Source organism: Musca autumnalis, unplaced genomic scaffold (genome assembly GCF_047663935.1).
Source record: "Musca autumnalis isolate F117 unplaced genomic scaffold, ASM4766393v1 scaffold_30, whole genome shotgun sequence".
Taxonomy (NCBI): domain Eukaryota; kingdom Metazoa; phylum Arthropoda; class Insecta; order Diptera; family Muscidae; genus Musca; species Musca autumnalis.
The window spans coordinates 236,904-308,992 of NW_027411867.1; the positions used below are offsets into that span (position 1 = coordinate 236,904).

A 72,089-nucleotide genomic window follows, 5' to 3' on the forward strand; every position below is an offset into this window, starting at 1 on the left:
GTTCTCTTTATTCTTAGCTGTCGTAGCTTAGCAAAGCAAAGACTCGCTAGAGAGACTAATCCACAAAATATTTTGATCACCACCGTTCTACATCGATACAGGCATGTCCGTCCGTCGATGGAAATCACTCTAGCGTCCGAACGGATTGAAGTAGGTGGATGAAATTTTGTTGAAATCTATTATACATACATAGGACTTTTGGTATTGAAAGCGGTCTATGTAGGTCCACGTTTTCGTATAGCCCCTATACAAAGTCACGCATCATCGTTTTAAGGAATGTTTAAGATATTTGTCCCATTTAAACACCGAATTGGATGCAATTGGTATTTTCTGTCCCCAGAGGCTAAAAACATTTCTACCAAAGTTTGTTTATATAGGTCCACGTTTTGGTGTAGCCCCCATATTACGCCCCATATATAGTACACGTCCCTTTAATATATTTTGAGTGTATTTGGTGTTTCCAGACGCTAAGAAATATTTCTACCTTACAATGTTTATATAGGTCCCTGTTTTGATATAGCCCCCATAGGTATTTTGAAGGTTTTAGTCACATAATCACACCAAAATGGCTGATATTTGGTATTTAGTCCCCGTTGGGCGTATAAAACTTTCCCCCAGAAACTTGTCAGTACAGGTCCACGCCTTAGTATAGCCCCCATAGAACGCTAACTTCCTATTTTCGGTATTTTGAAGGTTGTGACCTCAATATTCCACTATACTCTATACGAGTCAGATGAAGAAACAGTCCACAGTAAAAAATCATTGAAAGCAGTCATAAATTCCGTCGAATAGCAAAAAAACAATATTCTATTAAGACAAAGTTTCCATCAATTATGTTTGTCCATACAGAGAAAATAGTTATGGATGTCAGTCGTGAAAATGATTAATGGGATATAATAACATCCGAACATAGCCGTGCATCGCCGGGTATAAAAAAGAGGTAAAAATGGTTATTTCGAAATGCAAAATTTGCAACGAAAACAAATTTCAATGAAAACCAAGTAATAAGGTAATAGCATCCACTCCAACCCCAGAATATCCGGGACATATCTAGCATTATGACATTTTAATAACAACTAAAAGTAATTTCTGGAAGGCAATAGAAAAATTTTTAAAATTTGCGGTTCTTGTTTCAACTGCATCAAGAAATGCAATTGATGTCAAAGCTCTTTTTATGCTCTCCACCATAAGACGTGGGGTATATTAAGTTTCGCATTCCGGTCGTAACTACTCGAAATAATCACTGTAGACCCCACAAACTCTATATATTCTTGATCAGCGTACAATTCTACACCGATGTAGTCATGTCCGTTCGTCTGTGGAAATCACTCTAGCGTCCGAACGGATTGAAGTAGGTGGATGAAATTTTAGTAAACTCTATTATATGTACGCAGGACTTTTGGTATTGAAAGTGGGCTATGTAGGTTCACGTTTTCATATACAAAGTAAATTGGTATTTTGTGTCTCCAGAGGCTAAAAAACATTTTTACCAAAGCTTGTTTATATAGGTCCACGTTTTGGTATATCCCCCATATAACGCCCCATATATAGTACGCGTCCCTTTAAGATATTTTAAATGTATTAGTCCTATTTGACCACAGATTCGGTTGTAACTTTGTATTTTGTGTTTCCAGAGGTTAAGAAATATTTTTACCATAAAATGTTTATATACAGTGTTGTGCATATCAAAAGCAACAAATCAAGGATTACGCATTAATTGAAATTGTTGGATCCGTTACAATTTTTAAAATGTAATATTTTGTGTCCATTTGTTCTTTGTTATATACAGTGGGCTTTCAATAAGTTGTTCCTGTACTTTGTAGTTGGATGGGATAACAAAAATATTGACTGATCCTTGAGAATGGGGAGTGCAAAACAAAAGCAACAACGGAATATTATTAAAAAAGTGTACACTGTACTTTTGACTAAAATTTTTTGTTTTGAGCCATGTTAATGTCACTTTTGCAAAAATTTGCATTTGATATCATCTCCTACCACTTTTCGCATGGTCTGGGGGAAATATCATAATACCCTCAAATCACAAATTTTCCCTTATATAAAATTTAAATTTTTAAATATTTATTCGGAAAGTGGTTAAGTATCAACACTTTTTATGTTTGCCTAATAGTAAATTAGTTAAACAACCGAATATTGGTAAACACAATACATCCTGGTGTAAACCCCTTGAGGCCATCGTCACATTGTGGTTAAAAACGTTGGAGCAACTTTAAAAATAATGCGAATAGGAACTTCCAAGAAATAGTTAGGGCTTTTATTGCCGATGTACACTCTAGATTCATTCGCAGAAAATAAGCATTTAATAACTAAAAATATAAAAAAAACCTGAATTAAAATAATGTTAAAATAATGGCTTCTTGACAGGTGTGTTGTTTGAGTTGGAGGATGTATAACTTTTCAAATTGTTTTCTAACTCCTTCTACGAACTAATCTTGGGTGTATACCGGAAATAAGAGAACCAACTAATTCGTGGGGATTCCTATTCGCAATATTTTTTAAGTTTCCCCAACGTTTTTAGCCACAATGTATATATTGTGTTTACCAATTGTCCAAATTAGCATAGTTTGGACTTATAATTACATTTGCATTTTCTGATTTAATTTGAATTTTTAAATCCATAACATAATATAAATCATTAAACAAAATTGTGAATTTAAAATATTGTGAATTATAGAATTTATTTTATAACACTTTTCTAAATATGTTATTGTGAATTATCTTTTGAACAATATTTGTAAAACGTAGAAACTTAAATTTCCTGTTTTGTAACCAAAGTAAGACTCGTCCACTTTTTGCACAACCTGGTAAGCTCTTTAGAAGCTCCAATAATTCGACCGGAATTTGAATCTCTTTTGGTGACTTTTAATTGGCAATCTTGGAGTTGTTGTCTCTAAAGATATTAAGGAATTTTATTCGACGGAGACTAGTTTTGGTGCTTTTTAATCTTCTCTTGAAGTGGAATCCGTATTAGGAGATATACAGTCCACATTCCTAAATAAATTCATACCATTTGGATCAATCTATTACTCATTGGATCACGCATGATAATTCTTGTGCAACACCGAAAACGCATGATTCACAATTTCAAGCCAACGTTCTGAATAGCAATGGAACAATTCTATTACGTACTGCTCTTGTTGATATTGAACATTCCAACGTTAAAAGAAGAGGCAAACGTTAAAAGAAGTGGCACAATCTACACCAATAGCCACATGTTGCTTGCTTATGCTGATGATATAGACATCATGGGACGATCAATAAAAGAAGTAACTGATACCTTTATGAAGGTCGAAGGGGAATCTGCTAAAGTGGGTCTGGCGGTAAACGGCGAGAAGGCCGTGGGTGTCGACGCGCAATGCGTCCATTGAGCTCGGACCAACTGTGGAAGTTGGTTCCTATAATTTTGAGGTAGTAAAAGACTTCGTCTACCTCGGAACCTCCGTAAACACAACAAAGAGATCAGTTGTGAAATAAAAAGAAGAATTGTATTGGCCAACAGATGCTACATTGGTTTAAGTAAGCAGTTTAAAAGCAAAGCCACATCTCGTCAAACAAAAATAACGCTCTACACAACACTGATATTACCCGTGCTGATGTATGGCTCCGAAGCCTGGTACTTGCGCATGCAGACAATGCAGTGCTTGGTGTGTTTGAGAAAAAAATTCTTCGAAAGATCTACGGACCAATCTGCGATGACGGTGAATATCGACGTCGTATGAACCACGAGCTGTATCTGCTATACAACGACATCAATATAGTTAAACGTATCGAGATGCAGCGATTGCGTTGGCTAGGCCATATCATAAGAATGAGCGAAGGTGAACCCGCTAAAAAGCGTATAAATAAATGCCACATGGCGGTGCACGCAGAATTGGCAGGCCAGAGAATAGATGTCGCAAACAAGTTGATGAAGAGATGAAAAGGCGCGGTATTCCGGAGTGCGAAGCAACAAATAGAGAGAAATGGAGATCTTTTCTTAGTTCGGCCTATGGAACAAATGTTCTGTAATGGGCCAGCTAAGTAAGTAAGTACCAATACTTGCTGATCCAGACAGGACACTACCCTACAATACTAGTGTAGAAGCAACCATACAAAAAGAAACCGAAGAAGGTCCTACCCCTACCCAATACAATTGTCGGACTTCGTAAACAATGAAATTGAATAGTTTTACGCAATGGAATCATTAGGAAATCTTTTTTCGCGTATAAATCTCCAGTACTGGTTGTGAGGAAAAAGCGTGTAGACGAGAATGGGAAACCTAATCATAGATTGGTGACTGATTTTCGAAAATTAAACGAGAAAACCGATAAAGACACACATCCCACTCCTGCAATTTAAGAAGGTAATACTTCACAACACTAGACCTTAAATCAGGATACCACCAAATCAGGATACCACACAAGTGACAGGAGCAAAACGGCGTTTAGTGTCCGCAATAGCAAGAAGGAATTCTGTAGGCTACTATTAAGTCTAAAAAATGCGCCGAGTATATTCTAGCACACAATAGATGACATATTACGAATATATATTGGGAAGATATATCAGGTCTACATGGAGGACATTATCATTTTTTAACCAGACGCAAAAAAGCATGCAGAGCTTATAAAAACCGCAGTGAAATCCAAGTTCTTTAGACGGAAAGTAGAGTTCCTCGGGTGGAGCGATTAAAGAATTTCCGAAGCCTGAAAACGTGAAAGCCTCCGATCGTTCGTAGGACTTTCTGGTTTCTATATAAGATTTATAAAGGATTATGCAGCCATTGCAAAACCCTTTCCTAGACTACTACATGGTAAGAATGGTAATATCTCAGCGAGAAACTATAAAAGCTTAAAGGAATTGAATGAAGAGGCTTTATTAGTGTACAAATTACTTTTGTACACTGGGCCATCCACTGGTGGATACTCTAAAATGCTCTTAATTTAATTAATTCTAGAACTCTTGGGCGTTTAAGTATTTTTTGTAATTCTTCTTTAATAATTCATTTCTACAACGATTTTAGACAACATAAATGGCTAAAAATTTTGAAATATGTAATGAAACAACAAGAAAAATTAAATATTAATTCTCTCTTAAATTTTCTCTTTTCCTATTTTGCTCACCATTGCTTTTGTACATACTTTCGACTCATATCGAGGCGCTGGAAAATTTTATAAGTAAAAATAAATCTTCCACTCGATTTTTCAGCAGACTAAGTAAATAAATATTTTATTACCATTGTTATCGTAAGTGGTAAATTATGTTATGAGGAGCGGTACAGATCCCACATGCGGCGGTAGCTGTTGTCGTTAGTGACTGTGTGTGCATTATTCGTTGCACTTATGAAAGGTCGCAGACAAAGTTTCCATCAATTAAGTTCATCCATACAGAGAAAATAGTTATGAATGTCATTAGTGAAGACTACTAATCTGATATAATAACATCCGAACATAGCCGGGTATAAAAAAGAGGTAAAAATGGTTATTTCGAATTGCAATATTTGCAAAGAAAACAAATATCAAAGAAAACCAAGAAATAACGTAATAGCATCGACTCCAATCCCAGAATATATTTCCCGGATATATTGCTTGTTAAAATTTTTTAACAACTAAAAGTAAATTCTTGACGGCTATTTTCAAAATTTGCAGTTCTTGTTTCAAATGCATCAAGAAATGCAGTTGATATTCAAACAACTCTTATCCACCATAAGATGGGGGCCATATTAAATTTGTCATTCCGTTTGTAAGTACTCGAAATAATCATTGTAGACCCCACAAACTATATATATTTGTGACCAGCGTGCAATTCTACATCAGCCAAGATCACCCATATACGTTAATGTGACTGCAACAAGAACATATGTTCTCTTTATTCTTAGCTGTCGTAGCTTAGCAAAGCAAAGACTCGCTAGAGAAACTAATCCACAAAATATTTTGACCACCACCGTTCTACATCGATACAGGCATGTCCGTCCGTCGATGGAAATCACTCTAGCGTCCGAACGGATTGAAGTAGGTGGATGAAATTTTGTTGAAATCTATTATACATACATAGGACTTTTGGTATTGAAAGCGGTCTATGTAGGTCCACGTTTTCGTATAGCCCCTATACAAAGTCACGCGTCATCGTTTTAAGGAATGTTTAAGATATTTGTCCCATTTAAACACCGAATTGGATGCAATTGGTATTTTCTGTCCCCAGAGGCTAAAAACATTTCTACCAAAGTTTGTTTATATAGGTACACGTTTTGGTCTAGCCCCCATATTACGCCCCATATATAGTACACGTCCCTTTAATATATTTTGAGTGTATTTGGTGTTTCCAGACGCTAAGAAATATTTCTACCTTACAATGTTTATATAGGTCCATGTTTTGATATAGCCCCCATAGGTATTTTGAAGGTTTTAGTCACATAATCACACCAAAATGGCTGATATTTGGTATTTAGTCCCCGTTGGGCGTATAAAACTTTCCCCCAGAAACTTGTCAGTACAGGTCCACGCCTTAGTATAGCCCCCATAGAACGCTAACTTCCTATTTTCGGTATTTTGAAGGTTGTGACCTCAATATTCCACTATACTCTATACGAGTCAGATGAAGAAACAGTCCACAGTAAAGAATCATTGAAAGCAGTCATAAATTCCGTCGAATAGCAAAAAAACAATATTCTATTAAGACAAATTTTCCATCAATTATGTTTGTCCATACAGAGAAAATTGTTATGGATGTCAGTCGTGAAGATGATTAATGGGATATAATAACATCCGAACATAGCCGTGCATCGCCGGGTATAAAGAAGAGGTAAAAATGGTTATTTCGAAATGCAAAATTTGCAACGAAAACAAATTTCAATGAAAACCAAGTAATAAGGTAATAGCATCCACTCCAATCCCAGAATATCCGGGACATATCTAGCATTATGACATTTTAATAACAACTAAAAGTAATTTCTAGAAGGCAATAGACAAATTTTTAAAATTTGCGGTTCTTGTTTCAACTGCATCAAGAAATGCAATTGATGTCAAAGCTCTTTTTATGCTCTCCACCATAAGACGTGGGGTATATTAAGTTTCGCATTCCGGTCGTAACTACTCGAAATAATCACTGTAGACCCCACAAACTCTATATATTCTTGATCAGCGTACAATTCTACACCGATGTAGTCATGTCCGTTCGTCTGTGGAAATCACTCTAGCGTCCGAACGGATTGAAGAAGGTGGATAGATGAAATTTTGGTAAACTCTATTATATGTACGCAGGACTTTTGGTATTGAAAGTGGGCTATGTAGGTTCACGTTCTCGTATACAAAGTAAATTGATATTTTGTGTCTCCAGAGGCTAAAAAACATTTTTACCAAAGCTTGTTTATATAGGTCCACGTTTTGGTATATCCCCCATATAACGCCCCATATATAGTACGCGTCCCTTTAAGATATTTTAAATGTATTAGTCCTATTTGACCACAGATTCGGTTGTAACTTTGTATTTTGTGTTTCCAGAGGTTAAGAAATATTTTTACCATAAAATGTTTATATACAGTGTTGTGCATATCAAAAGCAACAAATCAAGGATTACGCATTAATTGAAATTGTTGGATCCGTTACAATTTTTAAAATGTAATATTTTGTGTCCATTTGTTCTTTGTTATATACAGTGGGCTTTCAATAATTTGTTCCTGTACTTTGTAGTTGGATGGGATAACAAAAATATTGACTGATCCTTGAGAATGGGGAGTGCAAAACAAAAGCAACAAAGGAAAATTATTAAAAAATTGTAGACTGTACTTTTGACTAAAATTTTTTGTTTTGAGCCATGTTAATGTCACTTTTGCAAAAATTTGCATTTGATAACATCTCCTACCACTTTTCGCATGGTCTGGGGGAAATATCATAATACCCTCAAATCACAAATTTTCCCTTATATAAAATTTAAATTTTTAAATATTTATTCGGAAAGTGGTTAAGTATCAACACTTTTTATGTTTGCCTAATAGTAAATTAGTTAAACAACCGAATATTGGTAAACACAATACATCCTGGTGTAAACCCCTTGAGGCCATCGTCACATTGATGTAGATACGCTTTGGAGTAGTTTTGAATCTTGCATTAGTGAAGTTCACAGTATTTTTCCCGTTAAAAGGATACCTAAATATCGACCGAATAATAATGAGTGGTATAAGTCTAGAGATATTGATTATTTTACGTCCTTGCGTGACATTGCGTTTCGTGAGTATACGAGAAACAAAAGTAGTGCAAATTGGAAAATTTTTTGCAAGGCCCGTAATAAAGCAAAGTCGATTGTCCGTAAGGCAAAGAGAACGGCCCACTCCACTCTATTTGATAGTGCGAGCAGTGGTAAAGATTTTTGGAGATTGCTGAGGTCTACTGGTGTAGCTGCTGATAAATGTTATGACTGCGATGTAAGCCCTGAAGAACTTAATAGTATCTTTGTAAATAACCAAATTAATATAAATTCGACTTTTCAATATAACCCTAATCCTGATTATGGCAACTTTTCATTTCGTTGCATTGACTCTTTAGAATTGGATAAAGCTTTTATGTCTATTAAATCTAATGCAGCTGGCCTTGATGGTTTATCATTGAAGTTTTGGAAACGTATTTATACAGCGATCTCTAGGCACTTGCTTTATTTTGTCAATATCATACTAAGTTTATCATCTTGTTGGATGATAAACTTAGCTTTAACCGTCATGTTGATATGGTAGTCTCAAGAATAAATTTTTCTTTAAGATGTCTTTATGCCACAGATCTATATTTGCCCATGAGTGTTAGATATCGTCTGGCTCATAGTCTAGTTCTGCCTACTGTTTTGTACTGCTTGGAGGTTTACACTGGTGCAGGTCAGGGAATTATTGACTTGATTACGCTCGCAATTAATAGAGTAGTTCGCTATGTTTACGGCGTTAATAGGCGTGATCACATTACGCCATATACCATTAAATTACTAGGGACCTCTTTTCCAAATTTTATAAAACTTCGATTACTGGTGTTTTTCTATAAGTTGGTTCGTAACCAATGTCCTACTTTTTTAATGTCTTTGTTCAACTTCTCCACTTTTACAAGAAGGAGCCAATTGAATATTTCTAGTGCTATTTTTTTAATGGATAGTTCATTCGAAGTAAGAGTAGCGCGGCTATATAATATTTTGCCCAACAATTTAAAGGTATTTAATATATCACCAGCTTCTTTCTCAAGACATCTTCTGCAACACCTACTCTGACGCTCAGATACTTTCTCTTTCCATCGTTTGATGAACGCCAAATTGTTTTTTTTTTATTATTTTAGTGATCTCACTTATTTTTAACTGTCAGTTCAAATATGAAGGGTTATAACCTTATTATTATCTATAGTTTATTTTTTTTACATTTTTTTTAATCTTTTCTTACGTTTGAGTAGTGGGAATATAAATATTTGTATTTTTTTTTTTAGCCTTATGGCTTGGAGTATTTGTAATTATAGGATTATATCATATACCTAGTTTTATATGCACTCTGAGTAGTGATAACATACACATATGTAATATAATGTAATTCATTTAAATTGGCCCGATGGCTTAGAATTATTGTAAAGTTGATAAATAAATAAATAAATAAATAAATAAAAAACGTTGGAGCAACTTTAAAAATAATGCGAATAGGAACTTCCAAGAAATAGTTAGGGCTTTTATTGCCGATGTACACTCTAGATTCATTCGCAGAAAATAAGAATTTAATAACTAAAAATATAAAAAACCTGAATTAAAATAATGTTAAAATAATGGCTTCTTGACAGGTGTGTTGTTTGAGTTGGAGGATGTATAACTTTTCAAATTGTTTTCTAACTCCTTCTACGAACTAATCTTGGGTGTATACCGGAAATAAGAGAACCAACTAATTCGTGGGGATTCCTATTCGCAATATTTTTTAAGTTTCCCCAACGTTTTTAGCCACAATGTATATATTGTGTTTACCAATTGTCCAAATTAGCATAGTTTGGACTTATAATTACATTTGCATTTTCTGATTTAATTTGAATTTTTAAATCCATAACATAATATAAATCATTAAACAAAATTGTGAATTTAAAATATTGTGAATTATAGAATTTATTTTATAACACTTTTCTAAATATGTTATTGTGAATTATCTTTTGAACAATATTTGTAAAACGTAGAAACTTAAATTTCCTGTTTTGTAACCAAAGTAAGACTCGTCCACTTTTTGCACAACCTGGTAAGCTCTTTAGAAGCTCCAATAATTCGACCGGAATTTGAATCTCTTTTGGTGACTTTTAATTGGCAATCTTGGAGTTGTTGTCTCCAAAGATATTAAGGAATTTTATTCGACGGAGACTAGTTTTGGTGCTTTTTAATCTTCTCTTGAAGTGGAATCCGTATTAGGAGATATACAGTCCACATTCCTAAATAAATTCATACCATTTGGATCAATCTATTACTCATTGGATCACGCATGACAATTCTTGTGCAACACCGAAAACGCATGATTCACAATTTCAAGCCAACGTTCTGAATAGCAATGGAACAATTCTATTACGTACTGCTCTTGTTGATATTGAACATTCCAACGTTAAAAGAAGAGGCAAACGTTAAAAGAAGTGGCACAATCTACACCAATAGCCACATGTTGCTTGCTTATGCTGATGATATAGACATCATGGGACGATCAGTAAAAGAAGTAACTGATACCTTTATGAAGGTCGAAGGGGAATCTGCTAAAGTGGGTCTGGCGGTAAACGGCGAGAAGGCCATGGGTGTCGACGCGCAATGCGTCCATTGAGCTCGGACCAACTGTGGAAGTTGGTTCCTATAATTTTGAGGTAGTAAAAGACTTCGTCTACCTCGGCACCTCCGTAAACACAACAAAGACATCAGTTGTGAAATAAAAAGAAGAATTGTATTGGCCAACAGATGCTACATTGGTTTAAGTAAGCAGTTTAAAAGCAAAGCCACATCTCGTCAAACAAAAATAACGCTCTACACAACACTGATATTACCCGTGCTGATGTATGGCTCCGAAGCCTGGTACTTGCGCATGCAGACAATGCAGTGCTTGGTGTGTTTGAGAAAAAAATTCTTCGAAAGATCTACGGACCAATCTGCGATGACGGTGAATATCGACGTCGTATGAACCACGAGCTGTATCTGCTATACAACGACATCAATATAGTTAAACGTATCGAGATGCAGCGATTGCGTTGGCTAGGCCATATCATAAGAATGAGCGAAGATGAACCCGCTAAAAAAGCGTATAAATAAATGCCACATGGCGGTGCACGCAGAATTGGCAGGCCAGAGAATAGATGTCGCAAACAAGTTGATGAAGAGATGAAAAGGCGCGGTATTCCGGAGTGCGAAGCAAGAAATAGAGAGAAATGGAGATCTTTTCTTAGTTCGGCCTATGGAACAAATGTTCTGTAATGGACCAGCTAAGTAAGTAAGTACCAATACTTGCTGATCCAGACAGGACACTACCCTACAATACTAGTGTAGAAGCAACCATACAAAAAGAAACCGAAGAAGGTCCTACCCCTACCCAATACAATTGTCGGACTTCGTAAACAATGAAATTGAATAGTTTTACGCAATGGAATCATTAGGAAATCTTTTTTCGCGTATAAATCTCCAGTACTGGTTGTGAGGAAAAAGCGCGTAGACGAGAATAGGAAACCTAATCATAGATTGGTGACTGATTTTCGAAAATTAAACGAGAAAACCGATAAAGACACACATCCCACGCCTGCAATTTAAGAAGGTAATACTTCACAACACTAGACCTTAAATCAGGATACCACCAAATCAGGATACCACACAAGTGACAGGAGCAAAACGGCGTTTAGTGTCCGCAATAGCAAGAAAGAATTCTGTAGGCTACTATTTAGTCTAAAAAATGCGCCGAGTATTTTCTAGCACACAATAGATGACATATTCCGAATATATATTGGGAAGATATATCAGGTCTACATGGAGGACATTATCATTTTTTAACCAGACGCAAAAAATCATGCAGAGCTTATAAAAACCGCAGTGAAATCCAAGTTCTTTAGACGGAAAGTAGAGTTCCTCGGGTGGAGCGATTAAAGAATTTCCGAAGCCTGAAAACGTGAAAGCCTCCGATCGTTCGTAGGACTTTCTGGTTTCTATATAAGATTTATAAAGGATTATGCAGCCATTGCAAAACCCTTTCCTAGACTACCACATGGTAAGAATGGTAATATCTCAGCGAGAAACTATAAAAGCTTAAAGGAATTGAATGAAGAGGCTTTATTAGTGTACAAATAACTTTTGTACATACTTTCGACTCATATCGAGGCGCTGGAAAATTTTATAAGTAAAAATAAATCTTCCACTCGATTTTTCAGCAGACTAAGTAAATAAATATTTTATTACCATTGTTATCGTAAGTGGTAAATTATGTTATGAGGAGCGGTACAGATCCCACATGCGGCGGTAGCTGTTGTCGTTAGTGACTGTGTGTGCATTATTCGTCGCACTTATGAAAGGTCGCAGACAAAGTTTCCATCAATTAAGTTCATCCATACAGAGAAAATAGTTATGAATGTCATTAGTGAAGACTACTAATCTGATATACTAACATCCGAACATAGCCGGGTATAAAAAAGAGGTAAAAATGGTTATTTCGAATTGCAATATTTGCAAAGAAAACAAATATCAAAGAAAACCAAGAAATAACGTAATAGCATCGACTCCAATCCCAGAATATATTTCCCGGATATATTGCTTGTTAAAATTTTTTAACAACTAAAAGTAAATTCTTGACGGCAATTTTCAAAATTTGCAGTTCTTGTTTCAAATGCATAAAGAAATGCAGTTGATATTCAAACAACTCTTATCCACCATAAGATGGGGGCCATATTAAATTTGTCATTCCGTTTGTAAGTACTCGAAATAATCATTGTAGACCCCACAAACTATATATATTTGTGACCAGCGTGCAATTCTACATCAGCCAAGATCACCCATATACGTTAATGTGACTGCAACAAGAACATATGTTCTCTTTATTCTTAGCTGTCGTAGCTTAGCAAAGCAAAGACTCGCTAGAGAAACTAATCCACAAAATATTTTGACCACCACCGTTCTACATCGATACAGGCATGTCCGTCCGTCGATGGAAATCACTCTAGCGTCCGAACGGATTGAAGTAGGTGGATGAAATTTTGTTGAAATCTATTATACATACATAGGACTTTTGGTATTGAAAGCGGTCTATGTAGGTCCACGTTTTCGTATAGCCCCTATACAAAGTCACGCGTCATCGTTTTAAGGAATGTTTAAGATATTTGTCCCATTTAAACACCGAATTGGATGCAATTGGTATTTTCTGTCCCCAGAGGCTAAAAACATTTCTACCAAAGTTTGTTTATATAGGTCCACGTTTTGGTGTAGCCCCCATATTACGCCCCATATATAGTACACGTCCCTTTAATATATTTTGAGTGTATTTGGTGTTTCCAGACGCTAAGAAATATTTCTACCTTACAATGTTTATATAGGTCCATGTTTTGATATAGCCCCCATAGGTATTTTGAAGGTTTTAGTCACATAATCACACCAAAATGGCTGATATTTGGTATTTAGTCCCCGTTGGGCGTATAAAACTTTCCCCCAGAAACTTGTCAGTACAGGTCCACGCCTTAGTATAGCCCCCATAGAACGCTAACTTCCTATTTTCGTTATTTTGAAGGTTGTGACCTCAATATTCCACTATACTCTATACGAGTCAGATGAAGAAACAGTCCACAGTAAAGAATCATTGAAAGCAGTCATAAATTCCGTCGAATAGCAAAAAAACAATATTCTATTAAGACAAAGTTTCCATCAATTATGTTTGTCCATACAGAGAAAATAGTTATGGATGTCAGTCGTGAAGATGATTAATGGGATATAATAACATCCGAACATAGCCGTGCATCGCCGGGTATAAAGAAGAGGTAAAAATGGTTATTTCGAAATGCAAAATTTGCAACGAAAACAAATTTCAATGAAAACCAAGTAATAAGGTAATAGCATCCACTCCAATCCCAGAATATCCGGGACATATCTAGCATTATGACATTTTAATAACAACTAAAAGTAATTTCTGGAAGGCAATAGACAAATTTTTAAAATTTGCGGTTCTTGTTTCAACTGCATCAAGAAATGCAATTGATGTCAAAGCTCTTTTTATGCTCTCCACCATAAGACGTGGGGTATATTAAGTTTCGCATTCCGGTCGTAACTACTCGAAATAATCACTGTAGACCCCACAAACTCTATATATTCTTGATCAGCGTACAATTCTACACCGATGTAGTCATGTCCGTTCGTCTGTGGAAATCACTCTAGCGTCCGAACGGATTGAAGAAGGTGGATAGATGAAATTTTGGTAAACTCTATTATATGTACGCAGGACTTTTGGTATTGAAAGTGGGCTATGTAGGTTCACGTTTTCGTATACAAAGTAAATTGATATTTTGTGTCTCCAGAGGCTAAAAAACATTTTTACCAAAGCTTGTTTATATAGGTCCACGTTTTGGTATATCCCCCATATAACGCCCCATATATAGTACGCGTCCCTTTAAGATATTTTAAATGTATTAGTCCTATTTGACCACAGATTCGGTTGTAACTTTGTATTTTGTGTTTCCAGAGGTTAAGAAATATTTTTACCATAAAATGTTTATATACAGTGTTGTGCATATCAAAAGCAACAAATCAAGGATTACGCATTAATTGAAATTGTTGGATCCGTTACAATTTTTAAAATGTAATATTTTGTGTCCATTTGTTCTTTGTTATATACAGTGGGCTTTCAATAATTTGTTCCTGTACTTTGTAGTTGGATGGGATAACAAAAATATTGACTGATCCTTGAGAATGGGGAGTGCAAAACAAAAGCAACAAAGGAAAATTATTAAAAAATTGTAGACTGTACTTTTGACTAAAATTTTTTGTTTTGAGCCATGTTAATGTCACTTTTGCAAAAATTTGCATTTGATATCATCTCCTACCACTTTTCGCATGGTCTGCGGGAAATATCATAATACGCTCAAATCACAAATATTCCCTTATATAAAATTTAAATTTTTAAATATTTATTCGGAAAGTGGTTAAGTATCAACACTTTTTATGTTTGCCTAATAGTAAATTAGTTAAACAACCGAATATTGGTAAACACAATACATCCTGGTGTAAACCCCTTGAGGCCATCGTCACATTGTGGTTAAAAACGTTGGAGCAACTTTAAAAATAATGCGAATAGGAACTTCCTCTAGATTCATTCGCAGAAAATAAGAATTTAATAACTAAAAATATAAAAAAACCTGAATTGAAATAATGTTAAAATAATGGCTTCTTGACAGGTGTGTTGTTTGAGTTGGAGGATGTATAACTTTTCAAATTGTTTTCTAACTCCTCTACGAACTAATCTTGGGTGTATACCGGAAATAAGAGAACCAACTAATTCGTGGGGATTCCTATTCGCAATATTTTTTAAGTTTCCTCAACGTTTTTAGCCACAATGTATATATTGTGTTTACCAATTGTCCAAATTAGCATAGTTTGGACTTATAATTACATTTGCATTTTCAGATTTAATTTGAATTTTTAAATCCATAACATAATATAAATCATTAAACAAAATTGTGAATTTAAAATATTGTGAATTATAGAATTTATTTTATAACACTTTTCTAAATATGTTATTGTGAATTATCTTTTGAACAATATTTGTAAAACGTAGAAACTTAAATTTCCTGTTTTGTAACCAAAGTAAGACTCGTCCACTTTTTGCACAACCTGGTAAGCTCTTTAGAAGCTCCAATAATTCGACCGGAATTTGAATCTCTTTTGGTGACTTTTAATTGGCAATCTTGGAGTTGTTGTCTCCAAAGATATTAAGGAATTTTATTCGACGGAGACTAGTTTTGGTGCTTTTTAATCTTCTCTTGAAGTGGAATCCGTATTAGGAGATATACAGTCCACATTCCTAAATAAATTCATACCATTTGGTATGAATCATTGGATCACGCATGACAATTCTTGTGCAACACCGAAAACGCATGATTCACAATTTCAAGCCAACGTTCTGAATAGCAATGGAACAATTCTATTACGTACTGCTCTTGTTGATATTGAACATTCCGGTGAAATTTTCACAATTAGAGCATTGATTGACCCAGGCTCTCAAAAGTAATTTCTTAGTGAAAATATCAGAAGTCGGCTCCAACTACCATATAACAGAGCTAACTACAACATTACTGGCATAGGAGGGATTGATCAAAAAGCAGATAAAGAGTGTGTTGTAACCTTAGTTGTAACCAACAATCTGAAATATAACATAAAGGCTATTATACTTCCAAAACATACAAAACGGCTTCCATCTATATCATTTAAAGTACCCAACACATCTGAACTCAATACATTAGATTTGACAGATCCAAATTTTAATAAATCCTCTAACATCGATTTGATTCTGGGAAACGATTGCGAAAGTTTCATTATTCTTGAAGGCATACGGAAAAATATATGTGGGGAAGCGTCAGCATATAAGACCATTGGGTGGGTGTTAAGTGGTCCTGTAAAATCTGAGATTGTTCACACTTTATCTCTCAGTATAACTCAATCTGAAAATGAATCACTTATTTCCATACTAAAAAAGTTTTGGGAGACTGAAGAAGTACTTTCCTTTCCGCCCGTTTCGGAGGAATATATATTCTGTGGAGAATTCTATTCTAAGACTTTTTCACGCCAGTCAAATGGGCGTTACATGGTTCGGATACCATTTAAGAAGAATTTTCCTAAAGATATTTTTCTTGGATCCTCTCGCATTACTGCACTCGCTCAATATGCTAACATGGACAAAAAATTATCAAATGAACCGTATTTAAAAGCTGAATACCATGCATCACTGAAAGAGTACATACAACTTAATCATATGGAAGAAGTATCTTGCAATGACTTAATCGTGGATGGAAAATATTTCTCTTTTTATTTACCCCACCACGCTGTAATACGACCGGAACATAAATCTACAAAAGTTAGAATTGTGTTCAATTCGTCGAGAAAGACTAAAACTGGTTATTCCCCTAACGACACACTTTATACTGGGCCAACATTACAGACTAATTTAATTTCGATCATTCTCAATTGGCGAAAATACAAATAAAGCCTTAGGAATAAAATGGAATGCCCATAAAGACACTTTTTCGTATAGCTCAATATTAATATAAAACCACTCAAATGTAACGAAACGTCAAATCCTTTCATCTGTAGCTCAATTATTTGATACACCTGGCTGGATCGCCCCTGTAATCATTAGAGCAAAAATGTTTATGCAGCAAATATGGTTGCAAGGATTAAGCTGGCATGAAGAAGTTAGCCCGGATTCCCTTGCACTATGGAATGATATTTTGTTAGATATTCCCAAAATAGAATTTATATCAATTCCCAGATGGATACAGTTTATGCCCAATGACGTACTCGAAATTCGTGGATTCTGCGATGCTTCCAAAGGAGCATATTGCGGTTCTGTATATATACGTTGTCAAACTAAATGTAATACCATTTCAACAAATTTGTTGATCTCAAAAAGTAAAGTGGCCCCCAATAAACATGCTTCCCTACCCAGACTAGAATTAATCGGAGCTTTATTGCTATGTAAACTCGTTAAATATATGATTGACACATATAACTATAACATTAAATCGGTCACCCTATGGACAGACTCATCCATAGTTTTGGGATGGCTGTCGAAACCATCATGGTCATGGGAAATTTTTGTAGCAAACCGCACTTCGCAAATGTTAGATTTGGTACCCAATGCTATTTGGAGACATCTACCAACTCCCGATAATCCAGCTGATCTCGGCACCCGGGGATGTAAATGTCAGGATTTGATAGCAAATTCTCTCGAATCGAATTGGCCAAAAATTAAGACTTTTCAACCACTTCCGGCAAAGGAAGTAGTTGATACATTGCATTGCACTTCTGAAGACAACGACTTTACTTCCGAACTAACCCTATACATAAAATAAATTACAAGTTTGATACCTTTAATTTAGCCTCAAAGGAAATTAAGTTTAGAAAATCCCGGCTTATCGTCTTATGACAAACACAGTTTTACGAGTTGGAGTATAGCATGCTGCTTAATTCAAAATCTATTTCGCCTAAAAGTTCCTCAATATCTCAAAATCCATACCTTGATTCTGACAAAGTTATGAGAGTTAATGGTCGATTGACAAACTCCTCTCTTCCCTATAATGAACAAGTGAGCAAAGGCTATAGTCGGGACGGGGCCAACCATGTGATACCCTACAACACTACCCCTGTGCATAAGCTTTTCACTGGTAAACATTTCTTTTAGGGAATATAATCCGACTACCACCAAAAATAATATGCCCCTTACTCTCTGGGACCCCCATAAGCAACCAAAATTTCGTGACCATCCTGTAGCTTGATTGCAAAAAATGGAAGAATTGAATGCATTACCGACTATTGTGGTATCTCCCTTGTTTGACCACCTTCGCCAACCTGCTTTACACCAATATAAGGGTAATATTTTCTTCTTCCATTGACAGGGTTTGCCGTTGGAATACCCCTACTAGAAGCCGATATATTCACAAAGAATAAAACTTTGAATTTGTCTCCAAATGAGTTTTTCCCCATTCCGACCCCTAAATATTATCCGACCATCACCAAAATCAATAGGCTTCTTCCTCTGTGGCGCCCCATCTACCCCCAAAAATTTCGTCACTATCCGATCAAAAAGCCAAGTTGTAGCGCGATTACAAAAAATGGAAAAATAGGGTATATTACTGAATTTTGCAATATCTCGGTTTGCTCCCTTACGCCAACATACTTTGCATCAATATAAACGAGATATTTTCTTCTTCCATTGACGGGTATTCCTTTGGGAATACTCCAACCAGAAGCGGAGATATTCGCATAAGAAAAAACGTTGACTTTTCTCCACATAAGCTTTTCGCTTATTCCGACTCCTGAATATTATCCGACCATCACCAAATTAAATAGGCTTCTTCCTCTGTGGGACCCGCATCAACTCCCAAAAAAATTCGTGACGATCCGATCAAAATTACGACCTGTAGCGTGATTACAAACAAATCGGAAAATGGGATGCATTACCGACTATTGCGATATCTCTGTTGTTACGACAACCTACTTTACATCGTTGTAAGGGTGATATTTTCTACTTTCCTTGCCAGGTTTTGCTTTAGATATACCTTTTAAAGAAACAGAGATATTGGCTTTGAAATAAAACGTAGACCTTTTCTCCAAATAAGTTTTTGCCCATTCCGACCCTTGAATATTATCTGACCATCATTAAAATCAGTAGGCTTCTTCCTCTGTTGGACCCCCATTAACCCCTAAAAATTCGTGACGATCCGATAAAAATTGTGACCTGTGGCGTGATTACAAAAAAATCGGAAAATGGGATGCATTACCGACTATTGCGATATCTATGTTGTTTGAGCAGCTACGACAACCTACTTTACATCGTTGTAAAGGTGATATTTTCTACTTTCCTTGCCAGGTTTTGCTTTAGATATACCTTTTAAAGAAACAGAGATATTGGCTTTGAAATAAAATGTTGACATTTCTCCAAATAAGTGTTTGCCCAATCCGACCCCTAAATATTATTTGACCATCGCCAAAATCAATAGGCTTCTTCATCTGTGAGGCCCTCATTAACCCTCAAATTTTCGTGACGATCCGATCAAAATTGCGACTTGTAGCGTGACTTCCAAAAAAATAGAAAAATGGGATGTATTACCGACTATTGCGATATCTCCGTTATTTGGTTACCTACGCCGACCTAGTTTGCATCATTGTAAAGACGGGATCTTCTACTTTCATACACAGGCTTTGCTTTTGGGAAGTTTTCAACCGAAGCTGTGATATTCGTCAAAATAATTAAAATTGCAAAAAGGAAAATTGGGGTTTTAATTGCTACTATTGTGATATCTTCGTTGTTTGATCACCTACGAGCACTTACTATACATCATAAGAAAGGTGATATTTTCTGCTTTCATTGTCAGGTTTTGTCTTTGGTATACCTCATATAGAAGCTGAGATATTCGCTTTGGAAAAAAACGTTGTATTTTTATCCACCTAAGTTTTTTGCCCTTTCCGACCCCTAAATATTATCCGACCATCACTAAAATCAATAGGCTTCTTCCCCTCCGGGACCCCCATCAACATCCAAAATTTCGCGACGATCCGATCAAAATTGCGTCCTGTAGCGTGATTACAAGGTTTAGATGGACAGACGGACGGACTGACGGACGGACACACATAGCCAGATCGACTCAGCTCGTCGAGACATTCATTTTGGTATATATAAGTATGGGTCTACGACCATTATTTCGATGCGTTACAAACTTTTTGGCCAAAACCAACTTATAATACCCTCCCCACATAGTGGTGTAGGGTATAAAAATAACCAGTAATACTCCCCCGGTAACTCAAAACTTTGTAGTTTGTTTTTAATTTGTTTGCATGTTTTCTTAGCTCATGGTGAATGTAACCAAATGGCAAGATTTGTACAAACCTAATTTTACATATCCCAACTAAAACGCAGGTTTGTATAATTTACAAACAAAAATCATGTCATTAAATGATGGCCCCACTACCAAGTGAAAGATGTTCACTAACCCCACCGTTTCATATTACCGGAATTGACTTTGCCGGTCCCTTTGAGTTAAAGAGCTCAGTCTTGCGCAAATCCCCTTGCATAAAAGCATACGTCAGCGTTTTTGTTTGCTTTACAACAAAGGCGATACACTTGGAGCCCTGTTTCGAATTATCATCTGCTGCTTTCGAGTTGGGAGGTGATGTCCGATAATGGTAGAAATTTCATTGGGGCTAGCAGAAATTTATTACGTGAATTTACTCAATTCATAAATTCTACCTCTAACGACATTTCCAAAAATACTCAATCCACGGATTTGAATGGAAATTTATTCCTCCCCACGCACATCACATGGGCGGCATTTGGGAAGCCGCCGTGAAAAGTTTTAAGACTCATTTTAAAAAGATAGCTGGTGCACACAAGTTCACTTTTGAACAATTCTCAACCGTTTTAGCAAGAATTGAAGGGGTTTTAAACTCACGCGCAATATCCGCTTTATCGGAAGATCCGGCAGTCTTGACTGCTGTAACACCCAGGCATTTCTTAAAAGGTTCACCCATAATGACTTTGCCAGAACCAAATTCCTCAAATCTCTCTCTTATAAACAGATGGACAAAATTAATTTGAATGGAAATTTATTCCTCCCCACGCACCACACATACGCGGCCTTTGGGAAGCCGCCGTGAAAAGTTTTAAGACTCATTTTAAAAAGATAGCTGGTGCACACAAGTTCACTTTTGAACAATTCTCAACCGTTTTAGCAAGAATTGAAGGGGTTTTAAACTCACGCCCAATATCCGCTTTATCGGAAGATCACGCAGTCTTGACTGCTGTAATACCTGGGCATTTCTTAAAAGTTTCACCCATAATGACTGTTTAAGTTAAATTGTTTGTTTCATTAATTGTCTTCATTTTGTAATGGTCAATCTTTGGTGACCTACATTATGGTTAAAATCTGCATACTCCTCAATGTTACATCCTTGTAACATTATCATTGCAGATTTTAACTATAATTGTTCGTTAAGTTTTTGACATTTCACCACCTCTCATCATCTATTTTTACTTTCCTTTGGTCGAGACATTCATTTTGGTATATATAAGTATGGGTCTACGACCATTATTTCGATGCGTTACAAACTTTTTGGCCAAAACCAACTTATAATACCCTCCCCACATAGTGGTGTAGGGTATAAAAATAACCAGTAATACTCCCCCGGTAACTCAAAACTTTGTAGTTTGTTTTTAATTTGTTTGCATGTTTTCTTAGCTCATGGTGAATGTAACCAAATGGCAAGATTTGTACAAACCTAATTTTACATATCCCAACTAAAACGCAGGTTTGTATAATTTACAAACAAAAATCATGTCATTAAATGATGGCCCCACTACCAAGTGAAAGATGTTCACTAACCCCACCGTTTCATATTACCGGAATTGACTTTGCCGGTCCCTTTGAGTTAAAGAGCTCAGTCTTGCGCAAATCCCCTTGCATAAAAGCATACGTCAGCGTTTTTGTTTGCTTTACAACAAAGGCGATACACTTGGAGCCCTGTTTCGAATTATCATCTGCTGCTTTCGAGTTGGGAGGTGATGTCCGATAATGGTAGAAATTTCATTGGGGCTAGCAGAAATTTATTACGTGAATTTACTCAATTCATAAATTCTACCTCTAACGACATTTCCAAAAATACTCAATCCACGGATTTGAATGGAAATTTATTCCTCCCCACGCACATCACATGGGCGGCATTTGGGAAGCCGCCGTGAAAAGTTTTAAGACTCATTTTAAAAAGATAGCTGGTGCACACAAGTTCACTTTTGAACAATTCTCAACCGTTTTAGCAAGAATTGAAGGGGTTTTAAACTCACGCGCAATATCCGCTTTATCGGAAGATCCCGCAGTCTTGACTGCTGTAACACCCAGGCATTTCTTAAAAGGTTCACCCATAATGACTTTGCCAGAACCAAATTCCTCAAATCTCTCTCTTATAAACAGATGGACAAAATTAATTTGAATGGAAATTTATTCCTCCCCACGCACCACACATACGCGGCCTTTGGGAAGCCGCCGTGAAAAGTTTTAAGACTCATTTTAAAAAGATAGCTGGTGCACACAAGTTCACTTTTGAACAATTCTCAACCGTTTTAGCAAGAATTGAAGGGGTTTTAAACTCACGCCCAATATCCGCCTTATCGGAAGATCACGCAGTCTTGACTGCTGTAATACCTGGGCATTTCTTAAAAGTTTCACCCATAATGACTGTTTAAGTTAAATTGTTTGTTTCATTAATTGTCTTCATTTTGTAATGGTCAATCTTTGGTGACCTACATTATGGTTAAAATCTGCATACTCCTCAATGTTACATCCTTGTAACATTATCATTGCAGATTTTAACTATAATTGTTCGTTAAGTTTTTGACATTTCACCACCTCTCATCATCTATTTTTACTTTCCTTTGGATCGTTGAAACGCGCGCTTTATAGTAAGCTTTCTCTCTGCAAAATCGTTGCAAAACCTCAGATAATATCGTTACCACAATCCTTTTATTTATTTATTAAATAAAGCTCATTTGACTTCTAGTCAAATACAAATCACAAACATAAAAACTGCCTTTTATTTTTTCTCCTTTCTTTCTTTTTGTTTACATCGACGTAAACATTTGGTCCTTCGAGCCGGATAAACATTTGGTCACTTCGAGCCGCGATTGAGTCGGTGTTGTTGGTACCATTTCTAATTGGTTTGCTTGTTCTCCCTTCTCAGCAAACAACACAACAAAAAGCCATCCTACAGTCCATCCATCCATCCATATCTCCATCTATCAATCCACTCCTTTACACTTTTACCTCATCAACAAAACAGGTACGTAAAGTGTTTAAGTGATAATCGAAAAATACCTAAAAATCAAAGTGATAAATAATAACAATTCTTTGTGTCGTGATCGCTGTTTGGCCGTCTTACAACGCGTCGCGCATCCCCCCTCCCGTATCAATCGATTTTTCGTGTGCCTTCACCACTATTACATATTTACAAGTGAAAAAGAAAAAAAGTTCCAAACAAACAAAAAGGGATAAGTGACATTTATTTTTTTGTTATTTTTTATCGAAAAAATATTTGATTTTTTTCCTATTAATTGTGGCGGAATAGTGCTCAAAATTAAATAAAAATAATTGTTAAAAAGTGCCTTAAAATTATTGCAAAAAGAACCACTCTATTCGATATTTTAATTGTGCCAAAATTACACTTATTTATTCCCCACATAACTTGCATAAAAATCCGTTTACGTTTGTTTGGTTATTAGCAAGTGAACAGCATACATTCGTTTGTACGTACATACGCTAATAAACATACATACGTACACTCATATCGTTGAGTCAGTCGGTCGGTCAGTCGCTTGGTCGTTTGCCTGTTTGCTTGCTAGTTGATATACACACACACTGTATACCCCCATACCAGCTGTGCGGTGTTTTTTTTTCCTCTCTTTTTTCTTTTTCGTTAAGTAGTGGTAATCCAGCAAACATTTTTTGGGAAAACATATTTAATACACGCAAATAAAATAATTTAATATATTGAAATATTTTTTGGTAAATATTTTTGATCGTGATACGGGAGTGTTTTTCGAATATTTTTGGAAATTAAAAAATCGTGCACACCCTACACTCGGTCAATTCGACTTTTTCATAAATAAAGTGATTTTTTGACCGTTTTGTAAAAAAAATCAATTATTTTTATTAAAATTTTCGAGTATTTTAATTTTGATTTAATTTGCTTTTGTGGTTTTTTGGTCCACATTCACCCTACAATCGGTAGTAGTGAGCCTAATTGAGGTATTTTCGCAAATTTAATCATAAAGTCTCGGTATTTTCGGTTGAAAATAATAATTTTTTGTAAATATTTTGAATTTTGTACGATTTCGGTACGTGAAATTACGGTTTTTCAATTGTGAGAAGAAAATATTTGAATTTTTTGAAATATTTATATATATTTTTGATTTTTTTATATATATTTTTGATATTATATATACCATTTTCGACCATTTTTATATATTTTTGATTTCTATTCGATATTTTTTGATTGTTTTTCGATTCTTTGAGTTTTCATTCGATTTCTTTGGAATTTCAATCAATCTTTTTGAGTTTTTTCCTTGAAAATTTTCGATTTTTTTGTGGTTTTTCAGTTTTTTGGCAAAAACTTCTTGGATTTTTTGATATTTTCTGTATTCCTTTGGTGGAATTTTTGAAAGCTCGTGCGTTTAGATACTAATTGAGTATTTCTAAACCGCTTTCTAGTGAAAATTGTTTCCTGTTTCGAGATTTTATTTCATTTTCGGGTATTTTTTTTTGTGACTCTATAGTGAGTTTTGAAGTTGTTTTGGAGAATTTCGAACTATTTTTGGCAGTTTTAGCGATTTTTGTGCTTCTTTCGTTTTGAAATTTTTTTTGAGTGATTTTTTGGACTTTGGTTGAATTTTTTATTTGATAATTCAAAATGTCAGTCACTCCATTGTATCTTTTTATCAGATCATCGGACGCTATAGTAACATTCGAGTCTCATTACAGTGCTCTTAAGCCTGAAGAGATAGACGAATATGGGTTAGAAGTCCGTAAAGAAGAAATTCAAAAGTTATGGGTAAAGACACAGGAGATGTTTGAAAAGTGTCTTGATTTTGTGATGTCTTCCGGTGATATGAAAAAGGAGGATATTGAATCGGTTGACAATAAGTATGATGTAGCTTATCAGACTTACTTGAGATGTTTGTCTGCTATACGAAGTCAGATAGGTAAACTTAAAAGGTCGCATAGACATTCGTTGAACTCGACAATGAACGATTCGGTTGCCTCTTTAGCGCAACAATCGGTTGCTAGTCCACTAGAAGCGAGAGGTAATCTTAGTACTTCTACTCAGGCTTCACGTGAAGTGGGAACCCAAGTTGATCCTCCTAATACTTTGTCTTTTAGGAGTCTTGGTTTAGATGATATTCCCAGTGATAGCGTTCATAACATAGCACTTCCATCATGTGATGTGGATATTTTTGAGGGCGATTTTCATTCTTGGCCCACGTTCCGCGACTTATTCACAGCCATTTATATTAAATCTTCTCGACTTAGCGATGTCGAACGCTTATGTTATTTGGTTAGGAAGACTAGTGGAGAGGCTCGTGAGATAGTTTCCAAATTTCCATTAACTAATAGTAGTTTTGTTCTTGCGTGGAAATCTTTGAAGGACACTTACGACAATCCTCGTGTTATAGTACACAATCAATTGAAAATCCTTTTCTCTCTTCCGGTACTTGATAGTGAAACTTGTTCGAATTTGAAATCGTTACAGCGTGGCATAAATGGATGTCTGTCGGCCATGTCCATTTATGATATTTCGACGGATAATTGGGATCCGATCATAGTGTTTATGTGCCTGCAACGGCTTCCTAAGCTCACACAAACCTTATGGGAACAAAGTGTGAAAAATAAATCTTCCTTGTCTTCGTGGAAAGATTTAGATGCGTTTTTGTCGGAGCGGATCCAAACGCTCATGTGTCTTCACGACATGCGCGGAAATGACGGAAAGCGCACAATTAAAAAAGTGCAATCGCATTATGTTAATGCCGAGTCCTCGTCATCCTCTCAACCTTCTCCCATTTCTAGCGATTCTAAACAATCAAGAAAATCTGGTTGTGTGCTTTGTCCAAATAAAGGTCATCGCTTGTTTGAATGTCCGCGATTCCAAAATCAGTCCTCTACGGAACGGTATAAAATAGTTAAACGGTTCCAATTGTGTGTGAATTGTCTGCGTAGAGGACATGGGGTAAAAAAGTGTGATAGTAGTCGTCGTTGTTCCAAATGTAATCAACCTCATCACACTTTATTACATCGCCTAGATACCCAGTCAAATACTTCGGCTCCGGGTAATACAGTCGCTACAAATAATAGGGCGGTCAATCCCTCTGCCTCATCTGAGCAACCTTTACCATCCACATCGGCTGGGTGTGTTCCTCGTCAGTCCTTTCATGTAGCTCAAAACAAATCTGTTTTGCTAGGAACAGCCATGGTTAATATTGTTCATCATGGTGTTTCCTATTCGGCTAGGGCGCTTATTGATCCTGCATCTGAGTCGTCATTCTTGTCTGAGCGACTTCAGGATCGTTTAAAACTTCCTGTGCATTCCACTACTGCTTCTATTTCGGGTGTGAATTGTACTGTATCGGCCACTTCTCGAAAAATTTGTTCGTTGAAAATTGGAAGTCCTCTTGATAGCCGTCTTATTTTGGAAACGACAGCTTTAGTTTTGCCTCTGATTTCGGGAAATATTCCCTCATTTACTGTGAGGTCGGATTTAAGAGCACAACTACCTGATTTGCGGCTTGCCGATGTCAATTTATTTGACCCTCGACCCGTAGATCTTTTATTAGGTGCTGATCTCTATCCGAAGATATTATTAGATGGTTGTCGACCCATTCTTTCTGGTACTTTGCTGGCCCAAAATTCAGTGTTTGGTTGGTTAGTTACCGGTCCTGTTCCCACGACCGAGGTTCGAACATTCGCGACTAAAATTGACGTGATAGAAGAAGACAACATTAATAGAACTCTTTTGCGTTTTTGGGAGCTAGAGGAACCTCCAAAACGAAATATGATGTCTCCTTCCGATCGTTTTTGTGAAGAAAATTATATAAAAACCACGCGTAGAATGTCGGACGGTAGATATATAGTAACACTGCCAATTAAACCTGACATTAATCCTGATGAATTCTTGGGTAGGTCGCGTGAAACCGTTTTAAAGCAATACCTTAGAAATGAATCGTCTTTGCTGTGAAAATTGGACGTTAAGGTTGTTTATGACGCTGTATTAAAAGAGTATTTAGATCTTGACCACATGAGGTTAGTATCCCCCAGTTCCTCTACTGATACTTTATCTTCCTATTTGCCTCACCATCCCGTCATAAATCCTGATAAACAGACCACTTAACTTCGGGTAGTCTTTAACGCTTCCTTCAAAACGTCTAGCGGGAATAGTCTGAACGACTTGCTCTATGTCGGACCCACTTTGCAGCTTGATTTAGTCTTGTTGATATTGCGGTGGCGTATTTTTAAATTTGTTTTCAATTCGGACATTACCCAGATGTATAGGCAGATTCGCGTCGATCCAAAACATGCTTCGCTTCAGAGAATTCTCTTCCGTGATTCCCCCACGAAACCGGTTCAAGACTTTGACTTACATACGGTGACTTTTGGTGTAAATTGTGCACCCTATTTAGCAATTCGAACGCTATTGAAACTGGCAGAAGACACCGAGACCGATTTCCCACTCGCAGCGCACATTTTGCGCAAATGTATGTACGTTGACGACGTGTTGGCGGGAACTCATGACCTGGAGACAGCTTTAACAGCTAGGGATCAATTAACTTCAGCACTTTCTTCTGCGAAATTCGAACTTCGGAAGTGGACAGCGAACAATAGATCGATTCTTGAAGGTATTTCTCCTGACCATTTGTTAGATGAGAAAATATTGTCCTTTGTAGAATCTAGTGGATCTAAGCCGTTAGGAATAAGGTGGAATGCACAGTTGGACACATTTTACTTTGAGGTTGCTCCAATCGCGAAAAAGGCTTCATATACTAAACGGGAAGTTTTATCCGCCATTGCAAAATTGTTTGATCCTGTGGGCTGGTTAGGACCAGTTATTGTCGTTGCTAAAATGGTTATGCAAAAGGTGTGGTTGGACAATATTGGTTGGGATGACTCCCTTTCGTCAGCCGCAAATGCCGATTGGCGTAAATTTGTAGATTCCTACACGGATGTTAATTCGGTCAGGATTCCTAGATGGGCTCAGTATACTCCTGATTGTTCGGCTGAGCTCCATGTTTTTTCCGATGCCTCGGAAAAAGCATACGCGGGGGTAGTTTATATTAGGATCGAGTCCCCTAGTGGAGATATTTTCGTCCATTTACTATCGTGTAAAACTAGGGTGGCCCCTATAAAATCAATTTCTTTGCCCCGCTTAGAACTCTGTGGTGCTGTTTTGGCTTCGGAGCTTCTAAAAACTATAGTTCGGGAAATTGATATTAACTTTCGTCAGGTTTATTGTTGGACGGACTCAACTATAGTTCTCTCGTGGTTGCGAAAAACTCCTTCGACTTGGACTACTTTTGTAGCCAATCGCGTTTGTCGTATCCAGGAAAACGTTGGTAATCACAATTGGTACCACGTTAAATCTGAGGATAATCCCGCTGATTTGGGAAGTCGCGGTATTGCTCCTTCTGATCTAGCCAATTCCTCTCTTTGGTGGCATGGGCCACATTGGCTTAGTGATCAAAAATCGAGATGGTCAATTCGTGATCTGTCGGCACTTGAAACCGGTACTGAAAAACGATCGGTAAAAAGTCATGCCTCTTTCCTTACGAGCTCTGAGGACTTTCTTGCTAGGTTCTCTTGCTTGGGTAGAGCTCTTCGGGTTGTTTCATACATTTTTAGATTCTTAAATCGTACTCATCCGAGACATAGAAGTAATTTTGTTTACACCGACACCACTATTGTGTCGTCGGAAATTAATTTCGCCCGTACTAGATTGATAGTTTTCGCACAGAAAATGTACTATGCGGACGAATATAGGGGTTTATTAGAAAGAGATCCTCTTAATAGTAAGAGTACTTTGGTACCTCTTAACCCCTACTTGGATGATTATGGCATAATTCGTATGAATGGAAGATTAGTAAACTCTCCTACTCTGGCGTATACCGAAAGGCATCCTATTATACTGCCCTACCATTGTCGGTTCGTAAAACTTTTAGGGGAATTTGTCCACAAGATTTCCGTTCATGGAGGAAATCAATTGATGTTGAGGATTCTTAGAATTGAATATTGGGTTCCTCGATTGAAAAGTCTGATTCGTTCGGTAATTAATCGGTGCAGAATTTGCATTTTAGAAAAGAAGCGTTCTAGAAGTCAAGTTATGGCTGCGCTTCCACCGGAACGAACCAAAATTAATAGGCCTTTTACTACAACTGGTGTAGATTTCGCTGGGCCTTTTGATGTCAAATCCTTCACTGGTCGTGCCTGTAGAATTACCAAAGGGTACGTTTGCGTTTTCGTGTGTTTCTCGACGAAAGCGATTCATTTGGAAGCAGTATCAGATTTATCGACTGCAAACTTTCTAGCAGCATTTCATCGATTTGTTGCTCGTCGTGGTTGTCCTCGGTCCGTATTTTCGGACAATGGTACGAATTTTGTCGGGGCTTCCAGGGAAATAGAAAGAGATTTTAGGTCGTTTCTTCGAGAATGCTCAGGAACTGTTTCTTCAAATTATGCAGTTCAAGGCCTATCGTGGCAATTTATTCCAGCTGGGGCTCCACACATGGGAGCTGGAGTAAAAAGATGGAGTAAAAAGTTTCAAATTGCATTTTCGAAAGCAGGCTCGTACTCTCCGCTACACTTTCGAAGAATTGGCTACTGTCTTAGCGAGAATCGAAACTTGTCTGAATTCTCGACCGCTTTGTCCTATGTCAGATAGTTCTACTGACATCGTTGCCTTGACTCCAGGACACTTCTTGATCGGTGCCCCTTTGCTCGCTCCTCCAGAACCCCTAATCACTGAACAGCCCTTGTCAATAGTGAACAGGTTTCGAAAAGTTCAGGCTTTAGTTCATCAATTTTGTTTAAGATGGAAGGAGGAGTACTTGAAGAGTCTTCACATGCGGTATAAATGGAAATTCCCGCAGCGTGACATTCAAAAGGATGATATCGTCGTCATTAGGCACGAAACTCTTCCTCCAACGTCGTGGAAACTAGGTAGGGTCGAGAACGTATTTCCCGGCCCCGATGGGCATGTTCGCGTCGCCGACGTTCGTATCGAGAATGGCGTTGTAAGGCGGCCTATAACTAAATTGGTCGTTTTGACCGAATAAATTTCGATCTCTTTAACATAGCTTTCTTCTTTAGTAATATGGACAAAATGTCATTCTTCGCTGATGGACTGAAGGACTATGACCAATTAATTGCTGAAATTGATCGCGCCACGGGTTTCTCTGATGCCGTTTCTGCTGCTACGGGTCCCTCCTCCACTGCTTCCACCGCCTCTATCGTATCGGGCCCCAATGATACAGAAGCTATGGATACATCGGCGAATGAAGCGGTTTCCACCCCTCCGGTTGTCGTCCCTTCGATTAAAGAGTCTGCCTCGAATCCGTCGTCAAAGCCCTCAGCTGTCACTGAAGCCCCTTCGTCCAAATATTATACGTGTAAGTTGTGTCATGGAAGGCACCCACTTCGTTTCTGCGAAACATTTTTGGAATTTGCCTTGGAGAAACGACACAGGGTAGTCATCTCGCACGGCTATTGTACCCGCTGTCTGGCGCACAGTCACTTGGCAAAGGATTGTCGTAGCAAGAGTAGTTGTCGCATCTGTGACGGCAAACACCACACTCTGCTCCACGATGGTCCGAAACCCACTCGAAATAAGTCCGAGTCTTCTGACAAGCGTCCTGCTAACAAGCGTCGTCCGACTAAAAAGCCCAAGGTCCGTCCGCATCCTCAGTCCGATTCTCGTCCGTCCGAATCGGTCAGCCAACTGACAAGCTCAAATGCGGTTGCATTGGGCAGTCTTCCATTAGTGGGAGTGATCTCTGTCTCCCCTAGTGTTGTGGTCCGTTTATCCACTCCCACTGCAAGTATCCAAGTCCGCGCGATCATAGATCAGTGCGCTAGACAGAGTCAGGTGTGTACGTCCTTAGTACATGACTTGCGACTACCCTGCTCGCAAATAGATGGTACGCAGTATAGTCGTTTCTCCATCACCTCCACGTATGATCCATCGCAATCGGTGACAGTGACGGCTCGAGTGAGCGACCTGACTCACGTCTCTACGCCAGCTGAAGCGATTCCAGAGAGGGTAAGGGAGTCCTATCTGGGGTTGCCTCTTGCGGATCCACATTTTTATGTTGTTGGACGTGTGGGTTTGTTGCTGGGGCCCGAATTGTATACGAAGGTGATGACGAGCCGTGTCCAAGTATTTCCCGGATTGCCGATGGCCCAGTACTCCATATTTGGTTGGGTACTCTCTGGGGTATATACAAATTAAAGGTTCCCTAATGATCCTTTGGTGCTGGGTCCTTAATGGCCCAGCATAAGAATGCTCCCTAATGACCATTCTAATTTGTAGATGGCCCAGTCGTTAAATGGTCCCTAATGACCATAGCAATATATGTATACATAATATATAAGGCTGGGTCCCTAATGGCCCAGCCGACCAAATGGTCCCTAATGGCCATTTTTATCGCGGGGTCCCTAATGGCCCGGGGTCCCTAATGGCCCATCGTTTAGTTTTAAGTGTTTTTTGAAAAAATGAATTAAAAAAAATTAAATTAAAAAACAAAAAAAATTTTTGTTATTTGTACATATATATTTCGTTTCAACATTCTCATGATGTTGAAAGGTGGCCGCAAAATGTTTAAGTTAAATTGTTTGTTTCATTAATTGTCTTCATTTTGTAATGGTCAATCTTTGGTGACCTACATTATGGTTAAAATCCGCATACTCCTCAATGTTACATCCTTGTAACATTATCATTGCAGATTTTAGCTATAATTGTTCGTTAAGTTTTTGACATTTCACCACCTCTCATCATCTATTTTTACTTTCCTTTGGATCGTTGAAACGCGCGCTTTATAGTAAGCTTTCTCTCTGCAAAATCGTTGCAAAACCTCAGGTAATATCGTTACCACAATCCTTTTATTTATTTATTAAATAAAGCTCATTTGACTTCTAGTCAAATACAAATCACAAACATAAAAACTGCCTTTTATTTTTCCTCCTTTCTTTCTTTTTATTTACATCGACGTAAACAATGACTTTGCCAGAACCAAATTCCTCAAATCTCTCTCTTATAAACAGATGGACAAAATTAATTTGAATGGAAATTTATTCCTCGCCACGCACCACACATGCGCGGCCTTTGGGAAGCCACCGTGAAAAGTTTTAAGACTCATTTTAAAAAGATAGCTGGTGCACACAAGTTCACTTTTGACTAATTCTCAACCGTTTTAGCAAGAATTGAAGGGGTTTTAAACTCACGCCCAATATCCGCTTTATCGGAAGATTTCGCAGTCTTGACTGCTCTAACACCCGGGCATTTCTTAAAAGCTTCACCCATAATGGCTTTGCCAGAACCAAATTCCTCAAATCTCTCTCTTATAAACGGATGGACAAAATTAAATTCCCTGGACCATCAGTTTGCTGATAAAAGGGTTCGAGTATCGGATATTTACACCCCTAATGGGTCCATTACTCGCCCCATCGTAAAATTGTGTTACCTGCCATATTGCAACATTGACACTGGAGAAAGACATTTATAATATTTAAAAATATACATAATCACAACAAACTCTCTTCATTGCCGAAGAGAGGTCTCTTTTTAATAACTTATCGTTTTGACACTTACAGGAAAAGCCAAAAGGATCGTTTTAAAAATTGCAACGTTTATAAATGCAAAATTTGTCAGAAGTTTCACTGTCAGCGTCTGTCTCAAACTTCTACAAATGGAACCGAGACAACGGAATAATTTGAAGAAGTACTTTCCTTTCCGCCCGTTTCGGAGGAATATATATTCTGTGACTTTTTCACGCCAGTCAAATGGGCGTTACATGGTGTTCAGACATTCACATCATCGAAAATATATTTATGCTTAAAAACAAACGTTGGTCTTAAAGACTTTTTGCATTACTATGTCTAAATAATAAATAAACAAAATAATAAATGTATGCGTTCATGCCTTTGTTCATATCGTCATAACTCATTCATTATGTCATTGCGATAAACGAAACGTTCTAGTTAAAAACTGCAAACGCAGATTTATTGTTATTAACTAAAAAGTCAACAACAATGTCGTAGAATGGTTGTAGGCTAATGAACCACAATAGTTATTTTTGTAATAATTATTAAACCATTTTACTAGGTCAAGATATTCAATGTAAATGTGCAAGTTAGCAATAATTTAGTATTTAAGAACAAACTTTTCATTAAAGAAAGTAGAAAGTGAAAACTACTTATCGTGTTACAATCATTTCCTCTCCGTCTTAACCAAGTTTATGTGCTTGCGTTAAACCTATAATTTTATCTTGGTGACACTGCCTTGATAAAAGACATCTAAAACCTCATTGAAGGACAAAATAGTCCCTTCAAAATACATGGTGACCCCGACGTGATCGTACCGGTTTAAGTGTAACGTGTCGCGTTTATTTAATTCGAGTTCCCGGATACAGCGCGTTTTCTGATTCGCCATACGATCCCGCATATCCTGATTCTACATACGATCAGCGCATATCCTGATTCTACATACGGTCAGCGCATATCCTGATTCTACAATCGATCCCGCATATCCTGATTCTACATACGATCAGCGCATATCCTGATTCTACATACGGTCAGCGCATATCCTGATTCTACAATCGATCCCGCATATCCTGATTCTACATACGATCAGCGCATATCCTGATTCTACATACGGTCAGCGCATATCCTGATTCTACATACGATCCCACATATCCTGATTCTAAATACGATCCCGCATACAACGCATATCCTTTCTGAGTATACACAGAACCTCAGATACGAACCTTGCTGATTCAACTTCGGTTACAGCGTTCGAAAACTCATAAAGCTACATATCTAGCAACAACCTCACAAGTGGTTTGGAGATATAGCAATGACAACGGTACAAGACCTTATAGCTCTGCAGGGAGTAAGGGCCAGCAATTTCGACAAATTCGTGTCGACAATTAAGAAGGCGCCGCACGACAGAAGGACGGAGGAGTTCTATTTAAGCAAGCGTAACGAGCTAACGGCGCTCTGGCAGACGTTTGAGAAGGCGGAGAACCAGATCCGCAATGATCCGTCTTTGCCAGAGGATGACCCATATATAGCGGAGAATTTACATAAGAACATTGGAGAAAAATTCAATTCAACAATGGACTACATCGCGGCGGAATTAGACAAAGTGAAGAGCAAGCCAGGTCCATCGAAAAAAGCCCAAGAAATTAGTTCAGAAGGCCAAACTTCGGGCCAGATAGAGGTATATGCATCAACCCAAGTTGAGGGGCTGGCCCGAAGGATAAAAGCCATAATGGCTGCTCTTAAGCGCCATTTGCAGAGCTTGGACAGTATCGAAGCCGGACAATCAATTCCATTTTATACAATCAAAGAAGATACGATAAAAAAGCTGTGGGGCCAAATCACAGATTTATTCGACGAAATTTGGCAGCAGATCAAGGACCCTTCCAAAATCGGGCTAGATCAAGATAGTTACGATAGCCTAGAAGATTCGGTGCAGCATAACCTAATTCGGCTGGCGGTCCTGAAGGACAAATGCTCTGATAATGTAAGAAACGCACCTCAACTGGGGAGTAACTTGTCAACACACAGTGTAATTCCGCTACCGAAGGTAACAATCCCAAAGTTTAATGGGGATTATTTAAAATGGCCGGCATTCAGTGATCTTTTTACACAGTTGGTAAACAACCAACGCATACCCACAGTACAAAAGATGTGGTATCTGAAGGCAAATCTGACGGGTGAAGCAGAAAATCTGATTAGTCATATATCAGCTACTGCCGAAAATTATGACGCGGCATGGAAAATGCTGCAAGATCGATACAACAATAAGCGAGTGCTGGTAGCATCGCTTATACATCAACTGGTTGATCAACCATCGACCGGGTCATCTGCCGCGTCCATTAAGCAGCTACATGACGTCACTCAAGAGTGCTTACATGCGCTTAAGAACGTTGGAGTCGACACGTCCTCTTGGAGTCCAATGTTACTTCATCTACTGTCGAGGAAACTAGACCGAAGTACTTACAGCCAGTATGAAAGGTCTATTGTCAACCCAAGGGAGTTGCAGCAAGTTAGCCAATTCCTAGAATTTCTGGAGACTCGCTTCCAGTCAATGGAGGCGATTGGTCAAAAAAAAAAAAAAAACGTCACCTAAATCGTGTGCTACAGTGGCATCGGCAAACCAAGGAGACAACATGTGTACTCTGTGTAAAAATGGCACCCATAAGCTATATCACTGCCAGAGCTTTCTCAAAATGACACCGCCAGAACGACTAAACTTCACTCAAAAGCAAAAACGATGTGTGAACTGTTTAAAGGCGGGCCATTCATCGAAGCAATGTACAACACGATGTTGCACGAAATGCAACAAGAAACACAACACATTGTTGCATCTAGAACGCAAGCAAGGGTCTACGAACAAACAAGATAGTCGTACGACTTTATCAGCTGGAACTGGTACAAAGCCTGCCGGTGGAGTAGCCTCCGTAAATACTGAGTCGTGCAATAATCAGGAAGCCACGGCGCTAGCTGCTGCTAATAAAGAACAAATCAGCTCGTACGTGGTACTCAGCACTGCTGTAGTAAAAATAAAGGTGGATGAAGCAGAAGTGGAGTGTCGCGCTTTGCTCGATTCGGGTTCCCAAGTCAATTTCATCACAGAACGTTTAGTAAAGCGACTTGGCATTTCAATGCAAAAATCAACAATCAATATCAACGGGATCGGTGCAACCAACACTAGAACAAACCATCGAGTAAATGTAGCTCTAAAGTCTCGAATCAACAATTATTCGACTCGACTTGAAGCGTTTGTTTTGCCCCGTATCCTATCACCACAGCCATCACAATTCATTAACATTGAAGATTGGTCGATTCCAAAGAATCTGACGCTAGCTGATCCAGCCTTCAACCGTCCTGATAAAATTGATATATTGCTAGGTGCAGAACATTATCACGAACTATTGTCGATTGGACAAATAAAATTAGCCAAGAATCTCCCTACAATGCAAAACACTGTGTTTGGATGGGTAATCTCAGGAAAAATTCAAGAGGAACAGCCCAGGAACCTTACATGCGGAATATGTACGACGGATGAATCGCTTGACGCCTCTATCGCCCGACTATGGGAATTGGAAGAAATCAAGACAACCAGCAAACCAATGTCCCTCGAAGAAAGACAATGCGAACATCACTTTGAGCAGCACACCACCAAGGACAACAAAAATCGATTCGTAGTTCGAATACCATTTCATCAAAACCCCGACGCCTTAGGAGATTCTCATGGGATCGCAATCAATCGATTCTTTTCCCTCGAACGCCGGTTGCAGAAGGATCCTGAGTTGAAACAACAATATGTCAAATTCATGGAAGAATATGAAAACCTAGGACACATGACAAAAATATCGACAGATGCTATTCGCTCCCCACACTACTTTATCCCACATCATTGCGTACAACGACCTGAAAGCACAACAACAAAGCTCCGTGTAGTATTCGACGCTTCGGCCAAAACTTCGTCAATGCATTCGCTAAATGATCTTATGTACGCAGGACCTACGGTTCAGAGCGATCTGTTCTCTATACTACTGAGATTTAGGCTACCCAAGTACGTTTTTACAACTGATGTCGAGAAAATGTACAGGCAGGTCTTAATCTCTCCTGAGGACCGCCAGTTTCAACTAATAATTTGGAGAAAGGATGTCACTCAGCCTATAACCTACTACCAACTCAACACAGTCACATATGGCACAAGAGCCGCCCCATATCTGGCAACAAAATGCCTGCAACGAATGGCCAAGGAGAACGCAATCCGCTACCCACTCGCCTCGCAATTTCTGCAAGAGAACTTTTACGTCGACGATGGCCTGGGCGTAGCCGACAGTTTAATAACCGCAGTAAATTTGCAGCAGCAACTCATTCAAGTTATGAAAGACAGCGGGTTCAACTTACGCAAGTGGTGTGCTAATAACCCTCAATTGCTTAAAGACATTTCAGAAGGAGATCAAGAAGTAAATTTAGATTTCGAGAGCTCAAAGGCTGACACCGTTAAAACATTAGGGTTAACATGGCTTCCAAAAGATGACACCTTCTGTGTAAAAGTCAATATTGATCCCGTCAGGAGAGTCACTAAACGTACAGTGACTTCAGATCTTGCCAGACTTTTTGATCCATTAGGGGTACTGTCTCCAGTCACAGTTACGGCCAAAATATTCATACAAGAATTGTGGGAGTTAAAATTAGACTGGGACCAATCGTTACCAGAATCCTTACACTCTAAATGGACCACGTTTCGATCGGACTTAAACGCTCTAAAAAATCTTCAGATATATAGACACATCTTTAAAGGGAGAGTGCCAGAATCAAGGCAACTACACATCTTCACAGACGCGTCAGAAAAGGCGGACGGCGCAGCGGCTTATATGCGATCAACCTTTAAAGATGGAACAATCATGACACGTCTCCTATGTTCGAAGTCTCGCGTTGCCCCACTCAAAAGGCAAACCATACCACGGTTGGAGCTTTGCGCAGCAATACTTGGAGCCCAGCTAGCTTCAAAAATCAAATTCGATCTTCAATTGACGTGTCCAACCTGGTTTTGGACTGACTCAGAAATTGTGCTGGCCTGGATAAACTCATCATCCGCAGCATTCAATACATTTGTGGCCAATAGAATTGCAATCATACAAGAAATCACTCAGGCAGAACAGTGGCGTCATGTCAGCTCAAAGTGCAATCCAGCCGATGTACTATCTCGCGGCATATCGCCGACAGCCCTTAAAGATTGTACTCTTTGGTTCTGTGGTCCCTTGTTTTTACACGGAAAGGATACAACATGGCCAGAAAAATTCAATTCAAATCTTGCAATTTCGACCAATCTCGAGAGAAAGAGGAAGGTACCAGAGGCACTCGTCACTTCAGTGACACCAACCAACTTTATGTACAACATAAATCACAACAACTCGTTCATCCGTCTACAACGAATCATAGCATACGTTTTGCGTTTCATTACTCAGAGCAGATGCAAAAATACCCTTCGACAGGCCCAAGGATCACTTACAACGGTCGAGCTAGACACGGCTTTAAGGCATATCATCAGGCACATACAAGAGTCGGACTTTAAGGAAGAAATTCAACAACTGAAGAAGTATCAAGAGGTGCGTGGAACAAGTAAACTGAGTAACCTGTCACCATTCTTGGACAATGACGGCCTAATTCGGGTTGGGGGTCGTCTTGAAGCATCGTCTTTGTCATTCGACTCCAAGCATCAACTTCTTATTCCCTACAATGACCCAATTTCAAAATTAATATTTGAAATGGTCCACAAAGAAAATAAACATTGTGGCGCACAAACATTGCTGGGAATCGTACGACAACGGTTTTGGCCACTAAAAGGGAAGATTATGGCTCGAGCTACGGTTCATCGCTGTACAATTTGTAGCAGAGCTAAACCAGCATTTTTTAATCAAGTTATGGGAAACTTGCCTTCCACGCGTGTCACACCAGCCAGAGCCTTCATTAATACTGGGGTAGATTTTTGTGGCCCAATAACAGTACATTACAAACTTCGCGGAAAACGGCCACACAAAGCATACATTGCAGTATTTTGTTGCTTCTCGACGAAGGCAGTACACTTGGAACTAGTGAGTGATCTCACAACAGAGGCATTCATAGGTGCTCTTAAAAGATTCATCGGACGACGTGGGCACTGCCAAACCTATACTGCGACAACGCAACGAACTTCGTAGGAGCAAAAAACAAGCTACCTGAACTGTCAACCATCATACATACAACAAATGCCCAAGAAGCCATTTCAAATACTTGCAACAACAAGGGCATTCAGTTTCATTTCATTCCGCCAAGAGCGCCACACTTCGGTGGCCTCTGGGAAGCCGCTGTCAAGTCAGCAAAACATCTTCTAATCAGAAGCATGGGGAATGCATCCTTGACTTATGAAGAACTCGAGACTTTGGTCATTGAAATTGAAGCCATATTAAACTCGAGGCCTATTTCTCCGATGTCAAATGATCCCAATGATATAGGTGCACTCACTCCAGGACACTTTTTGATTGGAGAACCACTCACTGCACAAGTGGACTCGCAAGCAAAGCAACCAACCTTAAGCCTAGCGACAAGGTGGAATCTGGTTTCTCGACTTAAGCACGAATTTTGGAGCAGGTGGTCACGAGACTATCTAAACGAACTGCAATATCGCAGTAAGTGGAAAGAGCAGTCGAAGAATCTACAACCAGGAGCCATTGTCATTATAAAAGAAGACAATGTTCCGGTCATGAAGTGGCCCTTAGGTCGTGTTATCAAAACATACAAAGGAAACGACAATTTAGTGAGAGTTGCTGACGTAAAAACCGCATCCGGAGTTTTTAAAAGAGCTATCCAATATTTAGCACCACTTCCGCGACTCGAAGAAGACAATACCTGCAAAGACTTGCCGACCGTGCAACTATCACCAAACCCGACCAATGAGGAAGAGCTGGAGACGCAATCATCCTCAACATCAACAGACGAACGTCCAAGCAAAAGGAAACGAACAACTTCAAGCTCTAGCATCATGCTAACGATGATCGTAGCTCTATGTGCACTTCCCTTAATTTGTGCAAACAAAATAGAGGTAACCAAGTTTGAACCCAACATTGGAATACACTTTGAAGGAATTGGCACCACACGTATCTCAAGATCAGACTGGAAACTTATAACGTACTATGAACTACAACCATACTGGCGAGAGATGGACACATTTACAAATGACACTTCGGCACTCCAGAAGTTATGTACCCTCATATCCCAAAGGACACCGTGTCTGAACATTCTACATACCCTTGAGCTCGGTTTCTCAGACCTCAAGGACGGAAACCTTTTGCTAAAAAACAAAAGAAGCAAACGTGGTGCTGTAAATATTGTTGGAAACATTGCTAACTCACTTTTTGGAGTTTTGGACTCAAATTACGCGGAACAAATGTCAGACACTATCACCTTAATCAAAGAAGATGAAACCCACATGAAACAGCTCTTAAGAAACCAAACCTCAGTTATTAACTCAACCCTCAACATTTTTAAACAAGATGAACTACAACTAAAAGAAGACTTCGACAGCCTTGATCGTCAATTGAACAACATTGAAAAACGGCTACACGAAAACGAACAAGACAGTCACCAATTTAACCTGTTCCAAAATATGGTGTCACTATCTTCTCAATTGTCATTGATATTAGTAAGGCTACACCGAATACAAACAGCAATAATAACAACTTTGTCCGATTCGCATCATGGGGAAATCAGCCCAATGTTACTATCACCACTACAACTTCAATCAGAGCTCATACAAGTCAGAAATCATCTTCCACCAGCATTGCAGCAACCCGTCCGTCAAGATAATCTCCTGCAGCTCTACAAAATTATGAATGTAAAGGGAGGAATCACAGAGAATCATATCATTTTCTATATAACAATTCCTCTATGTGACCCAGAATCTTTGGAACTGCTTAAGCTACATCCAATTCCAGCACTCGTCAATAGCACCATGATGATCATTAGGCCATGTAGCGACCTCATCGCTATAACCCCCCACAGAGATGAATATTATACATTAAATGAACAAGAATGGACACGATGCACACCACTAACAGAAGATGAAGTTTTATGTCCAAATATGCAGTCTAAATTCAATGCGGACGCAGCCAAGTGCCTATGCGAAATTTCACTTCTTAATAATACCACTCGTCCCAGTTGTACCGTGGACCCATTTATAGACGACATGTCGATGACACAACTAAAACACAGCAACCAGTGGATGTATACAATGTCACATCAAACTCAAGTAACCACTGTATGCAATCAGGAACACTCCCGAGTAATATTGCAGGGCACCGGTCTCATTAAAATAAGTCCAGACTGTACCCTAAAATACAAGTCAATGTTCATTCAGGGACATCCAACATATTCATCATCCCTTCACTCGTCATACACAGCCACCGCCAACGTTACAGAAATCAGTTATCCAGACAAACCGCAGTATAGTAAGATACATTTCAAAAATTACATTGACCACATCAAGAATATATCTGAAATTCAAAATCAACTACATCAACAAGTTCTAAATGACCTGCCACTGGAACTTGACAACATCAAAAGACATCATGCAACAGTAGCTTACGCTGCCCTCATTCTTGCAATTGGAATCGTTGTCACAGCAGTCTACAGGAGAAAACAATCCATTAAAATGAAGCCAAGTCAACAACCTCCCATAGCAGCAGTCCGTCAAAATGTCGCGTCATCAGAATTTGTTGTTTCCGTATCATAATATTCATAAGAAAATGAAATTAAAAAAAAATATATATACATTTTGTTCGTTGTCTAGGTCAAGAACAATCATACTACTGCATTCTTTTTAATGTAAACTAATATATGTTGTACCAGCATATCAAATTTCAGTTGAGCATGGCTCAACGGCGGGGAGCCTGTTCAGACATTCACATCATCGAAAATATATTTATGCTTAAAAACAAACGTTGGTCTTAAAGACTTTTTGCATTACTATGTCTAAATAATAAATGTATGCGTTCATGCCTTTGTTCATATCGTCATAACTCATTCATTATGTCATTGCGATAAACGAAACGTTCTAGTTAAAAACTGCAAACGCAGATTTATTGTTATTAACTAAAAAGTCAACAACAATGTCGTAGAATGGTTGTAGGCTAATGAACCACAATAGTTATTTTTGTAATAATTATTAAACCATTTTACTAGGTCAAGATATTCAATGTAAATGTGCAAGTTAGCAATAATTTAGTATTTAAGAACAAACTTTTCAATAAAGAAAGTAGAAAGTGAAAACTACTTATCGTGTTACAATCATTTCCTCTCCGTCTTAACCAAGTTTATGTGCTTGCGTTAAACCTATAATTTTATCTTGGTGACACTGCCTTGATAAAAGACATCTAAAACCTCATTGAAGGACAAAATAGTCCCTTCAAAATACACATGGTTCGGATACCATTTAAGAAGAATTTTCCTAAAGATATTTTTCTTGGATCCTCTCGCATTACTGCACTCGCTCAATATGCTAACATGGACAAAAAATTATCAAATGAACCGAATTTAAATGCTGAATACCATGCATCACTGAAAGAGTACATACAACTTAATCATATGGAAGAAGTATCTTGCAATGACTTAATCGTGGATGGAAAATATTTCTCTTTTTATTTACCCCACCACGCTGTAGTACGACCGGAACATAAATCTACAAAAGTTAGAATTGTGTTCAATTCGTCGAGAAAGACTAAAACTGGTTATTCCCCTAACGACACACTTTATACTGGGCCAACATTACAGACTAATTTAATTTCGATCATTCTCAATTGGCGAAAATACAAATAAAGCCTTAGGAATAAAATGGAATGCCCATAAAGACACTTTTTCGTATAGCTCAATATTAATATAAAACCACTCAAATGTAACGAAACGTCAAATCCTTTCATCTGTAGCTCAATTATTTGATACACCTGGCTAGATCGCCCCTGTAATCATTAGAGCAAAAATGTTTATGCAGCAAATATGGTTGCAAGGATTAAGCTGGGATGAAGAAGTTAGCCCGGATTCCCTTGCACTATGGAATGATATTTTGTTAGATATTCCCAAAATAGAATTTATATCAATTCCCAGATGGATACAGTTTATGCCCAATGACATACTCGAAATTCGTGGATTCTGCGATGCTTCCAAAGGAGCATATTGCGGTTCTGTAAATATACGTTGTCAAACTAAATGTAATACCATTTCAACAAATTTGTTGATCTCAAAAAGTAAAGTGGCCCCCATTAAACATGCTTCCCTACTCAGACTAGAATTAATCGGAGATTTATTGCTATGTAAACTCGTTAAATATATGATTGACACATATAACTATAACATTAAATCGGTCACCCTATGGACAGACTCATCCATAGTTTTGGGATGGCTGTCGAAACCATCATGGTCATGGGAAATTTTTGTAGCAAACCGCACTTCGCAAATTTTAGATTTGGTACCCAATGCTATTTGGAGACATCTACCAACTCCCGATAATCCAGCTGATCTCGGCACCCGGGGATGTAAATGTCAGAAGACTTTTCAACCACTTCCGGCAAAGGAAGTAGTTGATACATTGCATTGCACTTCTGAAGACAACGACACAATACAAAGATTTTCCTCGTACCCCAGGGCTTAAAGAGTTCTCTCTTATGTATTTAGACTTTACTTCCGAACTAACCCTATACATAAAATAAATTACAAGTTTGATACCTTTAATTTAGCCTCAAAGGAAATTAAGTTTAGAAAATCCCGGCTTATCGTCTTATGACAAACACAGTTTTACGAGTTGGAGTATAGCATGCTGCTTAATTCAAAATCTATTTCGCCTAAAAGTTCCTCAATATCTCTAAATCCATACCTTGATTCTGACAAAGTTATGAGAGTTAATGGTCGATTGACAAACTCCTCTCTTCCCTATAATGAAAAATAACCAGTAATACTCCCGCGGTAACTCAAAACTTTGTAGTTTGTTTTTAATTCATCTGCATGTTTTCTTAGCTCATGGTGAATGTAACCAAATGGCAAGATTTGTACAAACCTAATTTTACATATCCCAACTAAAACGCAGGTTTGTATAATTTACAAACAAAAATCATGCCATTAAATGATGGCCCCACTACCAAGTGAAAGATGTTCACTAACCCCACCGTTTCATATTACCGGAATTGACTTTGCCGGTCCCTTTGAGTTAAAGAGCTCAGTCTTGCGCAAATCCCCTTGCATAAAAGCATACGTCAGCGTTTTTGTTTGCTTTACAACAAAGGCGATACACTTGGAGCCCTGTTTCGAATTATCATCTGCTGCTTTCGAGTTGGGAGGTGATGTCCGATAATGGTAGAAATTCCATTGGGGCTAGCAGAAATTTATTACGTGAATTTACTCAATTTATAAATTCTACCTCTAACGACATTTCCAAAAATACTCAATCCACGGTGATTAAAAATGTAAATAAAAGGCGGATATACACAACACTTGAATTGTGTAAACCTAGATAGCTTTACAATTTCTTGTAAACTACCCAGATTCTTTATTGCCAATTAGTATTTATACATTTTGATCAACTTAATTCTTATGGTAAAAGTGTAAACTAAGCATTAATAAATAGGTAATAAATTTACTTCAGCCAATAACCCATGCAATGTGAAACCAATCGAGTTGTTTCTTTATTTGGGTTATTAGCCTGCATAATGTAAACAATGAAAATATACTAGGTCAGTTTTTCGCTGACACTCTAGAACTACATTAAATAAAAAGTAAAGCTAACGTAAAGATGTATGTTCTCTTTGAACATTCTCCCCCCACGTTGAACGGGGACGTTCAAGAAGCTATCTGGTCGATGACATATGATGACGATGTTGACTGCCTCGGGGTTGGTATTGGGTTAATGCTGCTGTTGGCGGAAATTTTGTGTTGGCGAAGTGTGTTCGTGACGTATATAACTACTACAATTCCAATGAAAAGCGCCAAGTAGCTGACAGTGTGATGATGAATGGAAGACGATTTCATTAGTTGGGGCAGGCGTCCGATATCAATGGCTTTCAGCTGTTGGTGTAATGTGATGAGCTCAGCAGTATGAGTTTCATAGGTGTTATTCCATGTTGTGTTCAACAAAATAAGCTGACTGGGTGAAGCTATTGTGTCCAATGCCTTGAGTCTCAAATATGATGTATGTACAATTGTTTTGTTTTCATAATGACCGTATATCGTAACGGTGTTGTCTTTTAGGGTGCAATCGGGCCCAACCTCTAATGTTCCAGCCCCTTGTGCCTCTAAATGCGTCATTTTTGTACCACAAACGAACGTCAATTCTGTCATGTTGGCTAGAGTAAACATCCATCGATTCTTCCGAGCCATTTGGGTCCAAGTTTGATGAGAAACGGTTGACCGCAAGTCGCAAGCTTCTGATGATTTATTCAGGAAAAAGTTTACTTCGCACAAATGCGACCGATCGCCCTTGTTGAATTTTGCTTGTTTGTTGCAGATAAAAACGTCGTTCGTAGTATGGATGCAACTGTGCATTTCATCTGCTGTGAGAGATATGAACTCGTCCCGATGAGCGTTGACTGCCAATACGGCTGACTTTATTGAGATTGAGATGAACTGACCGGACCGTATCATCGGGATGGGAACCATGTTGAATAGATCATACTGTTGGAGATCCACTAATGGAAGGCGAATCTCAAATATGATGCTATTTCTCATAACACTTCCCTTACTCGTCAATAATTTGAAGAACTCTGTCAAGTTCTCTTCTTGAATAGGTAGAGCACGAGATGGTGGAATATGAGCCTTGATGGTTTGGAGCTCGCTCAACAGCTGATGTGGGGTCAGTAGCAATGGGCTTATACGATTGTGATGAGCATCTGTTAACACGTCAATAATGTTGTCTTCTACATGTTTCAACTTAGATGACAGTAGCGTGAGCTGCGATATAAGGAAAATAATTGATTGTGTTGCCTTCGCAACATCTTCCTCCTTTTTCACCTTATTAGCTAGAAGATTCATTACAGCTTGGATATCGCTAAAAGTCCTTTGACTCGCCCCTTCATCCCTTCGGATGATATTAATTGTTGAATCAATAATAGATGTCTGGTTCCTTAGCAGCTCAAGTATATGTTGCTTGTCTTCATTTGCCTTCTCAATTGTCACAGCCATCTGCTCCGCATATTCAGAATCCAAAACACCAAATAAGGAGTTCGCAAGGTTTCCAACTATGTTCAGCGCCCCTCGCCTGGTGCGCCTGGGAAAGATGTGCAAAGTACCAGTTTCTAGCTGTTTCTGGTCTTGAACCAGAGCCTCTGAAACAATCTCGCAGCTTCGATTTTCACCTGAAAGTCTGCACAACTCCTGAAGGGTTCTTATCCCAGACGAAAAGTCATCCATGTCCGCCCAAAACGTGGAAAGGTCATAGTAAGTCATCAGTTTCCACTCTGCTGTTACAACCTTAGTAACTCCAATGCCTTCGAAGTAAATTCCAGGCTTATTCTCAAACTTACGCACGCTGAACGACTGGCATAAGCATAATGGCAGGAATAACAGAGCCATAAATATTGTTGACAGCAACATGCTGCTGGACGGCTTAAACCCCTTTGACGATGGTCCTTCACCACTACTTACGTTCTTTAACGTTGGCACAGGCACATTTTCATCTTCCATCAAGGGAGCTAACCTGTTTATAGCCCGCTTAACTTCTCCGCTCTGCGTTTTTATATCAGCTACTCGAACGGCTCCATCATTTCCCTTGTATGTTCTGGTTATTCTGCCTAGCGGCCACTGCATTACAGGTACGTTGTCTTCCTTAATGATGACCAATTGCCCAGGCTCAATGTTTGGAGATGGTGTGCTCCATTTCCGTCTTTCTTGAAGAGTAGTTAGATACTCCGTAGACCAACGTCTCCAGAACTCATGCTTTATTTGGGATACTATCTTCCATCTGCTTTTCAATGAAGTAGATGAGTGGCTGGCTGACGGATCAACCTGAGCCGTTAAAGGTTCCCCCACAAGAAAGTGTCCAGGCGTTAACGCTGTTAGATCATTCGGGTTGTTAGAAATAGGTGTCAGCGGTCTAGAGTTCAGTATTGCCTCTATTTCGACGACGACCGTCTCCAATTCTTCGTGAGTCAATGACGCGCTAGTTGTGGTGCGCAGTAACAACTGCTTTGCTGACTTCACCGCAGCTTCCCATAGACCACCAAAATGTGGAGCTCTTGGGGGAATAAATTGGAAATCTATCCCTTCCCTTGCGCATGTGTCGGCTATTTTCTTCTTGCCTTCCTCTCCGAATACCGCCTGATTCAATTCGTCGAGCTGATTCTTGGCCCCTACAAAGTTCGTCGCATTGTCTGAATACAACGTTTGACATTTGCCACGACGAGCGACAAATCTCTTCAACGCACCAATGAATGCCTCCGTAGTCAGATCGGTCACTATTTCCAAGTGCACAGCCTTTGTTGCGAAGCACACAAATACAGCAATGTAAACCTTATGTGGTCTCTTTCCTACTAGTTTGTAGTGGACCCACAAAGGCCCACAATAGTCAACGCCTGATACAATAAACGGCCTTGCTGGCGTGACTCTGCTAGGTGGGAGGTTCCCCATGATTTGACTGTATAACTTTGGTTTTGCTCGGGTGCACTTCACGCAATTTTGCACAATGTTCCGTGCCATAGCCTTCCCTTTTATAATCCAGAACCTTTGTCTTGATGTTGCAAGTAGTAATTGGGAGCCACAGTGATCATTCTCCCGATGAATCATGTCCAGGACGAGTTTCACAATCGGATCGTTGTATGGTAACAACATCGGGTGTTTTGTGTCGTATGCTAAGGTTGCCTCTTCCAACCTGCCACCGACTCTCAGTATTCCTTTGTCATCCACAAACGGAGTTAAGCTGTGTATGGAACTTGATTTGTCCAATGCTCCATGCTTTCTCAACTGCTGTATTTCCTTCGCGAAATCCGACACCTGAATAGTCTTGACAATTAGCTGCATCGATCGACTTAATTCCATGGGGGTTAGCACTTCTGTCGAGCACCCATCCTTGCGTCCTTTTACCCTTTCGGCAAATCGCAAGACATAACCGACAATTCGCTGTAATCGGCTAAATAAATTCCTGTGATTTATTCCATAAATAATATCCTGCAACCCGCTCTGTGAGGCCACTGCTGACACTGTAGACTTCACCTTGAACTCAAAATCGGTCTGATTTTCTCCATTCTTTGAAAAGGGTTCCGGCCAGAGAGATTCGCTTCCGTGTAGAAATGTGGGTCCATAAAACCACATCATACATCCTGACAGGCGATCCGGCTTCATACCTCTGGAAATAAAATCTGCAGGATTGTCTTTCGTACCCACATGTCGCCATTGAGTTCCAAGCGACCTGTCTTGGATCTGTTTCACCTTGTTGGCAACAAACGTCTTCAGCGATGATGGTTCCGAGTTAATTCAGTACAACGTAATTTCCGAATCTGACCAATAAATCGTCTTCAAATCTTCGTAACCCAACTCTGTTTTAACCTTTGAGGTAAGTTTTGCTCCCAACTCAGCGGCGCAAAGCTCCAACCGTGGCAACGTGATTTCTTTTATAGGTGCAACCTTTGATTTTGAACAAAGGAGCCTAACTATATGCCTTCCGTCTGCCAACTTCGCCCGCAGATACATCACTGCTCCATACGCCTTTTCTGAAGCATCCACAAATGTATGGATCTCAACCCTCGTTGGTTTCTCTCCATTAAACATATGTCTGGGTAACTTGAAATCATTTAGCATCTTCAAACTCTCTCGAAACGATAACCAATAGGATGTCAATTCTGCTGGCAGTACCTCATCCCAGCCAATTTTATTCTTCCATAACTGCTGAATAAAGATCTTTGCTGCGGACCCAACAGGACCTGCAATTCCCAATGGGTCGAACAATCTCGCCAAATCAGATGTTACTTTGCGCTTAGTTACGACACTGCATTCGCTCATATTACTCTTCAGGCAAAATCGGTCCGCTTGGGGAATCCATGTCAACCCCAGCACCTTGGTTGATGAATTATCGAAGTCGAGGTCTACTTCTCTATCCTCTGGTGGGACTCCATGTAATAGTTTTAAGTGGTTGGCACACCACTTTCGCAATTTGAATCCTGCCTCTGACAACAACCTATTCAGCTCACTCTGCATCTCCATTGCGGTCGTTAAGCTGTCGGATCCGCACATGCCATCGTCAACATAGAAATTTCGCTGAAGTGCTGGAGCACCCAATGGATATTTATGCAAATTTGTATCTGCTAGTTTTTTCAAACATCTCGTAGCAAGATACGTGGCGCAAGTCGTACCATATGTTAATGTATTTAACATGTAGTGCTCGAGCTCCTTGTCTGGGAAACTCCTCCATACGACCAGCTGATATCTGCGATCCCTCGTGTCCACTAGTACTTGTCTGTACATCTTCTCGATATCCGTCGTGAACACAAATCGCGGTAATCTAAATCGCAACAACATCCCAAACAGGTCTCCTTGCACCTTGGGACCTGAATGTAAAATATCATTGAGCGACCATCCAGACGATGACTTGCAGGACGCATCGAACTCTACCCTGAGCTTTGTCGTACTGCTATCTGGACGCAGGACACAATGATGCGGAATGTAGTAATGACTGCCGCGCACCTCTCTTGGTTGTATTTTCGTCATGTGGCCCAACTCTTCGTACTCCTTCATAAACTTCGCATACTGCTCGCGAAGATTTGCATCTTTTGCTAACCGACGCTCCAGAGCGAAGAATCTGGAAGCTGCAATATTCAGCGACTCTGATATCTTTTCTGTATCGTCTGCAAATGGTAGTCGCACCACAAATCGACCACTCTCATTGACTGTAGTGTGTTGGTTAAAGTGACTTTCACACCTTTCGTCTGCTAGTGTCAACTTCTGGTCCTCACCAACATCATCTTGTTCCCAAAACTGTTTTAACAACTCTTCCAGACCACGTTCCTCTTCTCCAAAAACAGCACACGTAACCGTTCCTGCTTCAGCATGTACCTTTCCACTAGCAATCCATCCTAGCTTCGAGTTCTTCAATATCGGAAGTTCCTTGGACATCCGAATTTCTTGTGACAAAATCAAATTGAAATAGAACTCTGCTCCAAGCAGTACGTCGATTCTGCCCGTTTGGAAAAAGTGTGGATCAGCTAGCTGTATGTTCTCTGGGATAGGCCATGACGTGACGTCGATGTCAGTGCTTGGTTGCGGTGGAACTATGTTTGGTAATACAAAAGCTTCTAGGCGCGCTCGGAATTTGCTTGTTAGTGACTGAATCTCCACATTGACTCTGTGGTTTGCTGTTCTTGACCTTCCGCCAACTCCTTCGATAGCGAGAGTTGCTTGACTGGGTTCAATACCCAATCTCCGTACTAGCCGTTCTGACACCAAATTAATCTGTGAGCCGGAATCCAACATCGCCTTAAATTCATAGCTCCTTCCATTATTGGCCTTAATGGCGACTCGTGCGGTTGCTAGGAGTACGTATGACTGAGCTCTATTTGCCGATGCTACTGTTGGTGATTGCTGAGTTGACGTTACTGCTGCCTTCTCTTCTGCTTGTGTCTTCGTGGAGAAATGTAGAAGTGTATTGTGCTTCTGTTGACACTTCCTGCATGTCCCACTTGTACACGTCTTTGCCTGATGGTCCTCCTTAAAGCAATTCAGGCACATCTTGTTCCTAGCAACCCATTTCTGTCTTTCGGGCGCGGTCCTTGCCAAGAACTGTTTGCAATAGTAAAGTGGGTGGTCACCTTTGCACATGTAACATTTTCGGGTTGTTGTTGAAGCAGACGCAGCTGTTGGCTTACTCTTTTGAACCCCGTTGACTGCTTCTAATGATTCGAAGCGACCCTTCAGGCATTTCATGAAATGATCCATTGTTTGAAGCTCCTTGGAATTGACAATCGACTGCTCATACAACACATGAGTCGTCTTGTCCATCCTCTTTGTCAGGATGTGGATTAAGAGTGGATCCCATTCTTTTGACTTTATTCCAAGGCCCTCCAGCGCTAAAAGTGACTCATGAAGACTGTCATGAAAGTCTTTCACTGATCTGCAATCGCCTGACATGTTAGGCAAGCTTAAAATTCTCTCAAGTATAGTTGAAACTTGAGCTCTCTTGTTATTGTATCGTTCCTGTAGAGTCGCCCAGGCTATGTGGTAATTCGCCTCCGTCAACTCGAGGTGCCTTATGAGCTTCTCGGCTTCTCCAGTCACATTCGCCTTGAGGTACCACATCTTTTGTACCAGCGGCAATGCTTGTTCGTTGATCATTTTCCCAAAGATGTCCGAAAATGTCTGCCACTTCGAGTAATCCCCATTGAACTGAGGGATTGTAATCTTTGGCAGGTTAACTTGATTTGCCAAGTTGTCGCCTGATCTCTGCTGAGATGATGGATGATCGACCTGTGATAGCGTCGATATCTTCTCCTTAAATTTTAACGTCTCTTCTTCCAAGAGAACGTATGCTGATGCATCGTACCCAACCACTGTTGGGTCGTCAAAACTCTCTTACATCTTGAAGTGGATGTCTTCCACATTTGCCCACAATCGCTCGATTGAAGCCATCGTTTGACAGGGCGCAGCTTGACCTGAGCTACCCCTTATTAACGTTTGGATTGACTGCATTAGAGCCCTCTGACGTCTTACTAATGCAGTCATGTTGCTGGTCATACTAGATCCGCTGGGTTGTTTCTGCTTCTCCATTTCCCTTACTGCAGGGAGTGGTTTTTGAGGTCCTGCTTCTTTACCTTTGTGTATCTCCTCCTGTATGGCGTCAACTGCAGCTCTATATTCTTCTCCAATGACCTTGTGCACGTCATTTGAGACATGGAGTTGTGACTCTGCTGCCGGATCCGCTCGTATCTTGTTCTCATTCCGGTCTATCACCACCCAGAGTGCTTCCAACTCCCCCAATTTCTTCGTGTAGAACTCCACAGTTCTTCTCTCTATTGGAGCCTTCTTTACATTCGAAATCGCCTTCCTCAATTCGGCGATTGCTGCTTGCTGCTCCGAGATCATTGCTGACAGATCCATCGTGACGGTTTCTAGCTCCTCGCCGATGATTCGGCTCACTTGATTAAATTCTCTCTGTTTGCTTGAATACCAGACGACTCTGGTTACTTGACTTCGATGTCTTTGTTGGAGGTCGTCTTTTGAATTGTGCGACCTTCTGATATAAGGTACGCTTCTGCTGCTGTAAGGACTAAATTCCTTACTCTCACAAATAAGTGTTTCAACTTCCTTACCACTGGTGGGGGGAAGTAAGAAATTTATAAGTGATATCACGTCGGGGTCACCAAAAATGATTAAAAATGCAAATAAAAGGCGGATATACACAACACTTGAATTGTGTAAACCTAGATAGCTTTACAATTTCTTGTAAACTACCCAGATTCTTTATTGCCAATTAGTATTTATACATTTTGATCAACTTAATTCTTATGGTAAAAGTGTAAACTAAGCATTAATAAATAGGTAATAAATTTACTTCAGCCAATAACCCATGCAATGTGAAACCAATCGAGTTGTTTCTTTATTTGGGTTATTAGCCTGCATAATGTAAACAATGAAAATATACTAGGTCAGTTTTTCGCTGACACTCTAGAACTACATTAAATAAAAAGTAAAGCTAACGTAAAGATGTATGTTCTCTTTGAACACACGGATTTGAATGGAAATTTATTCCTCCCCACGCACATCACATGGGCGGCATTTGGGAAGCCGCCGTGAAAAGTTTTAAGACTCATTTTAAAAAGATAGCTGGTGCACACAAGTTCACTTTTGAACAATTCTCAACCGTTTTAGCAAGAATTGAAGGGGTTTTAAACTCACGCGCAATATCCGCTTTATCGGAAGATCCCGCAGTCTTGACTGCTGTAACACCCAGGCATTTCTTAAAAGGTTGACCCATAATGACTTTGCCAGAACCAAATTCCTCAAATCTCTCTCTTATAAACAGATGGAGAAAATTAATTTGAATGGAAATTTATTCCTCGCCACGCACCACACATGCGCGGCCTTTGGGAAGCCGCCGTGAATAGTTTTAAGACTCATTTTAAAAAGATAGCTGGTACACACAAGTTCACTTTTGAACAATTCTCAACCGTTTTAGCAAGAATTGAAGGGGTTTTAAACTCACGCCCAATATCCGCTTTATCGGAAGATCCCGCAGTCTTGACTGCTGTAATACCTGGGCATTTCTTAAAAGTTTCACCCATAATGACTTTGCCAGAACCAAATTCCTCAAATCTCTCTCTTATAAACAGATGGACAAAATTAATTTGAATGGAAATTTATTCCTCGCCACGCACCACACATGCGCGGCCTTTGGGAAGCCGCCGTGAATAGTTTTAAGACTCATTTTAAAAAGATAGCTGGTGCACACAAGTTCACTTTTGAACAATTCTCAACCGTTTTAGCAAGAATTGAAGGGGTTTTAAACTCACGCCCAATATCCGCTTTATCGGAAGATTTCGCAGTCTTGACTGCTCTAACACCCGGGCATTTCTTAAAAGCTTCACCCATAATGGCTTTTCCAGAACCAAATTCCTCAAATCTCTCTCTTATAAACGGATGGACAAAATTAAATTCCCTGGACCATCAGTTTGCTGATAAAAGGGTTCGAGCATCGGATATTTACACCCCTAATGGGCCCATAACTCGCCCTATCGTAAAATTGTGTTACCTGCCATATTGCAACATTGACACTGGAGAAAGACATTTATAATATTTAAAAATATACATAATCACAACAAACTCTCTTCATTGCCGAAGAGATGTCTCTTTTTAATAACTTATCGTTTTGACACTTACAGGAAAAGCCAAAAGGATCGTTTTAAAAATTGCAACGTTTATAAATGCAAAATTTGTCAGAAATTTCACTCTCAGCGTCTGTCTCAAACTTCTACAAATGGAACCGAGACAACGGAATAATTTGAAGAAGTACTTTCCTTTCCGCCCGTTTCGGAGGAATATATATTCTGTGGAGAATTCTATTCTAAGACTTTTTCACGCCTGTCAAATGGGCTTTACATGGTTCGGATACCATTTAAGAAGAATTTTCCTAAAGATATTTTTCTTGGATCCTCTCGCATTACTGCACTCGCTCAATATGCTAACATGGACAAAAAATTATCAAATGAACCGAATTTAAATGCTGAATACCATGCATCAGTGAAAGAGTACATACAACTTAATCATATGGAAGAAGTATCTTGCAATGACTTAATCGTGGATGGAAAATATTTCTCTTTTTATTAACCCCACCACGCTGTAATACGACCGGAACATAAATCTACAAAAGTTAGAATTGTGTTCAATTCGTCGAGAAAGACTAAAACTGGTTATTCCCCTAACGACACACTTTATACTGGGCCAACACTACAGACTAATTTAATTTCGATCATTCTCAATTGGCGAAAATACAAATAAAGCCTTAGGAATAAAATAGAATGCCCATAAAGACACTTTTTCGTATAGCTCAATATTAATATAAAACCACTCAAATGTAACGAAACGTCAAATGCTTTCATCTGTAGCTCAATTATTTGATACACCTGGCTGGATCGCCCCTGTAATCATTAGAGCAAAAATGTTTATGCAGCAAATATGGTTGCAAGGATTAAGCTGGGATGAAGAAGTTAGCCCGGATTCCCTTGCACTATGGAATGATATTTTGTTAGATATTCCCAAAATAGAATTTATATCAATTCCCAGATGGATACAGTTTATGCCCAATGACACACTCGAAATTCGTGGATTCTGCGATGCAAAGGAGCATATTGCGGTTCTGTATATATACGTTGTCAAACTAAATGTAATACCATTTCAACAAATTTGTTGATCTCAAAAAGTAAAGTGGCCCCCATTAAACATGCTTCCCTACCCAGACTAGAATTATTCGGAGCTTTATTGCTATGTAAACTCGTTAAATATATGATTGACACATATAACTATAACATTAAATCGGTCACCCTATGGACAGACTCATCCATAGTTTTGGGATGGCTGTCGAAACCATCATGGTCATGGGAAATTTTTGTAGCAAACCGCACTTCGCAAATTTTAGATTTGGTACCCAATGCTATTTGGAGACATCTACCAACTCCAGATAATCCAGCTGATCTCGGCACCCGGGGATGTAAATATCAGGATTTGATAGCAAATTCTCTAGAATCGAATTGGCCAAAAATAAAGACTTTTTAACCACTTCCGGCAAAGGAAGTAGTTGATACATTGCATTGCACTTCTGAAGACAACGACACAATACAAAGATTTTCCTCGTACCCCAGGGCTTTAAGAGTTCTCTCTTATGTATTTAGACTTTACTTCCGAACTAACCCTATACATAAAATAAATTACAAGTTTGATACCTTTAATTTAGCCTCAAAGGGAATTAAGTTTACAAAATCCCGGCTTATCGTCTTATGACAAACACAGTTTTACGAGTTGGAGTATAGCATGCTGCTTAATTCAAAATCTATTTCGCCTAAAAGTTCCTCAATATCTCTAAATCCATACCTTGATTCTGACAAAGTTATGAGAGTTAATGGTCGATTGACAAACTCCTCTCTTCCCTATAATGAAAAATAACCAGTAATACTCCCGCGGTAACTCAAAACTTTGTAGTTTGTTTTTAATTCATCTGCGTGTTTTCTTAGCTCATGGTGAATGTAACCAAATGGCAAGATTTGTACAAACCTAATTTTACATATCCCAACTAAAACGCAGGTTTGTATAATTTACAAACAAAAATCATGCCATTAAATGATGGCCCCACCACCGTTTCATATTACCGGAATTGACTTTGCCGGTCCCTTTGAGTTAAAGAGCTCAGTCTTGCGCAAATCCCCTTGCATAAAAGCATACGTCAGCGTTTTTGTTTGCTTTACAACAAAGGCGATACACTTGGAGCCCTGTTTCGAATTATCATCTGCTGCTTTCGAGTTGGGAGGTGATGTCCGATAATGGTAGAAATTCCATTGGGGCTAGCAGAAATTTATTACGTGAATTTACTCAATTTATAAATTCTACCTCTAACGACATTTCCAAAAAAACTCAATCCACGGATTTGAATGGAAATTTATTACTCCCCACGCACATCACATGGGCGGCATTTGGGAAGCCGCCGTGAAAAGTTTTAAGACTCATTTTAAAAAGATAGCTGGTGCACACAAGTTCACTTTTGAACAATTCTCAACCGTTTTAGCAAGAATTGAAGGGGTTTTAAACTCACGCGCAATATCCGCTTTATCGGAAGATCCCGCAGTCTTGACTGCTGTAACACCCAGGCATTTCTTAAAAGGTTGACCCATAATGACTTTGCCAGAACCAAATTCCTCAAATCTCTCTCTTATAAACAGATGGACAAAATTAATTTGAATGGAAATTTATTCCTCCCCACGCACCACACATACGCGGCCTTTGGGAAGCCGCCGTGAAAAGTTTTAAGACTCATTTTAAAAAGATAGCTGGTGCACACAAGTTCACTTTTGAACAATTCTCAACCGTTTTAGCAAGAATTGAAGGGGTTTTAAACTCACGCCCAATATCCGCTTTATCGGAAGTCACGCAGTCTTGACTGCTGTAATACCTGGGCATTTCTTAAAAGTTTCACCCATAATGACTTTGCCAGAACCAAATTCCTCAAATCTCTCTCTTATAAACAGATGGACAAAATTAATTTGAATGGAAATTTATTCCTCGCCACGCACCACACATGCGCGGCCTTTGGGAAGCCGCCGTGAAAAGTTTTAAGACTCATTTTAAAAAGATAGCTGGTGCACACAAGTTCACTTTTGAACAATTCTCAACCGTTTTAGCAAGAATTGAAGGGGTTTTAAACTCACGCCCAATATCCGCTTTATCGGAAGATTTCGCAGTCTTGACTGCTCTAACACCCGGGCATTTCTTAAAAGCTTCACCCATAATGGCTTTTCCAGAACCAAATTCCTCAAATCTCTCTCTTATAAACGGATGGACAAAATTAAATTCCCTGGACCATCAGTTTGCTGATAAAAGGGTTCGAGTATCGGATATTTACACCCCTAATGGGTCCATAACTCGCCCCATCGTAAAATTGTGTTACCTGCCATATTGCAACATTGACACTGGAGAAAGACATTTATAATATTTAAAAATATACATAATCACAACAAACTCTCTTCATTGCCGAAGAGATGTCTCTTTTTAATAACTTATCGTTTTGACACTTACAGGAAAAGCCAAAAGGATCGTTTTAAAAATTGCAACGTTTATAAATGCAAAATTTGTCAGAAATTTCACTCTCAGCGTCTGTCTCAAACTTCTACAAATGGAACCGAGACAACGGAATAATTTGAAGTAGTACTTTCCTTTCCGCCCGTTTCGGAGAAATATATATTCTGTGGAGAATTCTATTCTAAGACTTTTTCACGCCAGTCAAATGGGCTTTACATGGTTCGGATACCATTTAAGAAGAATTTTCCTAAATATATTTTTCTTGGATCCTCTCGCATTACTGCACTCGCTCAATATGCTAACATGGACAAAAAATTATCAAATGATCCGAATTTAAATGCTGAATACCATGCATCAGTGAAAGAGTACATACAACTTAATCATATGGAAGAAGTATCTTGCAATGACTTAATCGTGGATGGAAAATATTTCTCTTTTTATTTACCCCACCACGCTGTAATACGACCGGAACATAAATCTACAAAAGTTAGAATTGTGTTCAATTCGTCGAGAAAGACTAAAACTGGTTATTCCCCTAACGACACACTTTATACTGGGCCAAAACTACAGACTAATTTAATTTCGATCATTCTCAATTGGCGAAAATACAAATAAAGCCTTAGGAATAAAATGGAATGCCCATAAAGACACTTTTTCGTATAGCTCAATATTAATATAAAACCACTCAAATGTAAGGAAACGTCAAATCCTTTCATCTGTAGCTCAATTATTTGATACACCTGGCTGGATCGCCCCTGTAATCATTAGAGCAAAAATGTTTATGCAGCAAATATGGTTGCAAGGATTAAGCTGGGATGAAGAAGTTAGCCCGGATTCCCTTGCACTATGGAATGATATTTTGTTAGATATTCCCAAAATAGAATTTATATCAATTCCCAGATGGATACAGTTTATGCCCAATGACATACTCGAAATTCATGGATTCTGCGATGCAAAGGAGCATATTGCGGTTCTGTAAATATACGTTGTCAAACTAAATGTAATACCATTTCAACAAATTTGTTGATCTCAAAAAGTAAAGTGGCCCCCATTAAACATGCTTCCCTACCCAGACTAGAATTATTCGGAGCTTTATTGCTATGTAAACTCGTTAAATATATGATTGACACATATAACTATAACATTAAATCGGTCACCCTATGGACAGACTCATCCATAGTTTTGGGATGGCTGTCGAAACCATCATGGTCATGGGAAATTTTTGTAGCAAACCGCACTTCGCAAATTTTAGATTTGGTACCCAATGCTATTTGGAGACATCTACCAACTCCCGATAATCCAGCTGATCTCGGCCCCCGGGGATGTAAATATCAGGATTTGATAGCAAATTCTCTCGAATCGAATTGGCCAAAAATAAAGACTTTTTAACCACTTCCGGCAAAGGAAGTAGTTGATACATTGCATTGCACTTCTGAATACAACGACACAATACAAAGATTTTCCTCGTACCCCAGGGCTTAAAGAGTTCTCTCTTATGTATTTAGACTTTACTTCCGAACTAACCCTATACATAAAATAAATTACAAGTTTGATACCTTTAATTTAGCCTCAAAGGAAATTAAGTTTACAAAATCCCGGCTTATCGTCTTATGACAAACACAGTTTTACGAGTTGGAGTATAGCATGCTGCTTAATTCAAAATCTATTTCGCCTAAAAGTTCCTCAATATCTCTAAATCCATACCTTGATTCTGACAAAGTTATGAGAGTTAATGGTCGATTGACAAACTCCTCTCTTCCCTATAATGAAAAATAACCAGTAATACTCCCCCGGTAACTCAAAACTTTGTAGTTTGTTTTTAATTCATCTGCATGTTTTTTTAGCTCATGGTGAATGTAACCAAATGGCAAGATTTGTACAAACCTAATTTTACATATCCCAACTAAAACGCAGGTTTGTATAATTTACAAACAAAAACCATGCCATTAAATGATGGCCCCACTACCAAGTGAAAGATGTTCACTAACCCCACCGTTTCATATTACCGGAATTGACTTTGCCGGTCCCTTTGAGTTAAAGAGCTCAGTCTTGCGCAAATCCCCTTGCATAAAAGCATACGTCAGTTTGCTTTACAACAAAGGCGATACACTTGGAGCCCTGTTTCGAATTATCATCTGCTGCTTTCGAGTTGGGAGGTGATGTCCGATAATGGTAGAAATTTCATTGGGGCTAGCGGAAATTTATTACGTGAATTTACTCAATTCATAAATTCTACCTCTAACGACATTTCCAAAAATACTCAATCCACGGATTTGAATGGAAATTTATTCCTCCCCACGCACATCACATGGGCGGCATTTGGGAAGCCGCCGTGAAAAGTTTTAAGACTCATTTTAAAAAGATAGCTGGTGCACACAAGTTCACTTTTGAACAATTCTCAACCGTTTTAGCAAGAATTGAAGGGGTTTTAAACTCACGCGCAATATCCGCTTTATCGGAAGATCCCGCAGTCTTGACTGCTGTAACACCCAGGCATTTCTTAAAAGGTTGACCCATAATGACTTTGCCAGAACCAAATTCCTCAAATCTCTCTCTTATAAACAGATGGACAAAATTAATTTGAATGGAAATTTATTCCTCGTCAAGCACCACACATACGCGGCCTTTGGGAAGCCGCCGTGAAAAGTTTTAAGACTCATTTTAAAAAGATAGTTGGTGCACACAAGTTCACTTTTGAACAATTCTCAACCGTTTTAGCAAGAATTGAAACTCACGCCCAATATCCGCTTTATCGGAAGATCACGCAGTCTTGACTACTGTAATACCTGGGCATTTCTTAAAAGTTTCACCCATAATGACTTTGCCAGAACCAAATTCCTCAAATCTCTCTCTTATAAACAGATGGACAAAATTAATTTGAATGGAAATTTATTCCTCGCCACGCACCACACATGCGCGGCCTTTGGGAAGCCGCCGTGAAAAGTTTTAAGACTCATTTTAAAAAGATAGCTGGTGCACACAAGTTCACTTTTGAACAATTCTCAACCGTTTTAGCAAGAATTGAAGGGGTTTTAAACTCACGCCCAATATCCGCTTTATCGGAAGATTTCGCAGTCTTGACTGCTCTAACACCCGGGCATTTCTTAAAAGCTTCACCCATAATGGCTTTGCCAGAACCAAATTCCTCAAATCTCTCTCTTATAAACGGATGGACAAAATTAAATTCCCTCCACCATCAGTTTGCTGATAAAAGGGTTCGAGTATCGGATATTTACACCCCTAATGGGTCCATAACTCGCCCCATCGTAAAATTGTGTTACCTGCCATATTGCAACATCGACACTGGAGAAAGACATTTATAATATTTAAAAATATACATAATCACAACAAACTCTCTTCATTGCCGAAGAGAGGTCTCTTTTTAATAACTTATCGTTTTGACACTTACAGGAAAAGCCAAAAGGATCATTTTAAAAATTGCGACGTTTATAAATGCAAAATTTGTCAGAAGTTTCACTCTCAGCGTCTGTGTCAAACTTCTACAAATGGAACCGAGACAACGGAATAATTTGAGAAGTACTTTCCTTTCCGCCCGTTTTGGAGGAATATATATTCTGTGGAGAATTCTATTCTAAGACTTTTTCACGCCAGTCAAATGGGCGTTACATGGTTCGGATACCATTTAAGAAGAATTTTCCTAAAGATATTTTTTTGGATCCTCTCGCATTACTGCACTCGCTCAATATGCTAACATGGACAAAAAATTATCAAATGAACCGAATTTAAATGCTGAATACCATGCATCACTGAAAGAGTACATACAACTTAATCATATGGAAGAAGTATCTTGCAATGACTTAATCGTGGATGGAAAATATTTCTCTTTTTATTTACCCCACCACGCTGTAATACGACCGGAACATAAATCTACAAAAGTTAGAATTGTGTTCAATTCGTCGAGAAAGACTAAAACTGGTTATTCCCCTAACGACACACTTTATACTGGGCCAACATTACAGACTAATTTAATTTCGATCATTCTCAATTGGCGAAAATACAAATAAAGCCTTAGGAATAAAATGGAATGCCCATAAAGACACTTTTTCGTATAGCTCAATATTAATATAAAACCACTCAAATGTAACGAAACGTCAAATGCTTTCATCTGTAGCTCAATTATTTGATACACCTGGCTGGATCGCCCCTGTAATCATTAGAGCAAAAATGTTTATGCAGCAAATATGGTTGCAAGGATTAAGCTGAGATGAAGAAGTTAGCCCGGATTCCCTTGCACTATGGAATGATATTTTGTTAGATATTCCCAAAATAGAATTTATATCAATTCCCAGATGGATACAGTTTATGCCCAATGACATACTCGAAATTCGTGGATTCTGCGATGCTTCCAAAGGAGCATATTGCGGTTCTGTATATATACGTTGTCAAACTAAATGTAATACCATTTCAACAAATTTGTTGATCTCAAAAAGTAAAGTTGCCCCCATTAAACATGCTTCCCTACCCAGACTAGAATTAATCGGAGCTTTATTGCTATGTAAACTCGTTAAATATATGATTGACACATATAACTATAACATTAAATCGGTCACCCTATGGACAGACTCATCCATAGTTTTGGGATGGCTGTCGAAACCATCATGGTCATGGGAAATTTTTGTAGCAAACCGCACTTCGCAAATTTTAGATTTGGTACCCAATGCTATTTGGAGACATCTACCAACTCCCGATAATCCAGCTGATCTCGGCACCCGGGGATGTAAATGTCAGGAATTGATAGCAAATTCTCTCGAATCGAATAGGCCAGAAATAAAGACTTTTCAACCACTTCCGGCAAAGGAAGTAGTTGATACATTGCATTGCACTTCTGAAGACAACGACACAATACAAAGATTTTCCTCGTACCCCAGGGCTTAAAGTGTTCTCTCTAATGTATTTAGACTTTACTTCCGAACTAACTAACTATACATAAAATAAATTACAAGTTTGATACCTTTAATTTAGTCTCAAAGGAAATTAAGTTTACAAAATTCCGGCTTATCGTCTTATGACAAACACAGTTTTACGAGTTGGAGTATAGCATGCTGCTTAATTCAAAATCTATTTCGCCTAAAAGTTCCTCAATATCTCTAAATCCATACCTTGATTCTGACAAAGTTATGAGAGTTAATGGTCGATTGACAAACTCCTCTCTTACCTATAATGAAAAATAACCAGTAATACTCCCCCGGTAACTCAAAACTTTGTAGTTTGTTTTTAATTCATCTGCATGTTTTCTTAGCTCATGGTGAATGTAACCAAATGGCAAGATTTGTACAAACCTAATTTTACATATCCCAACTAAAACGCAGGTTTGTATAATTTACAAACAAAAATCATGCCATTAAATGATGGCCCCACTACAAAGTGAAAGATGTTCACTAACCCCACCGTTTCATATTACCGGAATTGACTTTGCCGGTCCCTTTGAGTTAAAGAGCTCAGTCTTGCGCAAATCCCCTTGCATAAAAGCATACGTCTGCGTTTTTTTTTGCTTTACAACAAAGGCGATACACTTGGAGCCCTGTTTCGAATTATCATCTGCTGCTTTCGAGTTGGGAGGTGATATAATGGTAGAAATTTCATTGGGGCTAGCAGAAATTTATTACGTGAATTTACTCAATTCATAAATTCGACCTCTAACGACATTTCCAAAAATACTCAATCCACGGATTTGAATGGAAATTTATTCCTCCCCACGCACATCACATGGGCGGCATTTGGGAAGCCGCCGTGAAAAGTTTTAAGACTCATTTTAAAAAGATAGCTGGTGCACACAAGTTCACTTTTGAACAATTCTCAACCGTTTTAGCAAGAATTGAAGGGGTTTTAAACTCACGCGCAATATCCGCTTTATCGGAAGATCCCGCAGTCTTGACTGCTGTAACACCCAGGCATTTCTTAAAAGGTTCACCCATAATGACTTTGCCAGAACCAAATTCCTCAAATCTCTCTCTTATAAACAGATGGACAAAATTAATTTGAATGGAAATTTATTCCTCCCCACGCACCACACATACGCGGCCTTTGGGAAGCCGCCGTGAAAAGTTTTAAGACTCATTTTAAAAAGATAGCTGGTGCACACAAGTTCACTTTTGAACAATTCTCAACCGTTTTAGCAAGAATTGGGGTTTTAAACTCACGCCCAATATCCGCTTTATCGGAAGATCACGCAGTCTTGACTGCTGTAGTACCTGGGCATTTCTTAAAAGTTGCACCCATAATGACTTTGCCAGAACCAAATTCCTCAAATCTCTCTCTTATAAACAGATGGACAAAATTAATTTGAATGGAAATTTATTCCTCGCCACGCACCACACATGCGCGGCCTTTGGGAAGCCGCCGTGAAAAGTTTTAAGACTCATTTTAAAAAGATAGCTGGTGCACACAAGTTCACTTTTGAACAATTCTCAACCGTTTTAGCAAGAATTGAAGGGGTTTTAAACTCACGCCCAATATCCGCTTTATCGGAAGATTTCGCAGTCTTGACTGCTCTAACACCCGGGCATTTCTTAAAAGCTTCACCCATAATGGCTTTGCCAGAACCAAATTCCTCAAATCTCTCTCTTATAAACGGATGGACAAAATTAAATTCCCTGGACCATCAGTTTGCTGATAAAAGGGTTCGAGTATCGGATATTTACACCCCTAATGGGTCCATAACTCGCCCCATCGTAAAATTGTGTTACCTGCCATATTGCAACATTGACACTGGAGAAAGACATTTATAATATTTAAAAATATACATAATCACAACAAACTCTCTTCATTGCCGAAGAGAGGTCTCTTTTTAATAATTTATCGTTTTGACACTTACAGGAAAAGCCAAAAAATCGTTTTAAAAATTGCAACGTTTATAAATGCAAAATTTGTCAGAAGTTTCACTCTCAGCGTCTGTCTCAAACTTCTACAAATGGAACCGAGACAACGGAATAATTTGAAGAAGTACATTCCTTTCCGCCCGTTTCGGAGGAATATATATTCTGTGGAGAATTCTATTCTAAGACTTTTTCACGCCAGTCAAATGGGCGTTACATGGTTCGGATACCATTTAAGAAGAATTTTCCTAAAGATATTTTTCTTGGATCCTCTCGCATTACTGCACTCGCTCAATATGCTAACATGGACAAAAAATTATCAAATGAACCGAATTTAAATGCTGAATACCATGCATCACTGAAAGAGTACATACAACATAATCATATGGAAGAAGTATCTTGCAATGACTTAATCGTGGATGGAAAATATTTCTCTTTTTATTTACCCCACCACGCTGTAATACGACCGGAACATAAATCTACAAAACTTAGAATTGTGTTCAATCGTCGGGAAAGACTAAAACTGGTTATTCCCCTAACGACACACTTTATACTGGGCCAACATTACAGACTAATTTAATTTCGATCATTCTCAATTGGCGAAAATACAAAAAAAGCCTTAGGAATAAAATGGAATGCCCATAAAGACACTTTTTCGTATAGCTCAATATTAATATAAAACCACTCAAATGTAACGAAAAGTCAAATCCTTTCATCTGTAGCTCAATTATTTGATACACCTGGCTGGATCGCCCCTGTAATCATTAGAGCAAAAATGTTTATGCAGCAAATAAGGTTGCAAGCATTAAGTTGGGATGAAGAAGTTAGCCCGGATTCCCTTGCACTATGGAATGATATTTTGTTAGATATTCCCAAAATAGAATTTATATCAATTCCCAGATGGATACAGTTTATGCCCAATGACATACTCGAAATTCGTGGATTCTGCGATGCTTCCAAAGGAGCATATTGCGGTTCTGTATATATACGTTGTCAAACTAAATGTAATACCATTTCAACAAATTTGTTGATCTCAAAAAGTAAAGTGGCCCCCATTAAACATGCTTCCCTACCCAGACTAGAATTGATCGGAGCTTTATTGCTATGTAAACTCGTTAAATATATGATTGACACATATAACTATAACATTAAATCGGTCACCCTATGGACAGACTCATCCATAGTTTTGGGATGGCTGTCGAAACCATCATGGTCATGGGGAATTTTTGTAGCAAACCGCACTTCGCAAATTTTAGATTTGGTACCCAATGCTATTTGGAGACATCTACCAACTCCCGATAATCCAGCTGATCTCGGCGCCCGGGGATGTAAATGTCAGGATTTGATAGCAAATTCTCTCGAATCGAATAGGCAAAAAATAAAGACTTTTCAACCACTTCCGGCAAAGGAAGTAGTTGATACATTGCATTGCACTTCTGAAGACAACGACACAATACAAAGATTTTCCTCGTACCCCAGGGCTTAAAGAGTTCTCTCTTATGTATTTAGACTTTACTTCCGAACTAACCCTATACATAAAATAAATTACAAGTTTGATACCTTTAATTTAGCCTCAAAGGAAATTAAGTTTACAAAATCCCGGCTTATCGTCTTATGACAAACACAGTTTTACGAGTTGGAGTATAGCATGCTGCTTAATTCAAAATCTATTTCGCCTAAAAGTTCCTCAATATCTCTTAATCCATACCTTGATTCTGACAAAGTTATGAGAGTTAATGGTCGATTGACAAACTCCTCTCTTCCCTATAATGAAAAATAACCAGTAATACTCCCCCGGTAACTCAAAACTTTGTAGTTTGTTTTTAATTCATCTGCATGTTTTCTTAGCTCATGGTGAATGTAACCAAATGGCAAGATTTGTACAAACCTAATTTTACATATCCCAACTAAAACGCAGGTTTGTATAATTTACAAACAAAAATCATGCCATCAAATGATGGCCCCACTACCAAGTGAAAGATGTTCACTAACCCCACCGTTTCATATTACCGGAATTGACTTTGCCGGTCCCTTTGAGTTAAAGAGCTCAGTCTTGCGCAAATCCCCTTGCATAAAAGCATACGTCAGCGTTTTTGTTTGCTTTACAACAAAGGCGATACACTTGGAGCCCTGTTTCGAATTATCATCTGCTGCTTTCGAGTTGGGAGGTGATGTCCGATAATGGTAGAAATTTCATTGGGGCTAGCAGAAATTTATTACGTGAATTTACTCAATTCATAAATTCTACCTCTAACGACATTTCCAAAAATACTCAATCCACGGATTTGAATGGAAATTTATTCCTCCCCACGCACATCACATGGGCGGCATTTGGGAAGCCGGCGTGAAAAGTTTTAAGACTCATTTTAAAAAGATAGCTGGTGCACACAAGTTCACTTTTGAACAATTCTCAACCGTTTTAGCAAGAATTAAAGGGGTTTTAAACTCACGCGCAATATCCGCTTTATCGGAAGATCCCGCAGTCTTGACTGCTGTAACACCCAGGCATTGCTTAAAAGGTTCACCCATAATGACTTTGCCAGAACCAAATTCCTTAAATCTCTCTCTTATAAACAGATGGACAAAATTAATTTGAATGGAAATGTATTCCTCCCCACGCACCACACATACGCGGCCTTTGGGAAGCCGCCGTGAAAAGTTTTAAGACTCAGCTGGTGCACACAAGTTCACTTTTGAACAATTCTCAACCGTTTTAGCAAGAATTGGGGTTTTAAACTCACGCCCAATATCCGCTTTATCGGAAGATCACGCAGTCTTGACTGCTGTAGTACCTGGGCATTTCTTAAAAGTTGCACCCATAATGACTTTGCCAGAACCAAATTCCTCAAATCTCTCTCTTATAAACAGATGGACAAAATTAATTTGAATGGAAATTTATTCCTCGCCACGCACCACACATGCGCGGCCTTTGGGAAGCCGCCGTGAAAAGTTTTAAGACTCATTTTAAAAAGATAGCTGGTGCACACAAGTTCACTTTTGAACAATTCTCAACCGTTTTAGCAAGAATTGAAGGGGTTTTAAACTCACGCCCAATATCCGCTTTATCGGAAGATTTCGCAGTCTTGACTGCTCTAACACCCGGGCATTTCTTAAAAGCTTCACCCATAATGGCTTTGCCAGAACCAAATTCCTCAAATCTCTCTCTTATAAACGGATGGACAAAATTAAATTCCCTGGACCATCAGTTTGCTGATAAAAGGGTTCGAGTATCGGATATTTACACCCCTAATGGGTCCATAACTCGCCCCATCGTAAAATTGTGTTACCTGCCATATTGCAACATTGACACTGGAGAAAGACATTTATAATATTTAAAAATATACATAATCACAACAAACTCTCTTCATTGCCGAAGAGAGGTCTCTTTTTAATAATTTATCGTTTTGACACTTACAGGAAAAGCCAAAAAATCGTTTTAAAAATTGCAACGTTTATAAATGCAAAATTTGTCAGAAGTTTCACTCTCAGCGTCTGTCTCAAACTTCTACAAATGGAACCGAGACAACGGAATAATTTGAAGAAGTACATTCCTTTCCGCCCGTTTCGGAGGAATATATATTCTGTGGAGAATTCTATTCTAAGACTTTTTCACGCCAGTCAAATGGGCGTTACATGGTTCGGATACCATTTAAGAAGAATTTTCCTAAAGATATTTTTCTTGGATCCTCTCGCATTACTGCACTCGCTCAATATGCTAACATGGACAAAAAATTATCAAATGAACCGAATTTAAATGCTGAATACCATGCATCACTGAAAGAGTACATACAACATAATCATATGGAAGAAGTATCTTGCAATGACTTAATCGTGGATGGAAAATATTTCTCTTTTTATTTACCCCACCACGCTGTAATACGACCGGAACATAAATCTACAAAACTTAGAATTGTGTTCAATCGTCGGGAAAGACTAAAACTGGTTATTCCCCTAACGACACACTTTATACTGGGCCAACATTACAGACTAATTTAATTTCGATCATTCTCAATTGGCGAAAATACAAAAAAAGCCTTAGGAATAAAATGGAATGCCCATAAAGACACTTTTTCGTATAGCTCAATATTAATATAAAACCACTCAAATGTAACGAAAAGTCAAATCCTTTCATCTGTAGCTCAATTATTTGATACACCTGGCTGGATCGCCCCTGTAATCATTAGAGCAAAAATGTTTATGCAGCAAATAAGGTTGCAAGGATTAAGTTGGGATGAAGAAGTTAGCCCGGATTCCCTTGCACTATGGAATGATATTTTGTTAGATATTCCCAAAATAGAATTTATATCAATTCCCAGATGGATACAGTTTATGCCCAATGACATACTCGAAATTCGTGGATTCTGCGATGCTTCCAAAGGAGCATATTGCGGTTCTGTATATATACGTTGTCAAACTAAATGTAATACCATTTCAACAAATTTGTTGATCTCAAAAAGTAAAGTGGCCCCCATTAAACATGCTTCCCTACCCAGACTAGAATTGATCGGAGCTTTATTGCTATGTAAACTCGTTAAATATATGATTGACACATATAACTATAACATTAAATCGGTCACCCTATGGACAGACTCATCCATAGTTTTGGGATGGCTGTCGAAACCATCATGGTCATGGGGAATTTTTGTAGCAAACCGCACTTCGCAAATTTTAGATTTGGTACCCAATGCTATTTGGAGACATCTACCAACTCCCGATAATCCAGCTGATCTCGGCGCCCGGGGATGTAAATGTCAGGATTTGATAGCAAATTCTCTCGAATCGAATAGGCAAAAAATAAAGACTTTTCAACCACTTCCGGCAAAGGAAGTAGTTGATACATTGCATTGCACTTCTGAAGACAACGACACAATACAAAGATTTTCCTCGTACCCCAGGGCTTAAAGAGTTCTCTCTTATGTATTTAGACTTTACTTCCGAACTAACCCTATACATAAAATAAATTACAAGTTTGATACCTTTAATTTAGCCTCAAAGGAAATTAAGTTTACAAAATCCCGGCTTATCGTCTTATGACAAACACAGTTTTACGAGTTGGAGTATAGCATGCTGCTTAATTCAAAATCTATTTCGCCTAAAAGTTCCTCAATATCTCTTAATCCATACCTTGATTCTGACAAAGTTATGAGAGTTAATGGTCGATTGACAAACTCCTCTCTTCCCTATAATGAAAAATAACCAGTAATACTCCCCCGGTAACTCAAAACTTTGTAGTTTGTTTTTAATTCATCTGCATGTTTTCTTAGCTCATGGTGAATGTAACCAAATGGCAAGATTTGTACAAACCTAATTTTACATATCCCAACTAAAACGCAGGTTTGTATAATTTACAAACAAAAATCATGCCATCAAATGATGGCCCCACTACCAAGTGAAAGATGTTCACTAACCCCACCGTTTCATATTACCGGAATTGACTTTGCCGGTCCCTTTGAGTTAAAGAGCTCAGTCTTGCGCAAATCCCCTTGCATAAAAGCATACGTCAGCGTTTTTGTTTGCTTTACAACAAAGGCGATACACTTGGAGCCCTGTTTCGAATTATCATCTGCTGCTTTCGAGTTGGGAGGTGATGTCCGATAATGGTAGAAATTTCATTGGGGCTAGCAGAAATTTATTACGTGAATTTACTCAATTCATAAATTCTACCTCTAACGACATTTCCAAAAATACTCAATCCACGGATTTGAATGGAAATTTATTCCTCCCCACGCACATCACATGGGCGGCATTTGGGAAGCCGGCGTGAAAAGTTTTAAGACTCATTTTAAAAAGATAGCTGGTGCACACAAGTTCACTTTTGAACAATTCTCAACCGTTTTAGCAAGAATTAAAGGGGTTTTAAACTCACGCGCAATATCCGCTTTATCGGAAGATCCCGCAGTCTTGACTGCTGTAACACCCAGGCATTGCTTAAAAGGTTCACCCATAATGACTTTGCCAGAACCAAATTCCTTAAATCTCTCTCTTATAAACAGATGGACAAAATTAATTTGAATGGAAATGTATTCCTCCCCACGCACCACACATACGCGGCCTTTGGGAAGCCGCCGTGAAAAGTTTTAAGACTCATTTTAAAAAGATAGCTGGTGCACACAAGTTCACTTTTGAACAATTCTCAACCGTTTTAGCAAGAATTGAAGGGGTTTTAAACTCACGCCCAATATCCGCTTTATCGGAAGATCACGCAGTCTTGACTGCTGTAATACCTGGGCATTTCTTAAAAGCTTCACCCATAATGGCTGTTGGCGTGATACCACTGACCGTCGATAGCTCAGGGATGAAAAGAGAAGAAATAAAAAGACAAACACGAGTGTATCAGTTTCAAATATATTTTCGGTTTATTGTTGGTATAGGGTTTCTGCGATTGAGAAACATTACCTTTTGTATGTGAAGCTACGAAACGATATTGCAATAGGAGTGTGACTCCTTCGAAAGTTAAATAGCAAGTGAAGTTGCAGGTGGGCAGAATAACGTTCACAAGGTCGTGACATCAACTACGACTGCAGCATTGGAAAGCGCCCCTCTGCATCCGAACTGAGCGAATGTGACTTTTAGGAGAGAGTGTGGGAAAGAATGAATATTCTCTCCCAGCATCCGAACCAGGCGAATATGACTCCTAAAAGAAAGGCAGAGAAGATTTCCCCATTGAGCTCGAAGAGCGGCCAATTAATGCGGTTAATTGTAATACTGCAGAAGGGGAAACAAAGTATCGAACGTATACATTGGCGTAACCAATGTATCGAACTTATACATTAGCCGCCCACCTTGACGCGCTATCTGCAAGGCAACAGGGTTAGACTTAATTCGCGAGCAAACTTAAACTAGAGTTAGTAGGTTGTAAGGTGTGATTTGATTTAGAGGTACGCAAATCAAGTTTCTATTGAGCATGTTCAAATAATGTGCGAGATTTTCAAATGCAATTAAACTACGATTTAGTTAAAAGTGTTCGCTTTGATCGACTATGTGCTATATAATTTTACTACGAGGTATTGGGCCTGTGAGAATATAACCGAATATAGTTTTCTGAGCCACCAGCGAATTCGAAACGATGTGAGGCGACTCAGGCGACAAAATTTTGGAGTAGAGATCAGCACCCAATAACAAATCAATTGGCTTGTCTTCGGATGTATCGGCTAATTCGAGGTGAGACAAATTAGACCGCAGATTCGATACAGAAGACAACGACAACAAGTTTGTCGAAATGTTAGGTGAGACTAACACATCAGCCGGTAAGATACTATGCGAATTTTTAGGCGATGACGAATTTAAAGAGCAGATTTCGTTTGAACTACTAATTCTATTCACAGGCAGAGTGGCGTTAGTTGAGCGAGAAGAAATGCCAATTGTTTTCTGTAGTCTCTTTGTGATTATAGAGACTTCCGACGAGGGATCTATAATGGCTCGAACCGCATAATTTTTGTGATTATGAACGACATTTACCACAACAGTCCCCAAGAGCAAATCTCTATTTTGCGTTGTGTGCAGAACTTGGCGGTTATACGAGTTAGAGACAAAACTACCATTGGTTAAAAACGAACTATTTTTGGATATAGTTGATGAGAAATTCGACAAAGGAGAAGACTTATGCAACGAGCTTGAGGAAGTGTTACTATTTTTGACACGATGAAGTAGCGTGTGATGTCTGCCTTTACAGACAGAGCAATTGTGGTTGCTATTGCATTTTTTAACTTGGTGCCCATTCGAGAGGCAGTTAATGCAAAGGCGACGTTTTTTAACAATAGAAAATTTGTCCTCGAACGAAAGTTTTATAAATCGAGAACAGTTTCGAAGTAGATGCCCGTAATTTGGGCACATCATACATGTATGGTTAACAACGATTTTGGAGAACGATAGGACGACGAGTAAGTTTTAGAATTTGAACGACTAATAGGTGAAGATTTTGGTGGAGATCGACAACTTGGAGAAGTTTCCA

At 38.7% G+C, this 72,089-nt stretch overlaps 2 protein-coding genes across 2 annotated transcripts; one reads left to right on the plus strand and one right to left on the minus strand.

Moving 5' to 3' along the window:
- The first annotated feature begins 25,482 nt into the window (after positions 1-25,482).
- On the plus strand, positions 25,483-27,468 carry LOC141400499 (uncharacterized). The gene has a single exon (XM_073979701.1). It carries the CDS (start codon positions 25,483-25,485, stop codon positions 27,466-27,468), a length of 1,986 nt encoding a protein of 661 aa, XP_073835802.1.
- Positions 27,469-48,506: 21,038 nt separating this feature from the next.
- On the minus strand, positions 48,507-51,356 carry LOC141400500 (uncharacterized). The gene has a single exon (XM_073979703.1). The coding sequence runs from the start codon at positions 51,354-51,356 to the stop codon at positions 48,507-48,509; it is 2,850 nt and encodes a 949-aa protein (XP_073835804.1).
- Between the last annotated feature and the right edge of the window lie 20,733 nt (positions 51,357-72,089).

Bases quoted from the DNA above. Each gene is read 5' to 3' on its own strand.
- LOC141400499 (XM_073979701.1), top strand. From the start codon at position 25,483: ATGAACGATTCGGTTGCCTCTTTAGCGCAACAATCGGTTGCTAGTCCA.
- LOC141400500 (XM_073979703.1), bottom strand. From the start codon at position 51,356: ATGATCAACGAACAAGCATTGCCGCTGGTACAAAAGATGTGGTACCTC.